The sequence below is a fragment of the Petromyzon marinus genome, unplaced genomic scaffold, assembly GCF_048934315.1.
Source record: "Petromyzon marinus isolate PM22_M1 ecotype Great Lakes invasive population unplaced genomic scaffold, UKy_Petmar_22M1.pri1.0 PM_G_Scaffold_162, whole genome shotgun sequence".
In the NCBI taxonomy this organism is placed as follows: Eukaryota; Metazoa; Chordata; class Hyperoartia; order Petromyzontiformes; family Petromyzontidae; genus Petromyzon; species Petromyzon marinus.
Genome location: NW_027422720.1, coordinates 2,236 through 74,324, shown reverse-complemented (window position 1 = coordinate 74,324; position 72,089 = coordinate 2,236). Strand labels below are relative to the sequence as shown.

At 49.8% G+C, this 72,089-nt stretch overlaps 1 protein-coding gene across 1 annotated transcript; it reads right to left on the bottom strand.

Moving 5' to 3' along the window:
* Positions 1-40,931: 40,931 nt before the first annotated feature.
* LOC142910917 (uncharacterized) lies at positions 40,932-61,430 on the bottom strand. The gene is made up of 4 exons (XM_076060170.1): positions 60,943-61,430; positions 50,867-50,930; positions 47,898-48,231; positions 40,932-41,020 (listed from the first exon to the last, which is right to left on the bottom strand). Exons 1-4 carry the CDS (start codon positions 61,428-61,430, stop codon positions 40,932-40,934), a joined length of 975 nt encoding a protein of 324 aa, XP_075916285.1.
* Between the last annotated feature and the right edge of the window lie 10,659 nt (positions 61,431-72,089).

Here is a 72,089-nt window from a genome sequence, read left to right as displayed (position 1 = left end):
CGTGTACCGTTCCGGCCTTCATAGGTGCTCGCTAACAGCACTTGCCCCTACAGTCTGTTAAGGCTATATGGGGGATGTTTGTTTGTTTGTTTTGTGTGTGACTGAGTGACTGTGTGTGTGTGACTGTGTGTGTGTGTGTGACTGTGTGTGACTGTGTGTGTGACTGTGTGTTTGTGAGAGACTGTGTGTGTGTGACTGTGTGTGTGTGACTGTGTGTGTGTGTGACTGTGTGTGTGTGTGTGAAAGTGATTGACTGTGTGTGTGTGTGTGACTGTGTGTGTGTGAAAGTGACTGACTGTGTGTGTGTGTGACTGTGTTTGTGACTGTGTGTGTGTGACTCTGTGTGTGACTGTGACTGTGTGTGTGACTGTGTGTGTGACTGTGTGTGTGTGACTGTGTGTGTGACTGTGTGTGTGTGACTGTGTGTGTGACTGTGTGTGTGTGACTGTGTGTGTGACTGTGTGTGTATGTGACTGTGTGTGACTGTGTGTGTGACTGTGTGTGTGTGTGACTGTGTGTGTGACTGTGTGTGTGTGTGTGAAAGTGACTGACTGTGTGTGTGTGACTGTGTGTGTGTGTGACTGTGTGTGACTGTGTGTGTGACTGTGTGTGTGTGTGTGACTGTGTGTGTGTGACTGTGTGTGTGTGTGACTGTATGTGTGTGACTGTGTGTGTGTGACTGTGTGTGTGACTGTGTGTGTGACTGTGTGTGTGTGACTGTGTGTGTGTGACTGTGTGTGTGACTGTGTGTGTGACTGTGTGTGTGTGACTGTGTGTGTGACTGTGTGTGTGTGACTGTGTGTGTGACTGTGTGTGTGACTGTGTGTGTGTGACTGTGTGTGTGACTGTGTGTGTGTGACTGTGTGTGTGACTGTGTGTGTGTGACGGTAATAGCTGCTCAGTCAGAGGAGGAGTTGGAGACGCTGCTGCTGAGACTGGAGCGTGCCACTAAGAGGTGGGGCCTTACCATCAGCCCCACCAAAACTAAGCACCTGCCTGGGTATTTTGTACCATCGGACACTCCACCCCCACAACTCCCAATCGGTGATGGGGCAGTTGTGGAGAGAGTGGAGAGTTTCCCATACCTGGGCAGTGTGCTTATGACTGGCTCCAATTTAACAGCAGAGGTCTCACTCCGAATCAGTCGAGCGGCAATATCTTTTCATCGGTTGCGTAACGCTGTGTGGAAGCTACCTGGTCTGTCGCTCCGCACTAAGCTTCAGGTCTTCTCGGCCACGGTCATTCCCTCCCTTCTCTACGCTTGCGAAACGTGGACCCCCCTAATGGAACATCTTCGCCGGTTAGAAACATTTAGGCTGGCCTGCCTACGATCCATCCTGGGTTTAACCAGACTGGATTGTGTGAGGAGCTCACAAATCCTTGAAAGATCTGGGCAGGGTCCCATCGGTGAGCTCCTCCGGCAGGCAAGGCTGCGATGGCTGGGTCATGTAGCCCGCATGCCCAGCCACCGCATGCCGAAACAGCTTTTGTTTGGCCGGATTGAGGGGGCTAAGCGGGCGCGGCACGGGCTAGAGAAGAGATGGAGTGATGTGGTACAGGAGGACGTGGAGCTGAGTGGACTTGCCGATGACTGGTACCAGCGGTGTCAAGATCGGCCTCTGTGGAGGAGGCTCGTGAAGGATGCTACTGGGCAGTTGGAGGCAGTCGCCCTCCAACAACAACGGAGGGCGGAGGAGCGACGCTCACAACAGCGAACGGAGCGCCGGGTGGCTAAAGCACAGCAGGTTGGCACAGTAGGGGGCACAGGTGGTGCATCAGCCAGTCATCTCAGTCAGTCGACCCGTGGCACCTGGGTCTGCCCCGTGACCTCCTGCCAGCGGGCGTTCGACACTTCACGTGGCCTCAGGGTGCACATAGCCTGGCACAAGCGTCGTGGTGACGTCACCGCCACTTAGTGGCGAATGGCGGTTGTTGTTGTTGACTGTGTGTGTGTGACTGTGTGTGTGTGTGGCAAAACAACCCCCTACCTCCTCGTGGTGCCGGACGGGCAACTCTGTCGTGGACAGCGCTGTGGGGGGAGATCCAATTTTGATTGGCTCCTCCCCTCATGGCATATGTGTCCACCACAGGGGCTAAACGGGGGCTCTGGACGGGTGCGAGGGGCTGGTAACCCCTCCACCTTCAATTAATTACCACGAAACTACGAATTAAACTGAAATATGTAACAACTAAGCTTGTGCCGGAGGCCCCGGGGGGCCAGGCGTCTATGACGTCTCCTGGCCAAACCCCAATTGGCGGAGCCAGGAGATTGAATACCTACCCTCGGGGCTACTCCAGAAACAACGAAGAGCCACTGCGGTTGGCCACGTGGGGTGTTCGGGCGCTCGCTGCAGAGGAGGGGCTGCCGCTCCTCTGTCGGGAGCTGGACCGGTGCCGCCTGGATCTATGCGGCATTCGGGAGGTCCGGTGGGCCGGCTCTGGCTCCTGCCGCCATGAGGGGTGGACAGTCCTCTGCTCGGGGCAGCAGACTGCCGGGCGGCGGGGTGTGGGTCTTCTTTTGGGCAGGGGGGTGGGGGGGGCGTGGGAGCGTGGCGGTGGGGTGTGGGAGGCTGTGGGCCCCGGGCTGCTTTGGGCTCGCCTTCCCATCGGCCGGAGGCGAGGAGTGGTGGTCGTGGTTGCTTGTGCCCCCACCGAAGATGAACATCCGTGGAGGGATGCAGGCAAAGCCGATGAGTCAGATGCCTTCTATGACCTCCTGTCACAGGTGCTGGCTAAAGTGGCCCCTCGGGATAGAGTCATCATGTTGGGTGACTTCAATGCCCGAGTTGGTCATGATACTGGCACCTGGTCTGGAGTGATTGGAGGGCATGGGCCAGATCAGCTCAATAACAACGGTAGGAGGCTGCTAGATTTTTGTGCAGCCCATGGGCTTGTAATTACCAACACGCTGTTCCGGCATCGGCGCATCCACACAACATCATGGATGCATGCCGGGTCCAAGCAAGAACATCTGCTGGACTACATAGTGACGGACCAGCGAATGCGAGCCCATGTCCTTGACACCAGGACCTACCGTGGAGCTGATCTGCCCTCTGACCATCGACTGGTCATCTGTGAGATGCGCCTGCCATTCTTCCACTCCGGTGGTGGGTGTACACCCAGGACCCCATTCCAACCTGGAGTGGCCTGGTCTCAGTTGTCTGATGGGGGTTGCGGGCGAGAATTTCGTCATCGCTTGCGGCTGGGATTGGCATCGTCCCCGACTCCTCCTGATGTCGAGGGTAGATGGGCGAGGTTTAGGACTGTGACTCATGCAGCTGCAATGGCTGCTTTGGGTGCGCGGTCCAGACCTCCCCAGACACCCTGGATGACAGAGGAGTTGTTCGCGATGGTTGAGAAGGGGCGGCGGGCCCACTGTCATCGGCTGCAGAGTCCCACGTCGGAGAGTGAGGAGGCTTGCCGCAGCCTTCGCTCGGAGGTTCGGAGAGCCGTGAGGCGCTGCAAGGATGGGTGGTGGTCGCGGGTTGCTGAGGAGATGGAGTCTGCCTCAGTGGCCCGTGATCACAAATCTCTATTTAACTCCATCAAAAAAGTAACCTGCAGCGCCACACCTATTACCATCATTGGGGGAAGGGACGGTGGTCCAATTTCCGACCCCCAGGAACGGGTTCGCAGATTTGCTGAGCGTTTCTGTGAGGTCCTGGGGGAGGGAGGGTCCCTCAGCCAGGAAAGCATCGTGGCACAGGGTGAGGATGGCCCTGCTGAGGCTGCGGTGCCTCAGGTGTTGGATGGAGTCGCCCCCTGTGAGTGGCTGGCTGAGGTGCCATCTGCTGAGGAGGTATTGAGGGCGATCCGGAGTCTGGGACCAGGAGGGGCAGCGGGCGGAGATGATCTCCCAGGCGAGATGCTGAGGGAGGGTGGCGTTTGTGCACAGACTGCCCTGTATGACATCATGACAACGGTCTGGACCACTGGACGGGTTCCGCGGGATTGGAGGGATGCCCTGGTGGTCCCCCTTTTTGGGAAGGGGGACCGCACGGACTGTAACAACTACAGGGGCATCTCACTCCTCAGTGTGCCGGGAAAGGTCCTGGCAAGGATTATTCAGCATCGCCTTGCCAGGCACGCTGAGGAGAGGCTTGCGGAGCCCCAATGCGGTTTCAGGAAAGGGCGGTCCTGCACAGATGCCATATTTTCTGTCCGTCTGCTACAGCAGAGGTGTAGGGAATTCCAACAAGACCTACATCTCTGCTTTATTGACCTGGTCAAGGCCTATGATACCATCAGTAGGCCTGGGCTCTGGGTCGTTCTTCGTGCTTTTGGAGTACTTGACCCTCTGCTCACGATCATTAAGGACCTTCATGATGGTGAGCGGGCCCGGGTAAAACTACGTGGCCGGGAGTCAGAGCCATTCCCTGTACACCTTGGGGTGCGACAGGGATGTCCTCTGGCTCCCACATTATTTAACATCTATTTTGACCACGTAGTTCGTGAAGCCTTCAATAGCTGTACCGGGGGAATCTCCATATGGTACAGATATAATGGGAGGCTAATCGATGCCCGGGTGCGGTCAAGGGATGGCTCCCTAATGCTCAACCACGTTATGTATGCTGATGACTTGGTAATAGCTGCTCAGTCAGAGGAGGAGTTGGAGACGCTGCTGCTGAGACTGGAGCGTGCCACTAAGAGGTGGGGCCTTACCATCAGCCCCACCAAAACTAAGCACCTGCCTGGGTATTTTGTACCATCGGACACTCCACCCCCACAACTCCCAATCGGTGATGGGGCAGTTGTGGAGAGAGTGGAGAGTTTCCCATACCTGGGCAGTGTGCTTATGACTGGCTCCAGTTTAACAGCAGAGGTCTCACTCCGAATCAGTCGAGCGGCAATATCTTTTCATCGGTTGCGTAACGCTGTGTGGAAGCTACCTGGTCTGTCGCTCCGCACTAAGCTTCAGGTCTTCTCGGCCACGGTCATTCCCTCCCTTCTCTACGCTTGCGAAACGTGGACCCCCCTAATGGAACATCTTCGCCGGTTAGAAACATTTAGGCTGGCCTGCCTACGATCCATCCTGGGTTTAACCAGACTGGATTGTGTGAGGAGCTCACAAATCCTTGAAAGATCTGGGCAGGGTCCCATCGGTGAGCTCCTCCGGCAGGCAAGGCTGCGATGGCTGGGTCATGTAGCCCGCATGCCCAGCCACCGCATGCCGAAACAGCTTTTGTTTGGCCGGATTGAGGGGGCTAAGCGGGCGCGGCACGGGCTAGAGAAGAGATGGAGTGATGTGGTACAGGAGGACGTGGAGCTGAGTGGACTTGCCGATGACTGGTACCAGCGGTGTCAAGATCGGCCTCTGTGGAGGAGGCTCGTGAAGGATGCTACTGGGCAGTTGGAGGCAGTCGCCCTCCAACAACAACGGAGGGCGGAGGAGCGACGCTCACAACAGCGAGCGGAGCGCCGGGTGGCTAAAGCACAGCAGGTTGGCACAGTAGGGGGCACAGGTGGTGCATCAGCCAGTCATCTCAGTCAGTCGACCCGTGGCACCTGGGTCTGCCCCGTGACCTCCTGCCAGCGGGCGTTCGACACTTCACGTGGCCTCAGGGTGCACATAGCCTGGCACAAGCGTCGTGGTGACGTCACCGCCACTTAGTGGCGAATGGCGGTTGTTGTTGTTGTTGTGTGTGTGAAAGTGACTGACTGTGTGTGTGTGTGACTGTGTGTGTGACTGTGTGTGTGACTGTGTGTGTGTGACTGTGTGACTGTGTGTGTGACTGTGTGACTGTGTGTGTGTGTGCGTGTGAAAGTGACTGCCTGTGTGTGTGACTGTGTGTGTGTGACTGTGTGTGTGTGACTGTGTGTGTGTGACTGTGTGTGTGACTGTTTATGTGTGTGTGACTGTGTGTGTGTGTGACTGTGTGTGTGACTGTGTGTGTGTGTGACTGTGTGTGTGAAAGTGACTGGCTGTGTGTGTGACTGTGTGTGAGTGTGACTGTGTGTGTGACTGTGTGTGTGACTGTGTGTGTGTGACTGTGTGTGTGTGACTGTGTGTGTGTGAAAGTGACTGACTGTGTGTGTGTGACTGTGTGTGTGACTGTGTGTGTGACTGTGTGTGTGTGACTGTGTGTGTGACTGTGCGTGTGTGACTGTGTGTGTTTGTGACTGTGTGTGTGACTGTGTGTGTGTGTGATAGTGACTGTGTGTGTGACTGTGTGTGTGACTGTGTGTGTGACTGTGTGACTGTGTGTGTGTGTGACTGTGTGTGTGTGACTGTGTGTGTTTGTGAAAGTGACTGTGTGGCTGGCTCACCACCCACTCACCACCCACTCACTCACTCACCACCCACTCACCAATCACTCACTCGCCACTCACCACCCACTCACTCACTCACCACCCACTCACCACTCACTCACCACCCACTCACCACTCACTCACCACCAACTCACTCACTCACCACTCACCACCCACTCACCACCCACTCACCCACTCACCACCCACTCACTCACTCACCACCCACTCACCACCCACTGACCACTCCCTCGCCACTCACCACCCACTCACTCACCACCCACTCACCACCCACTCACCACTCACTCACCATCCACTCACCCACTCACCACCCACTCACCACCCACTCACTCACCACCCACTCACCACCCACTCACTCACTCACCACCCACTTACCACTCACTCACTAACCACTCACCACCCACTCACCACCCACTCACTCATTCACCACCCACTCACCACTCACTCACCACCCACTCACCACTCACTCACCACCCACTCACTCACTCACCACTCACTCACCACTCACTCACTCGCCACCCACTCACTCACCACTCACTCACCACCCACTCACCACTCACTCACCACCCACTCACCACTCACTCACCACCCACTCACCACCCACTCACTCACCACCCACTCACCACTCACTCACCACCCACTCACCCACTCACCACCCACTCACCACCCACTCACCACTCACCCCCCACTCACCACTCACTCACCACCCACTCACCACGCACGCACTCACTCACCACCCACTCACCACTCACTCACCACCCACTCACCACGCACTCACTCACCACCCACTCACCACTCACTCACTCACCACCCACTCACCACCCACTCACTCACCACCCACTCACCACTCACTCACTCACGCACCACTCACTCACCACTCACTCACTCACTCACCACCCACTCACTCACCACCCACTCACCACTCACTCGCCACTCACCACGCACTCTCCCACTCACCACCCACTCACCACTCGCTCACCACCTACTCACCACTCACTCACCACCCACTCACCACCCACTCACTCACTCACCACCCACTCACCACTCACTCATTCACCACCCACTCACCCACTCACCACCCACTCACCACGCACTCACTCACGCACCACTCACTCACTCACCACTCACTCACTCACTCACCACCCACTCACCACTCACCCACTCACCCACTCACCCACTCACCACCCACTCACTGTGTGTGTGTGTGACTGTGTGTGTGTGTGATAGTGACTGTGTGTGTGACTGTGTGTGTGACTGTGTGTGTGACTGTGTGACTGTGTGTGTGTGACTGTGTGTGTGTGTGACTGTGTGTGTGTGTGACTGTGTGTGTTTGTGAAAGTGACTGTGTGGCTGGCTCACCACCCACTCACCACCCACTCACTCACTCACCACCCACTCACCAATCACTCACTCGCCACTCACCACCCACTCACTCACTCACCACCCACTCATCACTCACTCACCACCCACTCACCACCCACTCACCACTCACTCACCATCCATTCACCCACTCACCACCCACTCACCACCCACTCACTCACCACCCACTCACCACCCACTCACTCACTCACCACTCACTTACCACTCACTCACTCACCACTCACCACCCACTCACCACCCACTCACTCACTCACCACCCACTCACCACTCACTCACCACCCACTCACCACTCACTCACCACTCACTCACTCACCACTCACTCACCACCCACTCACTCACCACCCACTCACCACTCACTCACTCACGCACCACTCACTCACCACTCACCACTCACTCACCACCTACTCACCACTCACTCACCACCCACTCACCACCCACTCACTCACTCACCACCCACTCACCACTCACTCATTCACCACCCACTCACCCACTCACCACCCACTCACCACGCACTCACTCACGCACCACTCACTCACTCACTCACCACTCACTCACTCACCACCCACTCACCACTCACCCACTCACCCACTCACTCACCCACTCACCCACTCACCACCCACTCACTCACCACCCACTCACTCACCACCCACTCACCACTCACTCGCCACTCACCACCCACTCACCCACTCACCACCCACTCACCACTCCCTCACCACCTACTCACCACTCACTCACCACCCACTCACTCACCACCCACTCACCACCCACTCACTCAACACCCACTCACTCAACACCCACTCACTCACCACCCACTCACCACTCACTCGCCACTCACCACCCACTCACCCACTCACCACCCACTCACCACTCACTCACCACCTACTCATCACTCACTACGCACCCACTCACCACCCACTCACTCACTCACCACCCACTCACCACTCACTCATTCACCACCCACTCACCCACTCACCACCCACTCACCACGCACTCACTCACGCACCACTCACTCACTCACTCACCACTCACTCACTCACTCACCACCCGCTCACCACTCACCCACTCACCCACTCACCCACTCACCTACTCACCACCCACTCACTCACCACCCACTCACTCACCACCCACTCACCACTCACTCGCCACTCACCACCCACTCACCCACTCACCACCCACTCACCACTCCCTCACCACCTACTCACCACTCACTCACCACCCACTCACCACCCACTCACTCACTCACCACCCACTCACCACTCACTCATTCACCACCCACTCACCACCCACTCACCACCCACTCACTCACCACCCACTCACCACTCACTCACTCACCACCCACTCGCCACTCACCACCTACTCACCCACTCACCACCCACTCACCACCCACTCACTCACTCACCACCCACTCACCACTCACTCATTCACCACCCACTCACTCACTCACCACCCACTCACTCACTCACCACCTACTCACCACTCACTCACCACCCACTCACCACCCACTCACGCACTCACCACCCACTCACCACTCACTCATTCACTACCCACTCACCCACTCACCACCCACTCACCACCCACTCACTCACTCACCACCCACTCACCACTCACTCACCACTCACTCACCACCCACTCACCACTCACCACCCACTCACCACTCACTCGCCACCTACTCACCACTCACTCACCACCCACTCACCACCCACTCACCCACTCACCACACACTCACCACCCACTCACTCACTCACCACCCACTCACCACTCACCCACTCACCCACTCACTCACCCACTCACCCACTCACCACCCACTCACTCACCACCCACTCACCACTCACTCGCCACTCACCACCCACTCACCCACTCACCACCCACTCACCACTCCCTCACCACCTACTCACCACTCACTCACCACCCACTCACCACCCACTCACTCACCACCCACTCACCACCCACTCACTCAACACCCACTCACTCAACACCCACTCACTCACCACCCACTCACCACTCACTCGCCACTCACCACCCACTCACCACTCACTCACCACCTACTCACCACTCAGTCACCACCCACTCACCACCCACTCACTCACTCACCACCCACTCACCACTCACTCATTCACCACCCACTCACCCACTCACCACCCACTCACCACGCACTCACTCACGCACCACTCACTCACTCACCACTCACTCACTCACTCACCACCCGCTCACCACTCACCCACTCACCCACTCACTCACCCACTCACCTACTCACCACCCACTCACTCACCACCCACTCACTCACCACCCACTCACCACTCACTCGCCACTCACCACCCACTCACCCACTCACCACCCACTCACCACTCCCTCACCACCTACTCACCACTCACTCACCACCCACTCACCACCCACTCACTCACTCACCACCCACTCACCACTCACTCATTCACCACCCACTCACCACCCACTCACCACCCACTCACTCACCACCCACTCACCACTCACTCACTCACCACCCACTCACCACTCACCACCTACTCACCCACTCACCACCCACTCACCACCCACTCACTCACTCACCACCCACTCACCACTCACTCATTCACCACCCACTCACTCACTCACCACCCACTCACTCACTCACCACCTACTCACCACTCACTCACCACCCACTCACCACCCACTCACGCACTCACCACCCACTCACCACTCACTCATTCACTACCCACTCACCCACTCACCAACCACTCACCACCCACTCACTCACTCACCACCCACTCACCACTCACTCACCACTCACTCACCACCCACTCACCACTCACCACCCACTCACCACTCACTCACCACCTACTCACCACTCACTCACCACCCACTCACCACCCACTCACCCACTCACCACACACTCACCACTCACTCACTCACCACCCACTCACCACCCACTCACTCACCCACTCACCACCCACTCACCACTCACTCAACGTGACTTTTACCGAAAGAGCTAAGAATAAGATGGTTGATGGTCTTCTTTGGTTCTTTCGGTAAAGTCACGTAGAATGAGAATAAAATAATAAATTGATAAAATAAAATAACACAATAATATTCTCACGACGTTTCGGCCACAACACAAGCGGCCTTCATCAGGTGAAGGGAGCGAGACTGTCTGGTAGGACAGCGCTGGAGTGAGAGAGCCACGTTCAGATCACGGCTTTTAAGCTGTGTGAGAGGAACAAAGAGCCTTGACGAAGGAATTAGCATAAAATTTAGCATTGAAAAGGCTGAATGATTAGCTTGTGACTGGTCACAGAAATAGCTATGTTAAAAGTTAAAGCATACACATCCGCAGAGGCACCCATTGTTAAAAGGAATTAGCATAGAATTTAGCATTGAAATAGCTAAATTAAGGCATTCGCTTGTAACTGCTACAGAAATAGTTACGTTGAAGTCAGAGCATACACATTCACCGAGGCACTTAGTACAAATCAAAACAGGAGAATTTAGCATTGAAATAACTAGGCGAATTTAGCATTGAAATAACTGGGTGATTTGCTAGTGACTGGTCACAGAAATGACTACACATCTGAGGTATTCACAGTACTATATAGTGAACCAATAAAAACTAAAATATAAATTACCTTCATGTTATCAATAAACTCTATATTCTCCAATCAGCTAAGCTACCAACCATAAGTCGTTATATATCACAATGCTATATGGCGAAAAAATGGGTGGATTCTTACCCTCAAATTTCCGTACCACGGATAGCTACTGGCCCCGTTCAGACGGACGAGTTCGTCCATGGTCGGAACAGAGGAGGGGGAGAGAGACAGCTGCGAAGCCCTAGTATACTCCATGTTGTAAACCATACCCTTAACCGTGGTGTGAGAGGTATTAAGAGGCAATGCTGGCGAAAGAGCTGCGGTCTGAAGGTCATCGTAAAATTACAATTAATTAAGAACAGAAATGATTTAACACATCTTTCCAGTGGTTACTAAGCCTGAATCCATCTTCTCGGTTGAAATTGTCTCTGTGCTTGTATATGTGAATGGCCTCATGAACGAATCTCTCATGGTAGCCAGTTGGTTTGCAAAGAACCTCTGTCTTGGAGAAGTCAATGTCATGTGAGCCCACTGAATTGTAACAGTGATCTGCTATGGCAGAGGAGTTCGTCTCACCGTGTTTCAAGTCTGCTTTATGTTCGCGGATGCGGTCCGAGATATGTCTTTTGGTTTCTCCAATGTAGCTACTACCACAGAGGCACTTTAGTTTGTAAACGCCCGGGTACTGTATGTCTGGAAGAGCATCTTTTACAGATGGAACTAAATCACGGATTTTGTGTACTGTGTTGAATCGGACCTGGATCTTGTGTTTATTCAGGATTTTGGAGATCTTTTTAGTGACCCCTGCAATGTAGGGTAAGGTGATGGTTTTGAGTGGCTCCACAAGAGGATCCTTCTTCATGACTGGAGTGATGGCTTTGCGGATTGTGTAGTCATGAAGAAGGATCCTCTTGTGGAGCCACTCAAAACCATCACCTTACCCTACATTGCAGGGGTCACTAAAAAGATCTCCAAAATCCTGAATAAACACAAGATCCAGGTCCGATTCAACACAGTACACAAAATCCGTGATTTACTTCCATCTGTAAAAGATGCTCCTCCAGACATACAGTACCCGGGCGTTTACAAACTAAAGTGCCTCTGTGGTAGTAGCTACATTGGAGAAACCAAAAGACATATCTCGGATCGCATCCGCGAACATAAAGCAGACTTGAAACACGGTAAGACGAACTCCTCTGCCGTGGCAGATCACTGTTACAATTCAGTGGGCTCACATGACATTGACTTCTCCAAGACGGAGGTTCTTTGCAAACCAACTGGCTACCATGAGAGATTCGTTCATGAGGCCATTCACATATACAAGCACAGAGACAATTTCAACCGAGAAGATGGATTCAGGCTCAGTAACCACTGGAAAGATGTGTTAAATCATTTCTGTTCTTAATTAATTGTAATTTTACGATGACCTTCAGACCGCAGCTCTTTCGCCAGCATTGCCTCTTAATACCTCTCACACCACGGTTAATGGTATGGTTTACAACATGGAGTATACTAGGGCTTCGCAGCTGTCTCTCTCCCCCTCCTCTGTTCCGACCATGGACGAACTCGTCCGTCTGAACGGGGCCCGTAGCTATCCGTGGTACGGAAATTTGAGGGTAAGAATCCACCCATTTTTTCGCCATATAGCATTGTGATATATAACGACTCATGGTTGGTAGCTTAGCTGATTGGAGAATATAGAGTTTATTGATAACATGAAGGTAATTTATATTTTAGTTTTTATTGGTTCACTATATAGTACTGTGAATAGCTCAGATTTGTAGTCATTTCTGTGACCAGTCACTAGCAAATCACCCAGTTATTTCAATGCTAAATTCGCCTAGTTATTTCAATGCTAAATTCTCCTGTTTTGATTTGTACTAAGTGCCTCGGTGAATGTGTATGCTCTGACTTCAACGTAACTATTTCTGTAGCAGTTACAAGCGAATGCCTTAATTTAGCTATTTCAATGCTAAATTCTATGCTAATTCCTTTTAACAATGGGTGCCTCTGCGGATGTGTATGCCTTGACTTTTAACATAGCTATTTCTGTGACCAGTCACAAGCTAATCATTCAGCCTTTTCAATGCTAAATTTTATGCTAATTCCTTCGTCAAGGCTCTTTGTTCCTCTCACACAGCTTAAAAGCCGTGATCTGAACGTGGCTCTCTCACTCCAGCGCTGTCCTACCAGACAGTCTCGCTCCCTTCACCTGATGAAGGCCGCTTGTGTTGTGGCCGAAACGTCGTGAGAATATTATTGTGTTATTTTATTTTATCAATTTATTATTTTATTCTCATTCTACGTGACTTTACCGAAAGAACCAAAGAAGATAATTCACTCCTATTGTGCTGTATTGTCTCTATTAATAATAATTTGCTAGCTTTGTGTAGTATTTGGTTAGCTTTAGAAGACTTTATGTGATGTGTTATTTTAACTGCGTTTGGTATTACCTTTGAATCTCTGCACCTTTTGAGGAACGCCAGTGAAGATATCAATTTCATCCGCTTAATGCGAAGCTTCTCCAATTTTCTGGTTTTAAGAAAAGTATCCTCCCCATAGAGGTTAGTCAGTTTAACAGTATCATCAATGAGACAGTATCATCAATGACTGTACGATTTCACTTTGATAACACATGGACCCCGCATGAAGCGATGGTTATTAGTGAAAGAGAGAGTTATTAGAACATGGAAATGCTATACTAAACAAAAAACGTAACTTATAATGAATGATTATACTTGAATTATTCCCGCAGTATCGCAATCGTTATTGATCATAGATCATATGCAACCCTTATCACGTTGTTAGCACACTGGGTCACAGAACAGGTGATTATTCTGTAGAGTACGTGAGAACGTGCAGCGATTACGAACGAAAGGTACTTTAAAGATTATACGACGATAAGAAAAACAATTAAAACAGTTATTATTCTCAAAGGCACAAATCTCAACAGATACATCGGCAGATTATCTGACTACATAATGGCTTGGAGTAAGGGCATGCGATGGGGTGCTCCTTTCTCCTGAAGACCTCACCTGATACCAAGTTTTAATTAATTGTGGACCAGATCGCCTGATGAGGATCTGGTGGGACACACCCTTCCCCACAAGAGCGTCGCTCTACGGGAGAAGGTGTCAAAAGTAAATTCGTATTGATGGATCTGTTGAATATTTATGCGATTAAGAGTACAGCCCACTAAATAGTAAAGAGGACAACTATGGATATGCTTATAACGACACATGTATGAACACTCGGTCTCGTCGTGATGCCTTCACAGCCACTGATGCCCGATAGACTTGAGTGTTGGCTTCTGGTTTAAGGACCCGTGTATGTTTGAGTGACATGAATTGTTTTGAATAGTCAGTGTTCGGAGTCGAACTTCGTGTCAAACAGACGCCTGCTTGTCGTGTGGTGAGGGGGCGGTGCGCGTCATACGTATCAGTCGATTCGGCGGTCACCGTGTTGAACGGATTCGGATGTCGTCGATACGCTGCTGCAGGTCAGGATACGGTCGGTAGATGGCGCCACAGCTCGCTCGCAGCGTGCACGGTGGTTGAGTGTTGACCCGGGTGCGCACTCGGCTGGCGATGCACGGTGTGCACGCAGCCTTGTCGCCAAACAGCGACCCTCACCACCCCGGCGGCAGCAGAGACCTCCGTGTCGGCAGAGGCTGACCCACGCAGGGGCGAGTTGAGCTGTCAAGCGGGTCTTGCCCGCCTGCAGATGAGATGGGGAGCTGCTCCAATGAGTCGAGCCCCCGATGGCCGGCTCCGGTGAGCCGATCGAACTCAGCTGAGTTTCCGATGAACTGCGGACGAGTCGAGCCGACCCGTTGGCCGCAGCTCGCTCCTGAGTCGACCCCCCCAGTCGAACTGAGGTTTCAATGTTCAGGATCCTCTTTTTATGCCCAAAAATCCCTTCACTCGGACCCTGCCCACAAGGCGGGGTTTCTTCCGATTTTTGCTGTGTCAGGGTTTGTCCGTATGTATCTGCGTCCGTGTGTGTGTCAGTGTGTGTCAGTGTGTGTTCTTGTGTGCATATTCCGTTGTCACCCTCCTTCCATAAAACCCACAAGTAAAACAATCAAATGTTATAAATTGTCTCGAAGGCGCCTCTCTGTCTGGGTACACAACCTGGAGGGAGGGGCGATATTCCCTCCGACTTTCACCGACGCACCAAGAAACGGTTAAGGTTTTTAAAGTTAACATTTATCCCTCACAGTTTCACAGTTATGCTCTGTATGTAACCCAAGGTCTGGGTTAGCTTCCGTTGTGGTATTGTACTTAATGTCAAGGGAAGGTTTTCCCCCCGAGCGTATACACACTCCTACCCCGCGCTGCGGGGATACAAAGATGGCCGGAATCTCCCTTTCTTTCCAACCTTGGGTTTAACACCGCCCAAGTCATTATGCAGTTTATGTTTTGTGTAAGCCTCGGTGAATGGTGCCAACACGAATGTTAAGTAGGAAATAATGCACTGTGATTTTTATTAGCCTGGTATTTTCGCTGAAATGCGTTGACACTCTAAGGTCCCGCCCTTATTCTCTTTTCAGTCTCTCTACACTCTTTGGCCCTCACTCTCTCTAGCGCGTGGTGACCGCTGTTTTCGCTGACGCCGCCAATTCAAGGCCTCATTAATTTCCGTCACTCCGTGTAGGTGAGGGCGGGTTAGCCCTGGAGTCAGTTCTGGTTTTCGTCTGCCTCTCAGCACTTGGTCTGTGACCTCTGACCCCGGGATTTATCTAATTTGATGGCCTGTCTAGCCCCGGCTTGCTGTTGTTAGGTTGGTTGGTTGTTCCTGGCTTTTTGCCTACGTTTGCAGTTTGCTGCGCTTATTTTCCTTTCTTCTCCAACCTTATATCCACTCTGCTCATTATTCGCTCATGTCTGGGTTAGAACATTCATGTTGACTTCGGAAAACCTGATTGTTATAGGCTTTGGGTCCAGTCGTATAAAAATTATTAAAATATGAAAATAGATTTAATGTTAAACCAATAGACGGTTGATGGTTACATTGATGTAGCTATTGGCAGGGTTCAATTGAAGTTGGTGTGAAGATCAATAACTTTAGCCTACCCTGTCATTGAATTCCGATGTTAAGTTACTTTAATAGTAATGTAGAACCAATCAGCTTTTTGACTGAACTATATCTAGGCTAACGCAAACTCCCAGTGACCCTGGCTTGGTGTGTTTACGTCAGCCCCTTGCAATCCGCTGTGCTCTGCTCTCTATCTGCTCCCTCTGACCCTGGGAGGGCTCTTAATGTCAAAATCGTATTAGTGGGTCATGGTAAAGAGAACCTCCACATGCCATGCGGAGGCCTGGTTTGGTGTTTTTATTCATTATTATATAAAAAAAACAATAGAAACATGTATCTATATGTATCGGAAAATTACCTGTTAACATTAAGATGGAAAAGGGGCCTATATACAACAGTGTCAGGTGGTGTGTGTCAGGTGGTGTGTGTGAGGTGGTGTGTGTGAGGTGGTGTGTCACGTGGTGTGTCAGGTGGTGTGTGTGAGGTGGTGTGTCACGTGGTGTGTGTGGTGGTGTGTGTGAGGTGGTGTGTGAGGTGGTGCGTGTGAGGTGGTGAGTGTGAGGTGGTGTGTGTGAGGTGGTGTGTCAGGTGGTGTGTGTCACGTGGTGTGTGTCAGGTGGTGGTGACCCGGGGTTCGATTCCCGCTCACGGCCGACGCCGCCGGCGACGATCATCTGAACCGGTCCCGGGCCTCCCCTAGGTCGACTCGGCATTAAATGAGTACCCTGGTGCGTTGTGTAAACATCGCCACTGGGGAGACAAAGGCGGCCAGGGGTGGTGCCGGCCACCCGCCCCCTCGTGTACCGTTCTGGCCTTCATAGGTGCTCGCTAACAGCACTTGCCCCTACAGTCTGTTAAGGCTACACGGGGGATCTTTGTCTCTGCGTGCGCGTGCCAAATTGGTAAGAGTTTGCCGATAAGTTTAGAGCTCTGCTCATCGTCGTCGTCATTATAAAATCCTGGAGGAACTTTCCGCCCGGTTTCCTGCTCGCTGTACGAGTTGACGTTGGTCGCGACAGCCAACGGGGACGTGTCAAACTAACACCGACAAGACCTGGGGATTCCTTCGCCGGTCGCTTTTATTGTACCACATCTGCCCCTGGCGCCAAGGGAAGCGTCTCATCGGTCGGTGTCCAGGGTGAGAATCCGTCAGAATGTACGCGGGGCAGTCGTGGTGTAGTGGTGGTGGTGGTACAAAGTGTTACAGTCGTGGTGTGGTGTAGTGTGGTGTAGTAGTAGTGTAGTAGTGGTGGTACAACGTGTTACAGTTGTGGTGTGGTGTAGTGTGGTATAGTAGTGGTGTAGTGTGGTGTGGTGTAGTGTGGTGGTGTGGTGTAGTGTGGTGTAGTGGTGTTGTGGTGTTGTGTGGTGTGGTGGTGTTGTGTGGTGTAGTGTGTAGTGTGGTGTAGTAGTGGTGTGTAATGGTGTGGTGTAGTAGTGGTACAACGTGTTACAGTCGTGGTGTGGTGTTGTGGTGTAGTGGTGGTGTGTAATGTACTGCAGTGGTGAAGTGGTGTGGTATTGTGGTGTAGTGTAGTGTGTAGTGTACTGTAGTGGTGTGGTATTGTGGTGTAGTGTAGTGTGTAGTGTACTGCAGTGGTGTAGTGGTGTGGTATTGTGGTGTAGTGTGGTGTGTAGTGTACTGCAGTGGTGGAGTGGTGTGGTAGTGTGGTGTAGTGTAGTGTGTAGTGTACTTTAGTGATGTGTGGCTGGGCGCAGTTTGGTGATGTAGTTGTAACTGAGGGTGTCGTTTCAAACGAGACGTACAACTTAAGAGAGAGAGAGACAGAGAGACAAACTCCCTTTACTGCCGAAACACGCATGAACACTCGTAAATGTGCACAGTCACCAGTGACACACGTGTTATAACCAACTCACTCACCAACTCACTCACCAACTCCCTCACCAATCACTCACCAGTGACACACGTGTTATAACCATCTCACTCACCAACTCACTCACCAATCACTCCCTCACCAACTCACTCACCAACTCCCTCACCAATCACTCACCAGTGACACACGTGTTATAACCATCTCAGGCATGCCACGTACGGTGCAGCCCCTATCTACAATGTCACCAAGCTTTTCAGTTCCAATCAACAAAGCTGAATGGGTGGGTGGGTGGATCAATGGGTGGGTGGGTGAGTGGGTGGGTGAGTGGGTGGGTATGTGGGTGAGTGAGTGAGTGGATGAATGGGTGGGTGAGTGGGTGAGTGGGTGAGTTGGTGAGTGGATGAATGGGTGGGTGGGTGGGTGAGTGGGTGGGTGAGTGGGTGGGTATGTGGGTGGGTGAGTGGGTGTGTGGGTGAGTGAGTGGATGAATGGGTGGGTGGGTGAGTGGGTGGGTGAGTGGGTGGGTGAGTGGGTGTGTGGGTGAGTGAGTGGATGAATGGGTGGGTGGGTGAGTGGGTGGGTATGTGGGTGGGTGAGTGGGTGTGTGGGTGAGTTTAGGCCTGGGCTCTGGGTCGTTCTTCGTGCTTTTGGAGTACCTGACCCTCTGCTCATGATCATTAAGGACCTTCATGATGGTGAGCGGGCCCGGGTAAAACTACGTGGCCGGGAGTCAGAGCCATTCCCTGTACACCTTGGGGTGCGACAGGGATGTCCTCTGGCTCCCACATTATTTAACATCTATTTTGACCACGTAGTTCGTGAAGCCTTCAATAGCTGTACCGGGGGAATCTCCATATGGTACAGATATAATGGGAGGCTAATCGATGCCCGGGTGCGGTCAAGGGATGGCTCCCTATTGCTCAACCACGTTATGTATGCTGATGACTTGGTAATAGCTGCTCAGTCAGAGGAGGAGTTGGAGACGCTGCTGCTGAGACTGGAGCGTGCCACTAAGAGGTGGGGCCTTACCATCAGCCCCACCAAAACTAAGCACCTGCCTGGGTATTTTGTACCATCGGACACTCCACCCCCACAACTCCCAATCGGTGATGGGGCAGTTGTGGAGAGAGTGGAGAGTTTCCCATACCTGGGCAGTGTGCTTATGACTGGCTCCAGTTTAACAGCAGAGGTCTCACTCCGAATCAGTCGAGCGGCAATATCTTTTCATCGGTTGCGTAACGCTGTGTGGAAGCTACCTGGTCTGTCGCTCCGCACTAAGCTTCAGGTCTTCTCGGCCACGATCATTCCCTCCCTTCTCTACGCTTGCGAAACGTGGACCCCCCTAATGGAACATCTTCGCCGGTTAGAAACATTTAGGCTGACCTGCCTACGATCCATCCTGGGTTTAACCAGACTGGATTGTGTGAGGAGCTCACAAATCCTTGAAAGATCTGGGCAGGGTCCCATCGGTGAGCTCCTCCGGCAGGCAAGGCTGCGATGGCTGGGTCATGTAGCCCGCATGCCCAGCCACCGCATGCCGAAACAGCTTTTGTTTGGCCGGATTGAGGGGGCTAAGCGGGCGCGGCACGGGCTAGAGAAGAGATGGAGTGATGTGGTACAGGAGGACGTGGAGCTGAGTGGACTTGCCGATGACTGGTACCAGCGGTGTCAAGATCGGCCTCTGTGGAGGAGGCTCGTGAAGGATGCTACTGGGCAGTTGGAGGCAGTCGCCCTCCAACAACAACGGAGGGCGGAGGAGCGACGCTCACAACAGCGAGCGGAGCGCCGGGTGGCTAAAGCACAGCAGGTTGGCACAGTAGGGGGCACAGGTGGTGCATCAGCCAGTCATCTCAGTCAGTCGACCCGTGGCACCTGGGTCTGCCCCGTGACCTCCTGCCAGCGGGCGTTCGACACTTCACGTGGCCTCAGGGTGCACATAGCCTGGCACAAGCGTCGTGGTGACGTCACCGCCACTTAGTGGCGAATGGCGGTTGTTGTTGTGTGGGTGAGTGAGTGAGTGGATGAATGGGTGGGTGGGTGAGTGAGTTGGTGAGTGAGTGAGTGGATGAATGGGTGGGTGGGTGAGTGGGTGAGTTGGTGAGTGAGATTCTAGTTATTTACCACAAGACGGCAGCATTGAGTTGCGAAATAATTTGTGTGGGGGGAGTGGTGGTGCAGTGGATAGTGCACGTTGTGTGTGTGTGAGTGGGGAGTGGTGGTGCAGTGGTTAGCTCACTCACTGACCAACTCACTCATCAACTCACCAACTCACTCACCAATCACTCCCTCACCAACTCACTCACCAACTCCCTCACCAATCACTCACCAGTGACACACGTGTTATAACCAACTCACTCACCAACTCACCAACTCACCAACTCACTCACCATTCACTCCCTCACCAATCACTCACCAACTCCCTCACCAATCACTCACCAGTGACACACGTGTTATAACCATCTCACTCACCAACTCACCAACTCCCTCACCAATCACTCACCAGTGACACACGTGTTATAACCATCTCACTCACCAACTCCCTCACCAATCACTCACCAGTGACACACGTGTTATAACCAACTCACTCACCAACTCCCTCACCAATCACTCACCAGTGACACACGTGTTATAACCATCTCACTCACCAACTCCCTCACCAATCACTCACCAGTGACACACGTGTTATAACCAACTCACTCACCAACTCCCTCACCAATCACTCACCAGTGACACACGTGTTATAATCAACTCACTCACCAACTCCCTCACCAATCACTCACCAGTGACACACGTGTTATAACCATCTCAGGCACGCCACGCACGGTGCAGCCCCTATCTAAAATGTCACCAAGCTTTTCAGTTCCAATCAACAAAGCTGTCAAAGAGCAAAAAATACCGAAATCAAAACCAAAAAATAGGGCATGCTAAAAACCCGTACGTTGCACACAAAATGCACACGTTTTATTTTAAAACGGCTATGTGTGGATAAGCAGCATTTCCTAAATAGCTGCATTGTGGTCCTCTTGCTTGAGGTCATTATCAACCCCACGTGGAGTAAATGTCACTGACAGCAGCAGCAGCAGTGATACACTGCAGTGATACACTGCTGCTGCTGCTGTTCTAATGCTGTTCTAATTTACACTATACACTACAATATACACTACTATACACTACACTATACACTACTATACATTACACTATACACTACACTATAAACTACACTATACATTACACTATACACTACACTATACACTACTATACATTACACTATACACTACACACTATACACTCCTATACATTACACTATAAACTACACACTATACACTACACTATACACTACACACTGTACACTATACACTACTATACATTACACTATACACTACATTGTACACTACACACAATACACTGCACTATACACTACACTACAACACTACTATGCACTACACTATATACTACACTAAACACTACACTATACACTACACTATACATTACAGTAAACACTACACTACACACTACACTATACACTACACTACTATACACTACACTATACACTACACTATACACTACTATACACTACACTATACACTACTATACACTACACTACTATACATTACACTATACACTAAACACTGCACTATAGACTACACTATACACTACACTACTATACACTACACTATACACTACACTACACAGTACACTATACACTACACTAAACACTACTATACACTACACTATACACTACACTATACACTACACTACTATGCACTACATTATACACTACACTACTATACACTACACTACTATACACTACACTCCTATACACTACACTACTATACACTACACTACTATACACTACACTACTATACACTACACTATACACTACACTACTATACACTATACATTACTACACTATACACTACTCTATAAACTACACTACTATACACTACACTATACACTACACTACTATACACTACACATTACACTACACTACTATACACTACACTATACACTACTATACACTACACTATACACTACACAATACACTACTATACACTACACACTAAACTACTATACACTACACTATACACTACACTATACACTACTATGAACTACACTATACACTACTATACACTACACTATAAACTACACTATACACTACACTATACACTACACTACTATACGCTACACTATACACTACTGTACACTACACTATACACTACCCTATACACTACTATACACTACACTACTATACACTACACTACTATACACTACACTATACACTACTATACACTACACTATACACTACACTACTATACAATACACTATACACTACTATACACTACACTACACACTACACTACTATACACGAAACTACTATACACTACTATACACTACACTATACAATACTATACACTACTATACACTACACTATACACTACACTATACACTACTATACACTACTACACACTACACTATACACTACTATACACTACACTATACACTACTACACACTACACTATATACTACACTATACACTACACTATACACTACACTAAACACTACACTATAGATTACACTATACACTACACTATACACTACACTATACATTACACTATACACTACACTATACACTACAGACTACACACTACTATACATTACACTATACACTACACTATACACTACACTATACACTACACTATACACTACACTACTATGCACTACACTACACACTACACTACTATACACTACACTATACACTACTATACACTACACTACTATACACTACACTATACACTACTATACACTACACTATACACTACTATACACTACACTATACACTACTATACACTACACTATACACTACACGATACATTACACTATACACTACTATACACTACACTATACACTACTACACTATACACAACACTACTATACACTACACTTTACACTACTATACACTACACTATACTACTACACTGTACACTACACTATACACTACTATACACTACACTATACGATACATTACACTATACACTACCCTATACACTACTATACACTACACTAGACACTACACTACTATACATGACACTACACTACTATACACTACACTATACACTACTATACACTACACTATACACTACTATACACTACACTATACACTACTATAAACTACACTATACACTACACTATACACTACACTACACACTACTATACAATACACTATACACTACACTATACTATACACTACACTATACACTACACTACTATACACACCACTACTATACACTACACTATACACTACTATACACTACACTATACACCACACTATACACTATACACTACTATACACTACACTATACACTACTATACTCTACACTATAAACTACACTATACACTACCATATACACTACACTATACTATACACTACTATAAACTACACTATACACTACACTATACACTACAGTATACTATACACTGTACACTACTATACACTACACTGTACACTACTATACACTTAACTATACACTACACTATACACAACACTATTATACACTACACTACTATACATCACACTATACACTACTATACACTACACTATACACTACACTATACACTACACACCACACTATACTACTATACACTACACTATACACTACTATACACTACACTATACACTACACTACACACTACTATACACTACACTACACTATAAACTACACACTACACTATACACTAAAGACTACACTATACACTACACTATACACTACAGACTACACTACACTATACACTACTATATACTACACTATACACTACACTAAACACTACACTATACACTACACACTACACTACTATACACTACACTATACACTACTATACACTACTCTATACACTACTATACACTACACTATACACCACTATAAACTACACCATACACTACACTATACACTACTATAGACTACACTATACACTACTATACACTACACTATACACAACACTACACTACTATACACTACACATACACTACTATACACTACACGATACATTACACTATACACTACTATACACTACACTATACACTACTACACACTACACTATAAACTACTATACACTACACTATACACTACTATACACTACACTATACACTACTATACACTATACTATATATTACACTATACACTACATTATACACTACTATACACTACACTATACACTACTATACACTACACTATACACTACTACACACTACACTACTATACACTACACTATACACTACACTATACACCACACTATACACTACAATATACACTACACTATACACTACTATACACTACACTATACACTACACTATACACTACACTAAACACTACACTATACAATACATTACACTATACACTACTATACACTACACTATACACTATACACTACACTATACTACTATACACTACACTATACACTACTATACACTACACTATACACTACACTATACACTACTATACACTACACTATACACTACACTACTATACACTACACATTACACTACACTACTATACACTACACTATACACTACTATACACTACACAATACACTACTATACACTACACACTAAACTACTATACACTACTATACACTACACTATACACTACTATGAACTACACTATACACTACACTATACACTACTATACACTACACTATAAACTACACTATACACTACACTATACACTACTATACGCTACACTATACACTACTGTACACTACACTATACACTACCCTATACACTACTATACACTACACTACTATACACTACACTATACTACACTATACACTACTATACACTACACTATACACTACACTACTATACAATACACTATACACTACACTATACACTACTATACACTACACTACACACTACACTACTATACACGAAACTACTATACACTACACTATACACTACTATACACTACACTATACAATACTATACACTACTATACACTACTACACTATACACTACTATACACTACACTATACACTACTACACACTACACTATACACTACACTATACACTACACTATACACTACACTATACATTACACTATACACTACACTATACACTACAGACTACACTACACTACTATACATTACACTATACACTACACTATACACTACACTATACACTACACTATACAGTACACTACTATGCACTACACTACACACTACACTACTATACACTACACTATACACTACTATACACTACACTACTATACACTACACTATACACTACTATACACTACACTATACACTACACTATACACTACTATACAATACACTATACACTACTATACACTACACGATACATTACACTATACACTGCTATACACTACACTATACACTACTACACTATACACAACACTACTATACACTACACTTTACACTACTATACACTACACTATACTACTACACTATACACTACACTATACACTACTATACACTACACTATACACTACTATACACTACACTATACACTACTATAAATTACACTATACACTACACTATACACTACACTACACACTACTATACAATACACTATACACTACACTATACACTACACTATACACTACACTACTATACACACCACTACTATACACTACACTATACACTACTATACACCACACTATACACTACACTATACACTACTATACACTACACTATACACTACTATACTCTACACTATAAACTACACTATACACTACCATATACACTACACTATACTATACACTACTATAAACTACACTATACACTACACTATACACTACAGTATACTATACACTGTACACTACTATACACTACACTGTACACTACTATACACTTAACTATACACTACACTATACACAACACTATTATACACTACACTACTATACATCACACTATACACTACTATACACTACACACCACACTATACTACTATACACTACACTATACACTACTATACACTACACTATACACTACACTACACACTACTATACACTACACTATAAACTACACACTACACTATACACTAAAGACTACACTATACACTACACTATACACTACAGACTACACTACACTATACACTACTATATACTACACTATACACTACACTAAACACTACACTATACACTACACTACTATACACTACACTATACACTACCTTACACTACTCTATACACTACTATACACTACACTATACACCACTATAAACTACACCATACACTACACTATACACTACTATAGACTACACTATACACTACTATACACTACACTATACACAACACTACACTACTATACACTACACATACACTACTATACACTACACGATACATTACACCAGGGGTCGGGAACCTATGGCTCGCGAGCCAGATGTGGCTCTTTTAATGATTGCATATGGCTCGCAGATAAAACAAAATATTCTCACTTGTTTTAATCCATCCATCGATTTTTCACTGCGCATGTCCTGTTCAGGGCTGCAGGAGCAATTGTCCATTATTTTAATTGGATGATACTGGCCTACGTTTGCCGTTGCTGGGTAAAACAGGTAAACGCCCCCTTTTGAATCAGTCTGAGACTGCGTCTGCTCGGTCATTAGCTCAAAGCTAACCCTTCGACGAAGAAGATGGCGAAAAGAAAAAAAGACGACGAGTATCGTACATTTCAGGACGAATGGACCGAAGAATTCGCCTTTGTGGAGAGAGCGGGTTCTGCGGTGTGTCTAATTTGCAATGACAAAATTACATCGTTGAAACGGTCGAATGTAAAGCGGCACTTCGACACGCGCCACGCTACCTTTTCATCAAAATACCCTGCGGGAGACAGCAGAAAGAAAGCGTGCCAAGAGCTTCTGAGCAGGGTGCAAGCTAGCCAGCAGCAACTCCGCGTATGGACCCGGCAAGGTGACTATAATTCGGCTAGCTTTGCTGGTTCTTTAGCAATAGTGAGGAACGGAAAACCATTCACAGATGGCGAGTATGCTAAAACGTTCATGCTGGATGTAGCCAATGAACTTTTTGATGATCTTCCGAACAAAGACAAGATAATCAAACGGATACAAGACATGCCTCTGTCGGCAAGAACTGTTCATGATCGTACCATCGTGATGGCAAACAAAGTGGAGGAAACGCAAGTGAAGGACATAAATGCAGCGCCGTTCTTTTCTCTGGCTTTGGATGAGTCAACAGACGTGAGCCATTTGTCGCAGTTCAGCGTGATTGCAAGATATGCTGTTGGTGACACACTGCGCGAAGAAAGTCTTGCTGTTCTGCCATTAAAAGGGTCCACAAGAGGTGAGGATGTATTCAAGTCTTTCATGGAGTTTGCTCAAGAAAAAAGTCTACCTATGGATAAACTTCTCTCAGTGTGTACTGATGGTGCTCCGTGTATGGTGGGGAAAAACAAAGCATTTGTGGCGCTTCTCCGTGAACATGAAAATAGACCCATCCTAAGTTTCCATTGCATTATACACCAGGAGGCACTTTGTGCTCAGATGTGTGACAGGCAGTTTGGCGAAGTGATGTCGCTGGTCATTCGTGTGATCAACTTTATTGTTGCCCGAGCCTTAAATGATCGCCAGTTTAAAACACTGCTGGATGAAGTTGTAAATAACTATCCTGGTCTGCTTTTGCACAGCAATGTGCGTTGGTTGTCAAGAGGGAAGGTGCTTAGCCGTTTTGCGGCTTGCCTGAACGAAATCCGGACTTTCCTTGAAATGAAAGGCGTCGGGCATCCTGAGCTAGCCGACACCGAGTGGCTCCTCAAGTTTTACTATCTCGTAGATCTGACTGAACATCTGAACCAGCTCAACGTGAAAATGCAAGGCATTGGAAATACAGTGTTATCCCTTCAACAAGCTGTATTTGCTTTTGAAAACAAGCTGGAGCTTTTCATCACGGATCTTGAAACAGGTCGTTTACTACATTTTGAAAAACTGAGCCAATTTAAAGATGCATGCACAGCAAGTGAGCCCATTCAAAACCTTGATCTCCACCAGCTAGCTGGCTGCACATCCAGTCTCCTACAGTCCTTCAAAGCACGCTTTGGAGAATTTCGTGAGCACACTCGTCTTTTTAAGTTCATCACCCATCCAAACGAGTGTTCACTGAACACAGCCGACCTGAATTACATCCCTGGTGTCTCCGTCAGAGATTTTGAAGCAGAAGTGGCTGACCTGAAGGCCTCAGACATGTGGGTGAATAAGTTCAAGTCACTGAATGAAGATTTGGAAAGAATCACACGACAGAAAGCGGAGTTGGCGAGCAAGCACATGTGGACAGAAATGAAAAAACTCCAACCCGAAGACCAGCTGATTCTCAAAACTTGGAACGCGCTTCCTGTCACATACCACACACTGCAGCGTGTGAGTATTGCTGTATTGACCATGTTTGGATCTACGTATGCATGTGAGCAGTCATTCTCACATCTTAAAAACATCAAGTCCAACCTACGATCACGTTTAACGGATGAAAGCCACAACGCTTGCATGAAGCTTAACCTCACCAAGTACCAACCCGACTACAAAGACATCAGCAAATCCATGCAGCACCAGAAGTCGCATTAATGGTGAGTGTTATAACAACATTATTTAAAAGAATAAATTCAGAGGCTTATTATACTGACATTTAGTTGAATTCACTTTTAAAATATATTATATGGCTCTCACTGAAATAAATTTCCAAATTTTTTGCTTTCATGGCTCTCTTAGTCAAAAAGGTTCCCGACCCCTGCATTACACTATACACTACTATACACTACACTATACACTACTACACACTACACTATAAACTACTATACACTACACTATACACTACTATACACTACACTATACACTACTATACACTATACTATATATTACACTATACACTACATTATACACTACTATACACTACACTATACACTACACTATACACTACTATACACTACACTATACACTACTACACACTACACTACTATACACTACACTATACACTACTACACTATACACTACACTATACACCACACTATACACTACAATATACACTACACTATACACTACTATACACTACACTATACACTACACTATACTAAACACTACACTATACAATACATTACACTATACACTACTATACACTACACTATACACTACACTATACACTACACTACTATACACTACACTATACACTACTACTATACACTACACTATACACTATTATACACTACACTATAAACTACACTATACACTACACTACTATACACTACACAATACACTATACTATACACTACTATACACTACACTATACACTACTATACACTACGCGATACATTACACTATACACTACTATACACTACACTATACACTACTATACACTATACTACTACACTACACTATTATACACTACACTACACACTACTGTACACTAGACTATACACTACTATACACTACTACCACCACTACCACCACAACTGCCACAACTACTACCACCACTACAACTAATACCACAACTACTACTACCACAACTACTACTACTAACACTACAACTACTACTACCACAACTACTACTACCACAACTACTACCACCACTACCACCACAACTGCCACAACTACTACAACTACTACCACCACTACCACAACTACTACCACAACTACTACTACTACCACAACTACCACCACTACAACTACCACAACTACCATAACTACCACCACAACAATTACCACAACTACTACTACCACTACTACCACTACCACAACTACCACCACTGCTACCACAACAACTACCACCACTACCACAACTACCACCACTACTACCACCACTACTACCACTACCACCACCACTACCACAACTACTACCACTACCACAACTACTACAACAACTACCACAACTACCACCACTACTACTACTACCACAACTACCACAACTACTACCACCACAACTACCACCACTACCACAACTACCACAACAACTACCACCACTACTACCACTACCACCACAACTACCACCACTACTACTACTACTACCACAACTACTACCACCACCACTACCACCACCACCACTACCAACACTACCACCACTACCACTACTACCACCACTACCACAACTACCACAACTACCACCACTACTACCACCACTACTAACACTACTACCACCACTACCACTACCACCACAACTACCACCACTACCACCACTACCACCACAACTACCACCACTACCACCACTACTACCACAACTACCACCACTACCACTACTACCACCACCACCACTACCACAACTACCACAACTACTACCACTACCACAACTACCACAACTACCACCACTACTACCACTACCACCACAACTACCACCACTACCACTACTACCACTACTACCACCACTACTACCACTACCACTACCACAACTACCACAACTACTACCACAACTACCACCACTACTATCACAACTACCACAACTACCACCACTACTACCACCACAACTACCACCACTACCACATCTACCACAACAACTACCACCACTACTACCACCACTACTACCACCACCACTACCACCACAACTACCACCACTACTACTACTACCACAACTACTACCACTACCACAACTACCACAACTACCACCACTACTACCACTACCACCACAACTACCACCACTACCACTACTACCACTACTACCACCACTACTACCACTACCACTACCACAACTACCACAACTACTACCACAACTACCACCACTACTATCACAACTACCACAACTACCACCACTACTACCACCACAACTACCACCACTACCACATCTACCACAACAACTACCACCACTACTACCACCACTACTACCACCACCACTACCACCACAACTACCACCACTACTACTACTACCACAACTACTACCACTACCACCACTACCACCACCACCACTACCACCACTACCACCACTACCACTACTACCACCACTACCACAACTACCACAACTACCACCACTACGACTACCACTACTACCACCGCTACCACCACAACTACCACCACTACCACCACTACCACTACCACCACAACTACCACCACTACCACTACTACCACAACTACCACCACTACCACTACTACCACAACTACCACAACTACTACCACAACTACCACCACTACTACCACTACTACTACCACTACCACCACAACTACCACCACTACCACCACTACCATTACTACCACAACTACCACCACTACCACTACTACCACCACCACCACTACCACAACTACCACAACTATCAAAACTACCACCACTACTACTACTTTCTTTTTTGTGTTTGAAGCAGCCTGTATCACCAGAGGCAGGGGCTAACAAACCATCATCACCATCATCACCATCATCATCATTGTCATCATCATCATCACCATCATCATCATCACCATCGTCACCACCATCACCATCATCACCATCGTCACCACCATCGTCATCATCGTCACCATCACCACCACCATCATCGTCACCACAACTACCATCACACTGGGCAGTGAGACACTGGTGGTGAGGGAGACTTTGAGGGTTTGTTGGAGCTGCAGCTTCCTCCTCAGTGTACGATGACGATGTCACGGCACACCGGACACACGCCACTCTCCTAAGACACACACACACACAGACACACACACAGTGACACACACACACACACAGACACAGTCACACACACACACAGACACACACACACACTGACACAGTCACACACACAGACACACACAGACACACACACACAGACACACACAGACAATCACACAGACACAGTCACACACATAGACACACACACACAGACACACACACACAGATACACACACACACAGACACACACACACAGATACACACACACACACAGACACACACACACAGACACGTACACACACACACGTACACACACACACAAAGATCCCCCATATAGCCTTAACAGACTGTAGGGGCAAGTGCTGTTAGCGAGCACCTATGAAGGCCGGAACGGTACACGAGGGGGTGGGTGCCCAGCACCACGCCCGACCGCCTTTGTCTCCCTAGTGGCAATGTTTACACACCGCACCAGGTACTCATTTGAGGCTGAGCCGACCTAGGAGAGGCCCGGGACCGGTTCAGATAATCGTCACTGGTGTTGGCCGTGAGCGGGAATCGAACCCTGGTCGCCAGGTTCATAGCGCAGCGTAGCGCTAACCGCTACACAACCGCTCCCCATACACACAGACACACACACACAGACACACACACAGACACACACAGAAACACACAGACACACACACAGACACACACACACACAGACACACATACACAGACACACAGACACACACAGACACACACAGAAACACACAGACAGACACACAGAGAGACACACAGAGATAGAGAGGCAGACACAGAGACAGAGAGACGGACAGAGAGAGAGACACACAGAGAGAAAGAGAGAGACACAGAGAGACACAGAGAGACAGAGAGAGAGACAGAGACACAGATAGAGACACAGACAGAGAGAGACAGAGAGAGACACAGAGAGAGACACAGAGAAACAGAGCGAGACAGAGAAAGACACACAGAGACACACAGAGACAGAGAGAGACACAGAGCCAGAGAGAGAGACACAGAGAGAGAGACACACACAGACCGAGTGAGAGAGACAAACACAGAGACAGAGAGAGAGACACAGAGAGAGAGAGACAGAAAGACACACAGAGACAGAGAGAGAAACAGAGAGAGACAGAGAAACAGACAGACAGACAGAGAGAAAGACAGAGAGACAGAGAGAGACACACAGAGACACACAGAGACAGAGAGATACACACAGAGACAGAGAGAGAGACAGAGAGAGAGTAGGAGAGAGACAGATACACACAGAGACAGATACACACAGAGAGACACAGACACACAGACCGAGTGAGAGAGACAAACACAGAGACACAGACAGAGAGAGACAGAGAGACACACATCATCATCACCAGCATCACCAACAACAACAACATCATCACCAGCATCATCAACAACAACATCATCATCACCAGCATCACCAACAACAACATCATCATCACCAGCATCATCAACATCATCATCACCAGCATCATCAACAACAACAACATCATCATCATCACCAACATCACCAACAACAACAACATCATCACCAGAATCAACAACAACAACATCATCACCAGCATCACCAACAACAACATCATCACCAGCATCATCAACATCATCATCACCAGCATCATCAACAACAACATCATCATCACCAACATCACCAACAACAACAACATCATCACCAGCATCAACAACAACAACATCATCAGCATCACCAACAACAACAACATCATCATCACCAGCATCATCAACATCATCATCACCAGCATCATCAACAACAACATCATCATCACCAGCATCACCAACAACAACATCATCATCACCAGCATCACCAGCATCATCAACAACAACATCATCAACAACAACATCATCACCAGCATCATCAACAACAACATCATCATCACCAGCATCATCAACAACATCATCACCAGCATCATCAACAACATCATCATCACCAGCATCATCAACAACAACATCATCATTACCAGCATCATCAACAACATCATCATCACCAGCATCATCAACAACAACATCATCATCACCAGCATCACCAGCATCAACAACAACAACATCATCATCACCAGCATCATCAACAACAACATCATCATCACCAGCATCACCAAAAACAACATCAACATCACCAGCATCATCATCATCACCAGCATCATCAACAACATCATCACCAGCATCATCAACAACATCATCATCACTAGCATCATCAACAACAACATCATCATTACCAGCATCATCAACAACATCATCATCACCAGCATCATCAACAACAACATCATCATCACCAGCATCACCAGCATCAACAACAACAACATCATCATCACCAGCATCATCAACAACAACATCATCATCACCAGCATCACCAAAAACAACATCATCATCACCAGCATCATCAACATCACCAACAACAACAACATCATCATCACCAGCATCATCAACAACAACATCATCATCACCAGCATCAACAACAACATCATCATCACCAGCATCACCAGCATCAACAACAACAACATCATCATCACCAGCATCATCAACAACAACATCATCATCCCCAGCATCACCAACAACAACATCATCATCACCAGCATCATCAACAACAACATCATCATCACCAGCATCACCAGCATCAACAACATCATCATCACCAGCATCATCAACAACAACATCATCATCACCAGCATCACCAGCATCAACAACAACAACATCATCATCACCAGCATCATCAACAACAACATCACCATCACCAGCATCATCAACAACAACATCATCATCATCAGCATCATCAACAACAACAACATCATCACCAGCATCATCAACAACAACATCATCATCACCAGCATCAACAACATCATCATCACCAGCATCACCAGCATCATCAACAACAACATCATCACCAACATCAACATCATCATCACCAGCATCATCAACAACAACATCATCATCACCAGTATCACCAACAACAACATCATCACCAGCATCACCAACAACAACATCATCATCACCAGCATCACCAACAACAACATCATCATCACCAGCATCACCAACAACAACATCATCATCATCACCAGCATCATCAACAACATCATCATCACCAGCATTATCAACAACAACATCATCACCAGCATCACCAACAACAACAACATCATCATCACCAGCATCATCAACATCATCATCACCAGCATCATCAACAACAACATCATCATCACCAGCATCACCAACAACAACATCATCATCACCAGCATCATCAGCATCATCAACAACATCATCAACAACAACATCATCACCAGCATCATCAACAACAACATCATCATCACCAGCATCATCAACAACATCATCACCAGCATCATCAACAACAACATCATCATCACCAGCATCATCAACAACAACATCATCATCACCAGCATCACCAGCATCATCAACAACATCATCATCACCAGCATCATCAACAACAACATCATCATCACCAGCATCACCAGCATCAACAACAACAACATCATCATCACCAGCATCATCAACAACAACATCATCATCACCAGCATCACCAACAACAACATCATCATCACCAGCATCATCAACATCACCAACAACAACAACATCACCAGCATCATCAACAACAACATCATCATCACCAGCATCATCAACAACAACATCATCATCACCAGCATCAACAACAACAACATCATCATCACCAGCATCATCAACAACAACATCATCATCACCAGCATCACCAGCATCAACAACAACAACATCATCATCACCAGCATCATCAACAACATCATCATCACCAGCATCATCAACAACAACATCATCATCACCAGCATCATCAACAACAACATCATCATCACCAGCATCATCAACAACAACAACATCATCATCACCAGCATCATCATCAACAACATCATCATCACCAGCATCACCAACATCAACATCATCATCACCAGCATCATCAACAACAACATCATCATCACCAGTATCACCAACAACAACATCATCACCAGCATCACCAACAACAACATCATCATCACCAGCATCACCAACAACAACATCATCATCACCAGCATCACCAACAACAACATCATCATCATCACCAGCATCATCAACAACATCATCATCACCAGCATTATCAACAACAACATCATCACCAGCATCACCAACAACAACAACATCATCATCACCAGCATCATCAACATCATCATCACCAGCATCATCAACAACAACATCATCATCACCAGCATCACCAACAACAACATCATCATCACCAGCATCATCAGCATCATCAACAACATCATCAACAACAACATCATCACCAGCATCATCAACAACAACATCATCATCACCAGCATCATCAACAACATCATCACCAGCATCATCAACAACAACATCATCATCACCAGCATCATCAACAACAACATCATCATCACCAGCATCACCAGCATCATCAACAACATCATCATCACCAGCATCATCAACAACAACATCATCATCACCAGCATCACCAGCATCAACAACAACAACATCATCATCACCAGCATCATCAACAACAACATCATCATCACCAGCATCACCAACAACAACATCATCATCACCAGCATCATCAACATCACCAACAACAACAACATCACCAGCATCATCAACAACAACATCATCATCACCAGCATCATCAACAACAACATCATCATCACCAGCATCAACAACAACAACATCATCATCACCAGCATCATCAACAACAACATCATCATCACCAGCATCACCAGCATCAACAACAACAACATCATCATCACCAGCATCATCAACAACATCATCATCACCAGCATCATCAACAACAACATCATCATCACCAGCATCATCAACAACAACATCATCATCACCAGCATCATCAACAACAACAACATCATCATCACCAGCATCATCAACAACAACATCATCATCACCAGCATCAACAACAACAAACATCATCATCACCAGCATCACCAGCATCATCAACAACAACATCATCACCAGCATCACCAACATCAACATCATCATCACCAGCATCATCAACAACAACATCATCATCACCAGTATCACCAACAACAACATCATCACCAGCATCACCAACAACAACATCATCATCACCAGCATCACCAACAACAACATCATCATCACCAGCATCACCAACAACAACATCATCATCACCAGCATCATCAACAACATCATCATCATCATCACCAGCATCATCAACAACAACATCATCACCAGCATCACCAACAACAACAACATCATCATCACCAGCATCACCAACAACAACATCATCATCACCAGCATCATCAACAACAACATCATCATCACCAGCATCACCAACAACAACATCATCATCACCAGCATCACCAACAACAACATCATCATCACCAGCATCATCAACAACATCATCATCATCACCAGCATCAACAACAACATCATCATCACCAGCATCATCAACAACAACATCATCATCACCAGCATCACCAGCATCATCAACAACATCATCACCAGCATCACCAGCATCATAATCAACAACAACATCATCATCACCAGCATCATCATCATCATCACCAGCATCATCAACATCACCATCACCAGCATCAACAACAACATCATAATCATCACCAGCATCACCAGCATCATCAACAACATCATCATCATCATCATCACCAGCATCATCAACAACAACATCATCATCACCAGCATCATCAACAACAACATCATCATCACCAACAACAACATCATCATCACCAGCATCACCAGCATCATCAACAACAACATCATCAACAACAACATCATCACCAGCATCATCAACAACAACATCATCATCACCAGCATCATCAACAACATCATCACCAGCATCATCAATAACAACATCATCATCACCAGCATCATCAACAACAACATCATCATCACCAGCATCACCAGCATCATCAACAACATCATCATCACCAGCATCATCAACAACAACATCATCACCAGCATCAACAACAACATCATCATCACCAGCATCATCAACAACAACATCATCATCATCACCAGCATCACCAACAACATCACCATCACCAGCATCACCAGCATCACCAACAACAACAACATCATCATCACCAGCATCACCAACAACAACAACATCATCATCACCAGCATCATCAACAACAACATCATCATCACCAGCATCACCAGCATCACCAACAACAACATCATCATCACCAGCATCATCATCATCACCAGCATCATCATCATCACCAGCATCACCAGCATCACCAACAACAACAACATCATCATCACCAGCATCATCAACATCATCAACATCGTCACCACCACCACGAGCTGGTGGGCATCACCTGCAGCCAGGTGTGGATGCAGGCTGCGTGGAAGTGTGCATGCTGGCAGGGCAGCCTGCACATCACGGCTCCATCCACAAGCACCTCCAGGCAAATGATGCAGCTGGGGGGCGAGAGGGGGGGGGAAATGAATGTGTGAGTGTGTGTATGTGTGTATGTGTGTGTGTTTGTGTGTATGTGTGTGTATGTGTGTATGTGTGTGAGTGTGTGTGTATGTGTGTGTGAGTGTATGTGTGTGTGTATGTGTGTGTGTATGTGTGTAGTGTGTGTGTATGTGAGTGTGAGTGTGTATGTGTGTGTGTATGTGTGTGTGAGTGTATGTGTGTGTATGTGAGTGTATGTGTGTATGTGTGTGTATGTGTGTGTGTGTATGTGTGTGTATGTGTGTGCATGTGTGAGTGTGTATGTATGTGTGTGTGTGAGTGTGTGGGTGTGTGTGAGTGTGTGAGTATGTGAGTGTGTGTGAGTGTGTGTGAGTGTGTATGAGTGTGTGTATGTGAGTGTGTGAGTATGAGTGTGTGAGTGTGTGAGTATGTAAGTGTGAGTATATGAGTGTGTGAGTATGTGAGTGACTGTGTGAGTATGAGAGTGTGTGTGTGAGTGTGTGTTTAATTGTGTGAGTATGTGAGTATGAGTGAGTGAGTGTGTTTAATTGAGTGTGTATGTGAGTGACTGTGTGAGTATGAGAGTGAGTGCGTGAGTATGTGAGTATGTGTGTGTGTGTGAGTTTGAGTGTGTGAGTATGAGAGTGTGTGTGTGAGTGTGTGACGATGATGATCATGATGATCATGATGGACATGATGATGGTGATGATAACGACGATGATGTTGATTGTGATGATGATGAGAGTAATGAGTACTGTGTTGACGTCTGGTCGAGGCTGGCTGAGTATCTGTGTGTGGCGAGTCTTCTTGTTTCCTCAACACTGAGCTGGTACACAGGATCGTCACGCAGATAATCCTAAAGAAACATCAAAACCATCACCAGCATCACCATCGTCATCATCATCATCGTCATTATCATCACCATTATCATCATCATCTTCGTCATCATCATCACTGCCATTATCATCGTCATCATCACCACCTTTATCAACATCATCATCACCACCATTATCATCGTCATCATTATCATCATCGTCATCATCTTCGTCATCATCATCACCACCACCATTATCATCATCATCATTATCATCGTCATTATCGTCATCATCATCACCACCACCATCATCGTCATCATCACCACCATTATCACCATCATCATCACCACCATTATCATCGTCATCATTATCATCATCGTCATCATCTTCATCATCATCATCACCACCATCATCATCATCGTCATCATCACCATTATCGTCATCATCATCACCACCATTATCATCGGCATCATCACCACCATTATCACCATCATCACCACCATTATCATCGTCATCATTATCATCTTCGTCATCATCATCACCACCATTATCATCGTCATCATTATCATCATCGTCATCATCTTCGTCATCATCATCACCACCATTATCATCGTCATCATTATCATCGTCATTATCGTCATCATCATCACCACCATCATCATCATCGTCATCATCACCACCATTATCACCATCATCATCACCACCATTATCGTCATCATTATCATCATCGTCATCATCTTCGTCATCATCATCACCACCATCATCATCACCATTATCGTCATCATCATCACCACCATCATCATCATCGTCATCATCACCACCATTATCACCATCATCATCACCACCATTATCATCGTCATCATTATCATCATCGTCATCATCGTCGTCATCATCATCACCACCACCATCATCATCATCGTCATCATCACCATTATCGTCATCATCATCACCACCATTATCATCGGCATCATCACCACCATTATCACCATCATCATCACCACCATTATCATCGTCATCATTATCATCATCGTCATCATCTTCGTCATCATCATCATCACCACCATTATCGTCATCATTATCATCATCGTCATTATCGTCATCATCATCACCACCATCATCATCATCATCACCACCACTATCACCATCATCATCGTCATCATCATCACCATCGTGATCACCACCGTGACCATCGTCACCAGCGGTACGTATGTACGTACATATAAAGACACAGATCCCCCGTGTAGCCTGGAACAGGCTGTAGGGGCAAGTGCTGTTAGCGAGCAGCACCTATGAAGGCCGGAATGGCACACGAGGGGGTGGGTGGCCAGCACCACGCCCGGCCGCCTTTGTCTCCCCAGTGCTAGCGATGTTGACTACACATCGCACCAGGTACTCATTTGAGGCTGAGTCGACCTAGGGGAGGCCCAGGACCGATTCTAAAAATGGCTGTCACTGATGGTGTTGATGGCTGTGAGCGAGCGGGAATCGAACTTGGGATCACACACACAGACACACACAGACACACACACAGACACACAGACACACACACACACACAGACACACACACAGACACACAGACACACACACACAGACACACATACACAGACACACACAGACACAGACAGACACACACACAGACACACACACACACACAGACACACACACACAGACACACACACACAGACACACACACAGACACACACACAGACACACACACACAGACACACACACAGACACACACACACATAGACACACACACATAGACACACACACAGACACACACACACAGACACACACACACAGACACACACAGACACACACACAGACATACACAGACACACACAGACACACACACACACACAGACACACACACACAGACACACACACACAGATACACAGACACACAGACAGACACACACACAGACACACAGACAGACACACACACAGACACACACACACACAGACACACAGACACAGGGCTAGGCCGTCTTCACCTCGTTGCCGCTGTGGTTACCACCGCTGGTACTTGGCTGTGGCAAAGACAGCATCAGACGCAGCCTCTGGGTGTCTTCAGTTAGACACGGGGGGTGGGAGTCAGACACAACACCTCCAGTTAGACACGGGGGGGTCAGACACAACACCTCCAGTTAGACACGAGGGGGTCAGACACAACACCTCCAGTTAGACACGGGGGTTGGTGGTCAGACACAACACCTCCAGTTAGACACGGGGGGTGGGTCAGACGCAACACCTCCAGTTAGACATGGGGGGTGGGGGTCAGACACAACACCACCAGTTAGACACGGGGGGTCAGACACAACACCTCCAGTTAGACACGGGGGGTGGGTTCAGACACAACACCACCAGTTAGACACGGGGGGTGGGGGCAGACACAACACCTCCAGTTAGACACAGGGGGTGGGAGTCAGACACAACACCTCCAGTTAGACACGGAGGGTGGGAGTCAGACACAATACCTCCAGTTAGACACGGGGGGTGGGAGTCAGACACAACACCTCCAGTTAGACAGGGGGGGGTGGGGGTCAGACACAACACCTCCAGTTAGACACGGGGGTTGGTGGTCAGACACAACACCTTCAGTTAGACACGGGGGTAGGGTCAGACACAACACCTCCAGTTAGACACGGGGGGGGTCAAACACAACACCACCAGTTAGACACGGGGTCAGACACAACACCTCCAGTTAGACACGGGGGGTGGGGTCAGACACAACACCTCCAGTTAGACACGGGGGGTGGGAGTCAGACACAACACCTCCAGTTAGACACAGGGGGGTCAGACACAACACCACCAGTTAGACACGGGGGGTGGGAGTCAGACACAACACCTCCAGTTAGACACAGGGGGGTCAGACACAACACCTCCAGTTAGACACGGGGGTTGGTGGGCAGACACAACACCTCCAGTTAGACACGGGTGGGGGTCAGACACAACACCTCCAGTTAGACAGTGTAGTGTAGTAGTGTATAGTGTAGTGTATAGTGTAGTGTATAGTGTAGTGTATAGTGTAGTAGTGTATAGTGTAGTGTATAGTGTAGTGTAATGTATAGCGTAGTGTAGAGTGTAGTGTATAGTGTAGTGTATAGTGTAGTATATAGTAGTGTATAGTGTAGTGTATAGTGTAGTGTAGTAGTGTATAGTGTAGTGTATAGTGTAGTGTATAGTGTAGTGTAATGTATAGTGTAATGTATAGTGTAGTGTATAGTGTAGTAGTGTATAGTGTAGTGTATAGTGTAGTGTATATGTAGTGTAGTAGTGTATAGTGTAGTGTATAGTGTAGTAGTGTATAGCGTAGTGTATAGTGTAGTATATAGTAGTGTAGAGTGTAGTGTATAGTGTAGTGTAGTAGTGTATAGTGTAGTGTATAGTGTAGTGTATAGTGTAGTGTAATGTATAGTGTAGTGTAGAGTGTAGTGTATAATGTAGTAGTGTATAGTGTAGTGTATAGTGTAGTGTATAGTGTAGTGTAGTAGTGTATAGTGTAGTGTATAGTGTATTGTAGTAGTGTATAGTGTAGTGTATAGTGTAATGTAGTGTATAGTGTAGTGTATAGTGTAGTGTATAGTGTATAGTGTAGTAGTGTATAGTGTAGTGTATAGTAGTGTATAGTGTAGTGTATAGTAGTGTATAGTGTAGTGTATAGTGTAGTGTATAGTGTAGTGTATAGTGTATAGTAGTGTATAGTGTAGTGTATAGTGTAGTGTGTAGTGTAGTATATAGTGTAGTGTATAGTGTAGTGTGTAGTGTAGTATATAGTGTATAGTGTAGTGTATAGTGTAGTGTATAGTGTCGTGTATAGTGTAGTGTATAGTAGTGTAGTGTATAGTGTAGTGTATAGTGTAGTGTATAGTGTAGTGTATAGTGTAGTGTATAGTTACGGTGCTACTCACCAAGGCTGTGGTTGCCACGCAGCACCTGGGAAGGGGGGCGGAGGAGAGGTGACAATGAGACAGTGGCTAGAATATGTTGTCTACCTCACCTGCTACGGAGGCCCATCGACTCACCCAGAGACTCACACAGAGACTCACACAGAGACTCACACAGACACCCATAGACTCACACAAACACCCATAGACACACAAACACTCATAGACTCACACAGAGACTTACACAAACACCCATAGACTCACACAAACACCCATAGACTCACACAGAGACTCACACAAACACCCATAGACTCACACAAACACCCATAGACTCACACAGAGACTCACACAGACACCCATAGACTCACACAAACACCTATAGACTCACACAGAGACCCACAGACTCACACAGAGACTCACACAAACACCCATAGACTCACACAAACACCCATAGACTCACACAGAGACCCACAGACTCACACAGAGACTCACACAAACACCCATAGACTCACATAAACACCCATAGACTGACACAGAGACTCACACAAACACCCATAGACAAACAAACACCCATAGACTCACACATAGACTGACACAAACACCCATAGACTTACACAAACACCCATAGACTGACATAGAGACTCAAATAGACACCCATATACTCACACAAACCCCCATAGACTGACATAGAGACTCACACAGACACCCATAGACTTACACAGAGACTCACACAGACACCCATAGACTCACACAAACACCCATAGACTGACATACTCACACAGACACCTATAGACTCACACAGACACCCATAGACTGCCACAGAGACTCATGCAGACACCCATAGACTGACACAGAGACTCACACAGACACCCAGAGACTCACACAAAAAGCTCACCGAGATCCACACTCACACAGAGACCCAGAGACTCCGAGACCCATACACACTCACACACAAACACCTATACACTCACACACACATAGACACAAACATCTGCACACCTACAACTCAACAACAACATTAAGTGGCGGTGACGTCACCACGACGCTTGTGCCAGGCTATGTGCACGTTGAAGCCACGTGAAGTGTCGAACGCCCGCTGACAGGAAGTCACAGGGCAGACCCAGGTGCCACGGGTCGACTGACTGAGATGACTGGCTGATGCACCACCTGTGCCCCCTACTGTGCCAACTTGCTGTGCTTTAGCCAACCCAGCGCTCCGCTTTGTTGTGAGCGTTGTTGTTGGAGCTCATCATCCTCCTGTACCACATCAATCAATCTCTTCTCTAGCCCGTGCATCGCCCGGTTAGCCCCCTCGAACCGGACAAACAAAAGCTGTTTGGGCATGCGGTGGCTGTGCATGCAGGCTACATGACCCAGCCAACGCAGCCTTGCCTACCGGAGGAGCTCACCGATGGGGCTTTGTCCAGAAATTTCAAGGATAAGTGAGCTCCTCACACAACCCAGCCTAGTTAAACCCAGGATGGATCATAGGCAGGCCAGTCTAAATGTTTCTAACTGGCAAAGATGTTCCATTAGGGGGGACCACGTTTCGCAAGCATAGAGAAGGGAGAGAATGACCGTGGCTGAGAAGACCCGAAGCTTCGTGCGGAGCGACAGACCAGGTAGCTTCCACACAGCGTTACGCAACCTATTAAAAGATAATGCCGCTCAACTGATTTGGAGACCGCTGCTGTTTAACCGGAGCCGGTCATGAGCACACTTGTCGGGTATGGGAAACTCTCCACTCTCTCCACAACTGCCCTATCACCAATTGGGTTGTGGGGGTTGAGTGCCCGATGGTACAAAATACCCTGGCAGGTGCATAGTTTTAGTGGGGCTGATGGTAAGTCCTCACCTCTTAGTGGCAAGCTCCAGTTTCAGCAGCAGCGCCTCCAACTCCTCCGCTGAGTAAGCAGCAATTACCAGATCATCGGCATACATAACATGGTTGAGCAATAGGGAGCCACCCGGGCATCGATCAGCCTCCCATTGTATCTGTACCAGATGAAAATTCCTCCGGTATAGCTATTGAAGGGTTCGCGAATTATGTGGTCGAAATAGATGTTAAATAATGTCGAAGCCAAATGACATCCCTCTCGCACCCCAAAGTGAGCAGGGAATGGATCCGACTCCCGGCCATGTAAATTTACCCAGGCCCGCTCACTATCTTGAAGGTCCTTAATGATCGTGAGCAGCGGGTCAGGGAATCCAAAAGCACGAAGACCAACCCAGAGCCAGGCCTACTGATGGTATCATAGGCCTTGACCAGGTCAATAAAGCAGAGATGTAGGTCTTGCTGGAATTCCCTACACCTCTGCTTTAGCAGACGGAAAGAAAATGGCATCTGTGCAGCAACGCCCTTTCCTAAAACCACATTGGAGCTCCGCAAGCCTCTCCTCAGCGTGCCTGGCAAAGCGATGTTAAATAATTCTTGTCAGGACCTTTCCAGGCACACTGAGGAGTGATATGCCCCTGTCATTGTTACAGTCTGTGCGGTCCCCTTACTACAAAGTGGGGGACCACCAGGGCATCCTTCAAATCCTGCAGAACCCATCCAGTGGTCCAGACTGTTGTTATGATGTCATGTAGGGCAGTCTATGCACAAATGCCACCATCCCTCAGCATTTTGCTTGGGAGATCATCTCTGCCCGGTGCCTTTCCTGGTCTCAGGCTCTGGATCGCCTTCAGTACTTCCTCAACAGATGGCACCTCAGCCAGCCACTCACAGGGGGTGACTTCTGCTTCCAATATTTGCGGCACCTCAGCCTCAGCAGGGTCATCCCCACTTTGTCCCATGATGTTTTCCAGGCCGAGGGATTTCACCTTCCCCAGGACCTCACAGAAATGCTCAGCAAATCTGAAAACCTGTTCCTGGGGGTTGGAGATTGGATCACCGTTTTTTTCCCCTAATGATGGTAATAGGTGTGCCGCTGCAGGTTACTTTTTGATGGAATTAAAGAGCGATTTGTGATCACGGGCCATTGAGGCAGATTCCATCTCCTCAAAAACCCACGAGCACCACCCATCCTTGCAGCGCCTCACAGTTCTCCGAACCTCCGAGAGAAGGCTGCGGCCAGCCTCCTCATTCTCTGACGTGGAATGCTGTAGACAATGAGAGTGGGCCTGTCGCTTTTTCTCAGCCAGCCTGAACTTGTCCTCTGTCAGCCAGGGTCTCTGAGGAGGTGTGGACCGCGTACCCAAAGCAGCCATTGCAGCTGCATGAGTCACAGTCCTAAACCTCGCCCATTTACCCTCGACATCTGGAGGAGTGAGGGACGATGCCAACCCCAGCCGCAAGCGATGATGAAATTCTCGCTTGCAACTTTCATCAACTAGTTGAGACCAGGCCGCCTTAGGTTGAAATGGGGTCCTGGGTGTACACCCACCACCGGAGTGGAAGAATGGCAGGCGCATCTTACAGATGACAAGTCGATGGTCAGTCGGCAGATCAGCTCCACGGTAGGTCCTGGTATGAAGGACATCGGCCCGCATCCGCTGTTCTGTCACTATGTAGTCCAGCAGATGTTCTTGCTTGGACCCGGCATGCATCCATGATGTTGTGTGGATGCGCCGATGCCGGAACAGCGTGTTGGTAATTACAAGCCCATGGGCTCCACAAAAATAGCAGCCTCCTACCGTTGTTATTGAGCTGATCTGGCCCATGCCTTCCAATCACCCCAGACCAGTTGCCAGCATCATGACCAACTCGGGCATTGAAGTCACCAAACAAGACGACTCTATCCCGAGGGGCCACTTTAGCCAGCACCTGTTACAGGAGGTCATAGAAGGCATCTGACTCATCGACCTTGCCTGCATCCTCCCAAAAGATGTCCGTCTTCGGTGGGGGCTTAAGTAACCACGACCACCACTCCTCGCCTCTGGTTGATGGGAAGGCGAGCCCAAAGTAGCCTGGGGCTTACAGCTTCCCACACCACACAACAACAACCGCCATTCGCCACTAAGTGGTGGTGACATGACCACGACGCTTGTGCCAAGCTATGTGCACCCTGAGGCCACGTGAATTGGCGAATGCCCACTGGCAGGAGGTCACGGGGCAGACCCAGGTGCCACAGGTCAACTGACTGAGATGACTGGCTGATGCACCACCTGTGCCCCCTACTGTGCCAACCTGCTGTGCTTTAGCCACCCGGCGCTCCGCTCGTTGTTGTGAGCGTCGCTCCTCCGCCCTCCGTTGTTGTTGGAGGGCGACTACCTCCAACTGCCCAGTAGCATCCTTCACGAGCCTCCTCCACAGAGGCCGATCTTGACACCGCTGGTACCAGTCATCGGCAAGTCCACTCAGCTCCACGTCCTCCTGTACTACATCACTCCATCTCTTCTCTAGCCCGAGCCGCGCCCGCTTAGCCCCCTCAATCCAGCCGAACAAAAGCTGTTTCGGCATGCGTTGGCTGGGCATGCGGGCTTACATGACCCAGCAATCGCAGCCTTGCCCGCCGGAGGAGCTCACCGATGGGACTTTGTCCAGATCTTTCAAGGATTTGTGAGCTCCTCACACAATCCAGTCTGGTTAAACCCAGGATGGATCGTAGGCAGGCCAGCCTAAATGTTTCTAACCGGCGAAGATGTTCCATTAGGGGGGTCCACGAAACCACGAGTTAAACCACACCACACACACACACATACACACAAACACCTACACACCACACACACACAAACACCTACACACTCACACACCTACACACAAACACCTACACACACACACACCTACACACTCACACACCTACACACTCACACACCTACACACACACACGTGGGTGAGTGTGTGCGTCCTGACCCTCACCTCTTCCTCCTCACCCTCCTCCTCCTCTTCCTCCTCCTCCTCCTCCTCCTCCTCCTCCATTTTCTCACCAGCAACACCATCACTACCACCATCACCACCATCACCCCCACCATCATCACCACCACCACCACCATCACCACCAGCACCACCACCAGCACCACCACCATCACCACCATCACCCCCACCATCACCACCAGCACCACCACCAGCACCACCACTACCACCACCACCAACACCACCATCACCACCACCACTACCACCATCACCACCACTACCACCACTTCCACCACCACCACCATCACCACCACCACCACCATCACCACCACCATCACCACCAGCACCACCACCAGCACCACCATCACCACCAGCACCACAACTACCACCAGCACCACCACTACTACCATCACCACCACCAACACCACCATCACCACCACCACTACCACCATCACCACCACTACCACCACTTCCACCACCACCACCACCATCACCACCACCACCACCACCACTTCCACCATCACCACCATCACCGGCGCCAGCTCCTCTTCCACGTGCAGGCGTCTCGGCCTCCCCCGTACAGTGGCGGCAGTGGACCTGTGGGAGGCAGAGAGACGAGGGCTGGTGCCCAGCGCTCCTCAGTGTGACCACTACTGCCATCGCCACCACCATCGCCACCACCGTCACCACCATCGGCATCGCCACCACCGATATCATCACCACCATCGCCACTATCGTCACCATCACCACCACCACCACCCCGACCACCACCACCACCGTGGTGGGTCACACACACCCCCACACAGACACAGACACACACACAGGGTCACACACACAGGCACCAACCCACACACACCCACACACACACAGGGTCACACACACAGGCACCAACCCACACACACACACAGGGTCACACACACAGGCACCAACCCACACACACACAGGGTCACACACACAGGCACCAACCCACACACCCCCACACACACACAGTCACATACACCCACAGGGTCACAACAACCGCCATTCGCCACTAAGTGGCGGCGACGTAACTTCGTGGCTACGTGACGTCACCACGACGCTTGTGCCAGGCTATGTGCACCTTGAGGCCACGTGAAGTGTCCAACGCCCGCTGGCAGGAGGTGCCGAGCCCGTTTAGCCCCCTCGATCCGGCCGAACAAAAGCTGTTTGGGCATGCGGTGGCTGGGCATGCGGCTACATGACCCAGCCAACGCAGCCTTGCCTGCCGGTGAAGCTCACAGATGGGACCTTGCCCAGATCTTTTAAAGGATTTGTGAGCTCCTAACACAATCCAGCCAGGTTAAACCCAGGATGGATCGTAGGCAGGCCAGCCTAAGTGTTTATAACCGGCGAAGATGTTCCGTTAGGGGGGTCCACGTTTCGCAAGCGTAGAGAAGGGAGGGAAAGACCGTGGCCGAGGAGACAACCCCCTACATCCTCGTAGTGCCGGACGGGCAATGCTGTCGTGGACAGTGCTGTGGGGGGAGGGCCAATTCCGATTGGCTTTTCCCCTCAAGGCGTTTGTAGCTACCACAGCGGCTAAATGGGGGCTCTGGATGGGTGCGAGGGGCTGGTAACCCCTCCACCTTCAATAAATTACCACAAAATCACGTGACAAAATATATCTAACAGACACACACACACAGGGTCAACAACAACAACAACCGCCATTCGCCACTAAGTGGCGGTGATGTCACCACGACGCTTGTGCCAGGCAGGGTCACACACACACACACACACCCCCACACACACACAGGGTCACACACACACAGGGTCACACACACAGGGTCACACACACAGTCACACACACCCACGCAGGGTCACAAACACACACACAGGGTCACACACACACAGACAACCACCCACACACACACACAGGGTCACACACACGTAGTGTCACACACACCCGCACACACCCCCACACACACCCAGGGTCACAAACACACCCCCACATACACACAGGGTCACACACACGCACACACCCCCACACACACGTAGTGTCACACACACACAGGGTCACACACACACAGGGTCACACACACACAGGGTCACACACACACACACACAGGGTCACAAACACACCCCCACATACACACAGGGTCACACACACGCACACACCCCCACACACACGTAGTGTCACACACACACAGGGTCACACACACACAGGGTCACACACACACACACAGGGTCACACACACACAGGGTCACACACACACACACACACAGGGTCACACACACACACACAGGGTCACACACACACAGGGTCACACACACACACACAGGGTCACAAACACACCCCCACATACACACAGGGTCACACACACGCACACACCCCCACACACACGTAGTGTCACACACACACAGGGTCACACACACACAGGGTCACACACACACACACAGGGTCACACACACACAGGGTCACACACACACACACACAGGGTCACACACACACACACAGGGTCACACACACACAGGGTCACACACACACACAGGGTCACAAACACACCCCCACATACACACAGGGTCACACACACGCACACACCCCCACACACACGTAGTGTCACACACACACAGGGTCACACACACACAGGGTCACACACACACACACACAGGGTCACACACACACAGGGTCACACACACACACACAGTCACACACACACAGGGTCACACACACACAGGGTCACACACACACACAGGGTCACACACACACACACAGGGTCACACACACACAGGGTCACACACACACACAGGGTCACACACACACAGGGTCACACACACACAGGGTCACACACACACACACACAGGGTCACACACACACACACAGGGTCACACACACACAGGGTCACACACACACACAGGGTCACAAACACACCCCCACATACACACAGGGTCACACACACGCACACACCCCCACACACACGTAGTGTCACACACACACAGGGTCACACACACACAGGGTCACACACACACACACACAGGGTCACACACACACAGGGTCACACACACACACACACAGGGTCACACACACACACACAGTCACACACACACAGGGTCACACACACACAGGGTCACACACACACACAGGGTCACACACACACACACAGGGTCACACACACACAGGGTCACACACACACACAGGGTCACACACACACAGGGTCACACACACACACAGGGTCACACACACACACAGGGTCACACACACACACCCCCACACCTGTGGGCACGCTGCAGACGGCGTGATCTGAGTCATCGTTCTCTTCCTCCTGCCGGAGACGGAGCTGTGGACAACCAGGGTGACAGTGAGACTCAGCCACAGTGACACTCACAGTGACACTCACAGTGACACTCACAGTGACACTCACAGTGACACTCACAGTGACACTCAGCCACAGTGACACTCACAGTGACACTCACAGTGACACTCACAGTGACACTCAGCCACAGTGACACTCAGCCACAGTGACACTCACAGTGACACTCACAGTGACACTCACAGTGACACTCACAGTGACACTCAGCCACAGTGACACTCAGCCACAGTGACACTCACAGTGACACAGCCACAGTGACACTCAGTGACACTCACAGTGACACTCAGCCACAGTGACACTCACAGTGACACTCACAGTGACACTCACAGTAACACTCACAGTGACACTCAAAGTGACACTCACAGTGACACTCACAGTGACACTCACCCACAGTGACACTCACAGTGACACTCAGCCACAGTGACACTCACAGTGACACTCACAGTGACACTCAGCCACAGTGACACTCACAGTGACACTCACAGTGACACTCAGCCACAGTGACACTCACAGTGACACTCACAGTGACATTCAGCCACAGTGACACTCACAGTGACACTCACAGTGACACAGCCACAGTGACACTCAGTGACACTCACAGGGACACTCAGCCACAGTGACACTCACAGTGACACTCACAGTGACACTCACAGTGACACTCAAAGTGACACTCACAGTGACACTCACAGTGACACTCAGCCACAGTGACACTCACAGTGACACTCACAGTGACACTCAGCCACAGTGACACTCACAGTGACACTCACAGTGACACTCAGCCACAGTGACACTCAGTGACACTCAGTCACAGTGACACTCACAGTGACACTCACAGTGACACTCACCCACAGTGACACTCACAGTAACACTCACAGTGACACTCACAGTGACACTCACAGTGACACTCAGCCACAGTGACACTCACAGTGACACTCACAGTGACACTCAGCCACAATGACACTCAGCCACAGTGACACTCACAGTGACACTCACAGTGACACTCACAGTGACACTCAGCCACAGTGACACTCACAGTGACACAGTGACACTCACAGTGACACTCAGTGACACCCACAATGACACTCACAGTGACACTCAGCCACAGTGACACTCACAGTGACACTCACAGTGACACCCACAGTGACACTCACCCACAGTAACACTCACAGTGACACTCACAGTGACACTCAGCCACAATGACACTCACAGTGACACTCACAGTGACACTCACCCACAGTAACACTCACAGTGACACTCACAGTGAAACCCACAGTGACACTCACAGTGACACTCAGTGACACTCAGCCACAGTGACACTCACAGTGACACTCACCCACAGTGACACTCAGTGACACTCATCCACAGTGACACTCAGTGACACTCACCCACAGTGACACTCACAGTGACACTCACCCACAATGACACTCACAGTGACACTCACCCACAGTGACACTCACAGTGACATTCACCCACAATGACACTCACAGTGACACTCATCCACAGTGACACTCACAGTGACACTCACAGTGACACTCAGTGACACTCATACACAGTGACACTCACCCACAGTGACACTCACCCACAGTGACACTCACAGTGACACTCACAGTGACACTCACCCACAGTGACATTCACAGTGACACTCACCCACAGTGACACTCAGTGACACTCACCCAAAGTGACACTCACAGTGACACTCACCCACAGTGACACTCACAGTGACACTCACCCACAGTTACACTCACAGTGACACTCACAGTGACACTCACAGTGACACTCACCCACAGTGACACTCACAGTGACACTCACAGTGACACTCACACACAGTGACACTCACCCACAGTGACACTCACCCACAGTGACACTCAGTGACACTCACCCACAGTGACACTCACAGTGACACTCAGTCACAGTGACACTCACAGTGACACTCACAGTGACACTCACCCACAGTGACACTCACAGTAACACTCACAGTGACACTCACAGTGACACTCACAGTGACACTCAGCCACAGTGACACTCACAGTGACACTCACAGTGACACTCAGCCACAATGACACTCAGCCACAGTGACACTCACAGTGACACTCACAGTGACACTCACAGTGACACTCAGCCACAGTGACACTCACAGTGACACAGTGACACTCACAGTGACACTCAGTGACACCCACAATGACACTCACAGTGACACTCAGCCACAGTGACACTCACAGTGACACTCACAGTGACACCCACAGTGACACTCACCCACAGTAACACTCACAGTGACACTCACAGTGACACTCAGCCACAATGACACTCACAGTGACACTCACAGTGACACTCACCCACAGTAACACTCACAGTGACACTCACAGTGAAACCCACAGTGACACTCACAGTGACACTCACAGTGACACTCAGCCACAATGACACTCAGCCACAGTGACACTCACAGTGACACTCACAGTGACACTCACAGTGACACTCAGCCACAGTGACACTCACAGTGACACAGTGACACTCACAGTGACACTCAGTGACACCCACAATGACACTCACAGTGACACTCAGCCACAGTGACACTCACAGTGACACTCACAGTGACACCCACAGTGACACTCACCCACAGTAACACTCACAGTGACACTCACAGTGACACTCAGCCACAATGACACTCACAGTGACACTCACAGTGACACTCACCCACAGTAACACTCACAGTGACACTCACAGTGAAACCCACAGTGACACTCACAGTGACACTCAGTGACACTCAGCCACAGTGACACTCACAGTGACACTCACCCACAGTGACACTCAGTGACACTCATCCACAGTGACACTCAGTGACACTCACCCACAGTGACACTCACAGTGACACTCACCCACAATGACACTCACAGTGACACTCACCCACAGTGACACTCACAGTGACATTCACCCACAATGACACTCACAGTGACACTCATCCACAGTGACACTCACAGTGACACTCACAGTGACACTCAGTGACACTCATACACAGTGACACTCACCCACAGTGACACTCACCCACAGTGACACTCACAGTGACACTCACAGTGACACTCACCCACAGTGACATTCACAGTGACACTCACCCACAGTGACACTCAGTGACACTCACCCAAAGTGACACTCACAGTGACACTCACCCACAGTGACACTCACAGTGACACTCACCCACAGTTACACTCACAGTGACACTCACAGTGACACTCACAGTGACACTCACCCACAGTGACACTCACAGTGACACTCACAGTGACACTCACACACAGTGACACTCACCCACAGTGACACTCACCCACAGTGACACTCAGTGACACTCACCCACAGTGACACTCACAGTGACACTCAGTCACAGTGACACTCACAGTGACACTCACAGTGACACTCACCCACAGTGACACTCACAGTAACACTCACAGTGACACTCACAGTGACACTCACAGTGACACTCAGCCACAGTGACACTCACAGTGACACTCACAGTGACACTCAGCCACAATGACACTCAGCCACAGTGACACTCACAGTGACACTCACAGTGACACTCACAGTGACACTCAGCCACAGTGACACTCACAGTGACACAGTGACACTCACAGTGACACTCAGTGACACCCACAATGACACTCACAGTGACACTCAGCCACAGTGACACTCACAGTGACACTCACAGTGACACCCACAGTGACACTCACCCACAGTAACACTCACAGTGACACTCACAGTGACACTCAGCCACAATGACACTCACAGTGACACTCACAGTGACACTCACCCACAGTAACACTCACAGTGACACTCACAGTGAAACCCACAGTGACACTCACAGTGACACTCAGTGACACTCAGCCACAGTGACACTCACAGTGACACTCACCCACAGTGACACTCAGTGACACTCATCCACAGTGACACTCAGTGACACTCACCCACAGTGACACTCACAGTGACACTCACCCACAATGACACTCACAGTGACACTCACCCACAGTGACACTCACAGTGACATTCACCCACAATGACACTCACAGTGACACTCATCCACAGTGACACTCACAGTGACACTCACAGTGACACTCAGTGACACTCATACACAGTGACACTCACCCACAGTGACACTCACCCACAGTGACACTCACAGTGACACTCACAGTGACACTCACCCACAGTGACACTCACAGTGACACTCACCCACAGTGACACTCAGTGACACTCACCCAAAGTGACACTCACAGTGACACTCACCCACAGTGACACTCACAGTGACACTCACCCACAGTTACACTCACAGTGACACTCACAGTGACACTCACAGTGACACTCACCCACAGTGACACTCACAGTGACACTCACAGTGACACTCACACACAGTGACACTCACCCACAGTGACACTCACCCACAGTGACACTCAGTGACACTCACCCACAGTGACACTCACAGTGACACTCACCCACAGTGACACTCACCCACAGTGACACTCACAGTGACACTCACAGTGACACTCACCCACAGTGACACTCACAGTGACACTCACAGTGACACTCAGTGACACTCATACACAGTGACACTCACCCACAGTGACACTCACTCACAGTGACACTCACAGTGACACTCACAGTGCCACTCACAGTGACACTCACCCACAGTGACACTCACAGTGACACTCACCCACAGTGACACTCACCCACAGTGACACTCACAGTGACACCCACAGTGACACCCACAGTAACACCCACAGTGACACTCAGTGACACCCACAGTGACACTCACAGTGACACTCACCCACAGTGACACTCAGTGACACCCACAGTGACACTCACAGTGACACTCATCCACAGTGACACTCACAGTGACACTCACCCACAGTGACACTCACAGTGACACTCACAGTGACACCCACAGTGACACCCACAGTAACACCCACAGTGACACTCAGTGACACCCACAGTGACACTCACCCACAAAGACACCCAAAGTGTCATGCTGCTGACAGTTGGGCTACATTAACATAAGCTGCCCCGCTTATCCTGCTGACACCTGGGCTACATTAACATAAGCTGCCCCGCCCATGCTGCTGACACCTGGGCAACATTAACATAAGCTGCCCCGCCCATGCTGCTGACGACACTTGGGCCACGCCCATTTTCAACCTTTATAAACAGTTTGCCTTTAGAGGCTGACCCCCTTTGCCTGATGTGTGTACACACACATTCTCTGGAAAGAACCAGAGAATGTGTGTGTAAGTGTGTGTGTGTAAGTGTGTGTGTGTAAGTGTGTGTGTGTAAGTGTGTGTAAGTGTGCGTAAGTGTGTGTAAGTGTGTGTGTAAGTGTGTGTAAGTGTGTGTAAGTGTATGTGTGTGTGTGTTGGTGTGTGTGTGTAAGTGTGTGTAAGTGTGTGTGTGTAAGTGTGTGTTGGTGTGTGTACGTAAGTGTGTGTGTAAGTGTGTGTAAGTGTGCGTAAGTGTATGTAAGTGTGTGTGTAAGTGTGTGTAAGTGTGTGTGTAAGTGTGTGTAAGTGTGTGTGTGTGTAAGTGTGTGCCGGACGGGCAACTCTGTCGTGGACAGCGCTGTGGGGGGAGATCCAATTTTGATTGGCTCCTCCCCTCATGGCATATGTGTCCACCACAGGGGCTAAACGGGGGCTCTGGACGGGTGCGAGGGGCTGGTAACCCCTCCACCTTCAATTAATTACCACGAAACCACGAATTAAACTGAAATATGTAACAACTAAGCTTGTGCCGGAGGCCCCGGGGGGCCAGGCGTCTATGACGTCTCCTGGCCAAACCCCAATTGGCGGAGCCAGGAGATTGAATACCTACCCTCGGGGCTACTCCAGAAACAACGAAAAGCCACTACGGGTGGCCACGTGGAATGTTCGAACGCTCACTGCAGAGGAGAGGCTGCCACTCCTCTGTCAGGAGCTGGACCGGTACCGCCTGGATCTATGCGGCATTCAGGAGGTCCGGTGGACCGGCTCTGGCTCCTGCCACCATGAGGGGTGGACAGTCCTTTACTCGGGGCAGCAGACTGCCAAACAACAGGGTGTGGGTCTTCTTTTGAACAAAAGAATGAAGGGGGCGTGGGAGCGTGGCGGTGAGGTGTGGGAAGCTGTAAGCCCCAGGCTACTTTGGGCTCGCCTTCCCATCAACCGGAGGCGAGGAATGGTGGTCGTGGTTACTTATGCCCCCACCGAAGATGAACATCCGTGGAGGGATGCAGGCAAAGCCGATGAGTCAGATGCCTTCTATGACCTCCTGTCACAGGTGCTGGCTAAAGTGGCCCCTCGGGATAGAGTCATCATGTTGGGTGACTTCAATGCCCGAGTTGGTCATGATACTGGCACCTGGTCTGGAGTGATTGGAGGGCATGGGCCAGATCAGCTCAATAACAACGGTAGGAGGCTGCTAGATTGTTGTGCAGCCCATGGGCTTGTAATTACCAACACGCTGTTCCGGCATCGGCGCATCCACACAACATCATGGATGCATGCCGGGTCCAAGCAAGAACATCTGCTGGACTACATAGTGACGGACCAGCGAATGCGAGCCCATGTCCTTGACACCAGGACCTACCGTGGAGCTGATCTGCCCTCTGACCATCGACTAGTCATCTGTAAGATGCGCCTGCCATTCTTCCACTCCGGTGGTGGGTGTACACCCAGGACCCCATTCCAACCTAAAGTGGCCTGGTCTCAGTTATCTGATGAAAGTTGCAAGCGAGAATTTCATCATCGCTTGCGGCTGGGATTGGCATCGTCCCCGACTCCTCCGGATGTCGAGGGTAAATGGGCGAGGTTTAGGACTGTGACTCATGCAGCTGCAATGGCTGCTTTGGGTACGTGGTCCAGACCTCCCCAGACACCCTGGATGACAGAGGAGTTGTTCAGGATGGTTGAGAAAAAGCGACAGGCCCACTGTCATCGGCTACAGAATCCCACGTCAGAGAATGAGGAGGCTTACCGCAGCCTTCGCTCGGAGGTTCGGAGAGCCGTGAGGCGCTGCAAGGATGGGTGGTGGTCGCGGGTTGCTGAGGAGATGGAGTCTGCCTCAGTGGCCCGTGATCACAAATCTCTATTTAACTCCATCAAAAAAGTAACCTGCAGCGCCACACCTATTACCATCATTAGGGGAAAAAACGGTGATCCAATTTCCGACCCCCAGGAACAGGTTCGCAGATTTGCTGAGCATTTCTGTGAGGTCCTGGGGGAGGGAAAATCCCTCAGCCAGGAAAACACCGTGGCACAAAGTGAGGATGACCCTGCTGAGGCTGCGGTGCCTCAAATATTGGATGAAGTCACCCCCTGTGAGTGGCTGGCTGAGGTGCCATCTGCTGAGGAAGTATTGAAGGCGATCCGGAGTCTGAGACCAGGAAAGGCAGCGGGCAGAGATGATCTCCCAAGCAAAATGCTGAGGGAGGGTGGCGTTTGTGCACAGACTGCCCTATATGACATCATAACAACAGTCTGGACCACTGGACGGGTTCCGCAGGATTGGAAGGATGCCCTGGTGGTCCCCCTTTTTAAGAAGGGGGACCGCACAGACTGTAACAACTACAGGGGCATCTCACTCCTCAGTGTGCCGGGAAAGGTCCTGGCAAGGATTATTCAGCATCGCCTTGCCAGGCACGCTGAGGAGAGGCTTGCGGAGCCCCAATGCGGTTTCAGGAAAGGGCGGTCCTGCACAGATGCCATATTTTCTGTCCGTCTGCTACAGCAGAGGTGTAGGGAATTCCAACAAGACCTACATCTCTGCTTTATTGACCTGGTCAAGGCCTATGATACCATCAGTAGGCCTGGGCTCTGGGTCGTTCTTCGTGCTTTTGGAGTACCTGACCCTCTGCTCACGATCATTAAGGACCTTCATGATGGTGAGCGGGCCCGGGTAAAACTACGTGGCCGGGAGTCAGAGCCATTCCCTGTACACCTTGGGGTGCGACAGGGATGTCCTCTGGCTCCCACATTATTTAACATCTATTTTGACCACGTAGTTCGTGAAGCCTTCAATAGCTGTACCGGGGGAATCTCCATATGGTACAGATATAATGGGAGGCTAATCGATGCCCGGGTGCGGTCAAGGGATGGCTCCCTATTGCTCAACCACGTTATGTATGCTGATGACTTGGTAATAGCTGCTCAGTCAGAGGAGGAGTTGGAGACGCTGCTGCTGAGACTGGAGCGTGCCACTAAGAGGTGGGGCCTTACCATCAGCCCCACCAAAACTAAGCACCTGCCTGGGTATTTTGTACCATCGGACACTCCACCCCCACAACTCCCAATCGGTGATGGGGCAGTTGTGGAGAGAGTGGAGAGTTTCCCATACCTGGGCAGTGTGCTTATGACTGGCTCCAGTTTAACAGCAGAGGTCTCACTCCGAATCAGTCGAGCGGCAATATCTTTTCATCGGTTGCGTAACGCTGTGTGGAAGCTACCTGGTCTGTCGCTCCGCACTAAGCTTCAGGTCTTCTCGGCCACGGTCATTCCCTCCCTTCTCTACGCTTGCGAAACGTGGACCCCCCTAATGGAACATCTTCGCCGGTTAGAAACATTTAGGCTGGCCTGCCTACGATCCATCCTGGGTTTAACCAGACTGGATTGTGTGAGGAGCTCACAAATCCTTGAAAGATCTGGGCAGGGTCCCATCGGTGAGCTCCTCCGGGAGGCAAGGCTGCGATGGCTGGGTCATGTAGCCCGCATGCCCAGCCACCGCATGCCGAAACAGCTTTTGTTTGGCCGGATTGAGGGGGCTAAGCGGGCGCGGCACGGGCTAGAGAAGAGATGGAGTGATGTGGTACAGGAGGACGTGGAGCTGAGTGGACTTACCGATGACTGGTACCAGCGGTGTCAAGATCGGCCTCTGTGGAGGAGGCTCGTGAAGGATGCTACTGGGCAGTTGGAGGCAGTCGCCCTCCAACAACAACGGAGGGCGGAGGAGCGACGCTCACAACAGCGAGCGGAGCGCCGGGTGGCTAAAGCACAGCAGGTTGGCACAGTAGGGGGCACAGGTGGTGCATCAGCCAGTCATCTCAGTCAGTCGACCCGTGGCACCTGGGTCTGCCCCGTGACCACCTGCCAGCGGGCGTTCGACACTTCACGTGGCCTCAGGGTGCACATAGCCTGGCACAAGCGTCGTGGTGACGTCACCGCCACTTAGTGGCGAATGGCGGTTGTTGTTGTTGTTGTGTGTAAGTGTGTGTAAGTTTGTGTGTGTAAGTGTGTGTTGGTGTGTGTACGTAAGTGTGTGTGTGTAAGTGTGTGTAAGTGTGCGTTAGTGTATGTAAGTGTGTGTGTAAGTGTGTGTAAGTGTGTGTGTAAGTGTGTGTAAGTGTGTGTGTAAGTGTGTGTGTGTAAGTGTGTGTGTGTAAGTGTGTGTAAGTTTGTGTGTGTAAGTGTGTGTTGGTGTGTGTACGTAAGTGTGTGTGTGTAAGTGTGTGTAAGTGTGCGTAAGTGTATGTAAGTGTGTGTGTAAGTGTGTGTAAGTGTAAGTGTGTGTAAGTGTGTGTGTTGGTGTGTGTGTGTAAGTGTGTGTAAGTGTGTGTGTGTAAGTGTGTGTAAGTGTGTGTACGTAAGTGTGTGTGTGTAAGTGTGCGTAAGTGTATGTAAGTGTGTGTAAGTGTGTGTAAGTGTGTGTAAGTGTGTGGAAATGTGTGTAAGTGTAAGTGTGTGTAAGTGTATGTGTGTAAGTGTGTGTGTTGGTGTGTGTGTGTAAGTGTGTGTAAGTGTGTGTGTGTAAGTGTGTGTGTGTAAGTGTGTGTGTGTAAGTGTATGTAAGTGTGTCTGTAAGTGTGTGTGTAAGTGTGTGTAAGTGTGTGTAAGTGTGCGTGTGTAAGTGTGTGTGTGTTGGTGTGTGTGTGTAAGTGTGTGTAAGTGTGTGTGTGTAAGTGTGTGTTGGTGTGTGTACGTAAGTGTGTGTGTGTAAGTGTGTGTGTGTGTAAGTGTGTAAGTGTATGTGTGTGTAAGTGTACCTCTGGTGTTGCCGTTTGCGCGTCTTCTCCGGCACTGTGGGGACGGAGCTGTCAGAGTCCTCGTTCAATCCGGCACCACCACGGCCACCGTCACCGCGCTCACCACCGCCGTGACCGCCACGGCACTCAACACCACCACCACCACCACCATCGTCGTCATCGTCGTCGCCAATCCTGTCCATGTCGCCGGCGCTGTTGACGTCGCCGAAGCCAAAGCCATCAACGTCGCCGATGATGTCGCCGTAGGGGACGCCGACACCGTCGCAGTCGGCGCTCCTGTCGCTGAAGGCGACGCCACCGGAGTCGCTGCAGTCGGCGCCGTCGGAATCGCCGAAGCCGTCGACGTCGCCAAACCTCACGCGGACGAAGTCGCTGAAGGCGGCGGCGACGGCCGCGGCCGCGTCGTTCGTGGCGGCGGCTCTGACGCCGCCGCCGGACGCAGAGCGGCGGCAGGGGCACGGTCCGACGCTGCCCTCGCTCGAGGCCATCCTGCAACCTGCACACACTGCGACCACCGCCGCCGTCACCACCACCACCACCACACGCACCACCGTCACCACCACCATAGACTCAACACTGTACCATAGACTCAACACTACACCATAGACTCAACACTGCACCATAGACTCAACACTGCACCATAGACTCAACACTGCACCATAGACAAACACTACACCATAGACTCAACACTACCCATAGACTCAACACTACCCATAGACTCAACACTGCACCATAGACTCAACACTGCACCATAGACTCAACACTGCACCATAGACTCACACTACACCATAGACTCAACATTGAACCATAGACTCAACACTGCACCATAGACAAACACTACACCATAGACTCAACACTACCCATAGACTCAACACTACCCATAGACTCAACACTGCACCATAGACTCAACACTGCACCATAGACTCAACACTGCACCATAGACTCACACTACACCATAGACTCAACACTGAACCATAGACTCAACACTGCACCATAGACAAACACTACACCATAGACTCAACACTACCCATAGACTCAACACTACCCATAGACTCAACACTGCACCATAGACTCAACACTGCACCATAGACTCAACACTGCACCATAGACTCACACTACACCATAGACTCAACACTGAACCATAGACTCAACACTGCACCATAGACAAACACTACACCATAGACTCAACACTACCCATAGACTCAACACTACCCATAGACTCAACACTGCACCATAGACTCAACACTCCACCATAGACTCAACACTGCACCATAGACTCACACTACACCATAGACTCAACACTGAACCATAGACTCAACACTGCACCATAGACAAACACTGCACCATAGACTCAACACTGCACCATAGACTAACACTACACCATAGACTCAAGACTGTACCATAGACTCAACACTGCACCATAGACTCAACACTAAACCATAGACTCAACACTGCACCATAGACAAACACTACACCATAGACTCACACTACACTATAGACTCAATACTGCACCATAGACTCAACACTGCACCATAGACTCAACACTGCACCATAAACTCAACACTGCACCATAGACTCAACACTACCCATAGACTCAACACTACCCATAGACTCAACACTACACCATAGACTCAACACTACACCATAGATTCAACACTGCACCATACACAATACTGTACCATAGACTCAACACTGCACTATAGACTCAACACTGCACCATAGACTCAACACTGCACCATAGACTCAACACTGCACCATAGACTCAACACTGTACCATAGACTCAACACTGCACCATAGACTCAACACTACCCATAGACTCAACACTACACCATAGACTCAACACTGCACCATAGACTCAACACTGCACCATAGACTCAACACTGCCCATAGACTCAACACTGCACCATAGACTAACACTGCACCATAGACTCATCACTGAACCATAGACTCAACACTGCACCATAGACTCAACACTACACCACAGACTCAACACTGCACCATAGACTCAACACTGCACCATAGACTCAACACTGCACCATAGACCGCCCTAACAGCAGCTGTGTTTGCCATGTGGGCTCTGGGCGTGCGGGCTACACACACACAGCCACACGGCCACCACTGTGTCTACACAAAGCGTGGTGACTCTACCACACAGAGGCCTGGCGGTGTTGCTGAATGGCGGTGAGTAATGTCTACCGCTTACAACAACAACTACCACACCAGTTGTTGTTGTTGTGATACTCACAGGGTAGCAGTAGTGATAATAACAGTAGTAATACTCACAAGGTAGCAGCAGTAGATATATATATAAGTAGTTGTTGTTGTGATACTCACAAGGTAGCAGTAGTGATAATAACAGTAATACTCACAAGGTAGCAGCAGTAGATATATAAGTAGTTGTTGTTGTGATACTCACAGGGTAGCAGCAGTGATAATACGAGTAGTAATACTCACAAGGTAGCAGCAGTAGATATATAAGTTGCTGTTGTTGTGATACTCACAGGGTAGCAGTAGTGATAATAACAGTAGTAATACTCACAAGGTAGCAGCAGCAGATATATAAGTAGTTGTTGTGATACTCACAAGGTAGCAGCAGTGATAATAACAGTAGTAATACAAGGTAGCAGCAGTAGATATATAAGTAGTTGCGGTTGTTGTGATACTCACAGGGTAGCAGTAGTGATAATAACAGTAGTAATACTCACAAGGTAGCAGCAATAGATATATAAGTAGTATTAGTTGTGATTGTGATACTCACAGGGTAGCAGTAGTGATAATAACAGTAGTAATACTCACAAGGTAGCAGCAGTAGATATATAAGTAGTATTAGTTGTGATTGTGATACTCACAGGGTAGCAGTAGTGATAATAACAGTAGTAATACTCACAAGGTAGCAGCAGTAGATATGTAAGTAGTATTAGTTGTGATTGTGATACTCACAGGGTAGCAGTAGTGATAATAACAGTAGTAATACTCACAAGGTAGCAGCAGTAGATATATAAGTAGTAGTTGTTGTTGTTGTGGTGATACTCACAGGGTAGCAGTAGTGATAACAGTAGTAATACTCACAAGGTAGCAACAGTAGATATATTAGTATTAGTTGTGATTGTGATACTCACAGGGTAGCAGTAGTGATAATAACAGTAGTAATACTCACAAGGTAGCAGCAGTAGATATAAAAGTAGTAGTTGTTGTTGTTGCTTGGCGATGTCCGAGCGTCTCTCAACACCACGGCGACCTCAGACGCCCCCTGCTGTCGCGAGGCGCTCCACCGATTGGCTGCCGGCGTTGCCGCGTCACCCCCCCCCAACCCCTCTTTTGATTGGTGGAATGAAAACCCATCACGGAAGATGGCTTCCCGTTACAGAAGGTGACTGCCCCGTGCCAGGCTAGGTGCACGAGGAGGTCACGTGGGCAGACCCAGTTGTCACGTGTTGACCTCCCTGTGCCAAGCTAGGTGCACGGGGGCTGACCTCCCCCTCCCCACTGTGTGTGTGACTGTGTGTGTGACTGTGTGTGTGAGACTGTGTGTGTGTGACTGTGTGTGTGTGACTGCGTGTGTGTGACTGTGTGTGTGTGTGACTGTGTGTGTGAGACTGTGTGTGTGACTGTGTGTGTGACTGTGTGTGTGTGACTGTGTGTGTGACTGTGTGTGTGTCTGTGTGTGTGTGACTGTGTGTGTGACTGTGTGTGTGTGACTGTGTGTGACTGTGTGTGTGTGACTGTGTGTGTGTGACTGTGTGTGACTGTGTGTGTGTGTGGCTGTGTGTGACTGTGTGTGACTGTGCGTGTGACTGTGTGTGTGACTGTGTGTGTGTGACTGTGTGTGTGACTGTGTGTGTGACTGTCTGTGTGTGACTGTGTGTGTGTGTGACTGTGTGTGTGTGTGAAAGTGACTGACTGCGTGTGTGTGACTGTGTGTGTGACTGTGTGTGTGTGTGACTGTGTGTATGACTGTGTGTGTGTGACTGTGTGTGACTGTGTATGTGACTGTGTGTGTGTGACTGTGTGTGTACTGTGTGTGGGGAGCGATAGTGTAGCGGTTAGCGCGCTGCGCTATGAACCTGGCGACCCGGGATCGATTCCCGCTCACAGCCAACACCAGTGACGATTATCTGAACCGGTCCCGGGCCTCCCCTAGGTCGACTCAGCCTCAAATGAGTACCTGGAGCGGTGTGTAAACATTGCCACTAAGGAGACAAAGGCGGTCGGGCGTGGTGCTGTCCACCCACCCCCTCGTGTACCGTTCCGGCCTTCATAGGTGCTGCTCGCTAACAGCACTTGCCCCTACAGTCTGTTAAGGCTATATGGGGGATCTTTGTCTTTATCTTTGTGTGTGATAGTGACTGTGTGTGTGACTGTGTGTGTGTGTGACTGTGTGTGTGTGAAAGTGACTGTGTGGCTGGCTCACCACCCACTCACCACCCACTCACCCACTCACCACCCACTCACCACCCACTCACTCACTCACCACCCACTCACTCACCACCCACTCACCACTCACTCACCACCCACTCACTCACCACTCACTCACCACCCACTCACCACCAACTCACCCTTCCACCACCCACTCACCACCCACTCACCACTCACTCGCCACTCACCACCCACTCACCCACTCACCACCCACTCACCACTCACTCACCACCCACTCACCCACTCACCACCCACTCACCACTCACCACCCACTCACTCACTCACCACCCAGTCACCACTCACTCACCACCCACTCACCACTCACTCACTCACCACCCACTCACTCACCACTCACTCACTCGCCACCCACTCACTCACCACTCACTCACCACCCACTCACCACTCACCACCCACTCACCACTCACTCACCACTCACCACCCACTCACTCACTCACCACCCACTCACCACTCACTCACCACCCACTCACCCACTCACCACCCACTCACCACCCACTCACCACTCACTCACCACCCACTCACCACTCACTCACCACCCACTCACCACCCACTCACTCACTCACCACCCACTCACCACTCACTCACCACCCACTCACCACTCACTCACCACCCACTCACTCACCACTCACTCACCACCCACTCACCACCAACTCACCCTTCCACCACCCACTCACCACCCACTCACCACTCACTCGCCACTCACCACCCACTCACCCACTCACCACCCACTCACCCACTCACCACCCACTCACCACCCACTCACTCACTCACCACCCACTCACCACCCACTCACTCACCACTCACCACCCACTCACCACCCACTCACTCACCACCCACTCACCACTCACTCACCACCCACTCACCACTCACTCACTCACCACCCACTCACTCACCACTCACTCACTCACCACCCACTCACCACTCACTCACCACCCACTCACCACTCACTCACCACCCACTCACCACCCACTCACTCACTCACCACCCACTCACCACTCACTCACCACCCACTCACCCACTCACCACCCACTCACCACCCACTCACCACTCACTCACCACCCACTCACCACTCACCACCCACTCACCACGCACTCACTCACCACCCACTCACCACTCACTCACTCACCACCCACTCACCACCCACTCACTCACTCACCACCCACTCACCACTCACTCACTCACGCACCACTCACTCACTCACCACCCACTCACCACCCACTCACTCACCACTCACTCACCCACTCACCACCCACTCACTCACCACCCACTCACTCACCACCCACTCACCACTCACTCGCCACTCACCACCCACTCACCACTCACTCACCCACTCACCCACTCACTCACTCACCCACTCACCCACTCACCACCCACTCACTCACCACCCACTCACTCACCACCCACTCACCACTCACTCGCCACTCACCACCCACTCACCACCCACTCACCACTCACCACCCACTCACCACTCACTCATTCACCACCTACTCACCACTCACTCACCACCTACTCACCACTCACTCACCACCCACTCACCACCCACTCACTCACCACCCACTCACCACTCACTCATTCACCACCCACTCACCCACTCACCACCCACTCACCACCCACTCACTCACTCACCACCCACTCACCACTCACTCACCACCCACTCACCACTCACTCACCACCTACTCACCCACTCACCACTCACTCACTCACCACCCACTCACCACCCACTCACCCACTCACCACCCACTCACCACCCACTCACCACTCACTCGCCACTCACCACCCACTCACCCACTCACCACCCACTCACCACTCACTCACTCACTCACCACTCACTCACTCACCACCCACTCACCACTCACTCACCACCCACTCACCACTCACTCACCACGCACCACCCACTCACTCACTCACCACCCACTCACCACTCACACACCACCCACTCACCCACTCACCACCCACTCACCACTCAGTCACCACCCACTCACCACTCACTCGCCACTCACCACCCACTCACCACTCACTCACCCACTCACCCACTCACTCACCCACTCACCCACTCACCACCCACTCACTCACCACCCACTCACCCACCACCCACTCACCACTCACTCGCCACTCACCACCCACTCACCACCCACTCACCACTCACCACCCACTCACCACTCACTCATTCACCACCTACTCACCACTCACTCACCACCTACTCACCACTCACTCACCACCCACTCACCACCCACTCACTCACTCACCACCCACTCACCCACTCACCACCCACTCACCACCCACTCACTCACTCACCACCCACTCACCACTCACTCACCACCCACTCACCACTCACTCACCACCTACTCACCCACTCACCACCCACTCACTCACTCACCACCCACTCACCACCCACTCACCCACTCACCACCCACTCACCACCCACTCACCACTCCCTCGCCACTCACCACCCACTCACCACCCACTCACCACCCACTCACCACTCACTCGCCACTCACTCGCCACTCACCACCCACTCACCCACTCACCACCCACTCACCACTCACTCACCACCCACTCACCCACTCACCACCCACTCACCACCCACTCACCACCCACTCACTCACTCACCACCCACTCACCACCCACTCACTCACCACTCACCACCCACTCACCACCCACTCACTCACTCACCACCCACTCACCACTCACTCACCACCCACTCACCACTCACTCACTCACCACCCACTCACTCACCACTCACTCACTCGCCACCCACTCACTCACCACTCACTCACCACCCACTCACCACTCACTCACCACCCACTCACCCACTCACCACCCACTCACCACCCACTCACCACTCACTCACCACCCACTCACCACTCACCACCCACTCACCACGCACTCACTCACCACCCACTCACCACTCACTCACTCACCACCCACTCACCACCCACTCACTCACTCACCACCCACTCACCACTCACTCACTCACGCACCACTCACTCACTCACCACCCACTCACCACCCACTCACTCACCACTCACTCACCCACTCACCCACTCACCACCCACTCACCACCCACTCACTCACTCACCACCCACTCACCACTCACTCACCACCCACTCACCCACTCACCACCCACTCACCACCCACTCACCACTCACTCACCACCCACTCACCACTCACTCACCACCCACTCACCACGCACTCACTCACCACCCACTCACCACTCCCTCACTCACCACCCACTCACCACCCACTCACTCACCACTCACTCACCACTCACTCACCACCCACTCACCACCCACTCACTCACCACTCACTCACCCACTCACCCACTTACTCACTCACCCACTCACCACCCACTCACTCACCCACTCACTCACCACCCACTCACCCACTCACCCACTCACCACCCACTCACTCACCCACTCACTCACCACCCACTCACCACTCACTCGCCACTCACCACCCACTTACCACCCACTCACCACTCACTCACCACCTACTCACCACTCACTCACCACCCACTCACCACCCACTCACTCACTCACCACCCACTCACAACTCACTCACAGGGTAGCAGTAGTGATAATAACAGTAGTAATACTCACAAGGTAGCAGCAGTAGATATATAAGTAGTATTAGTTGTGATTGTGATACTCACAGGGTAGCAGTAGTGATAATAACAGTAGTAATACTCACAAGGTAGCAGCAGTAGATATATAAGTAGTAGTTGTTGTTGTTGTGGTGATACTCACAGGGTAGCAGTAGTGATAATAACAGTAGTAATACTCACAAGGTAGCAACAGTAGATATATAAGTAGTATTAGTTGTGATTGTGATACTCACAGGGTAGCAGTAGTGATAATAACAGTAGTAATACTCACAAGGTAGCAGCAGTAGATATAAAAGTAGTAGTTGTTGTTGTTGCTTGGCGATGTCCGAGCGTCTCTCAACACCACGGCGACATCAGACGCCCCCTGCTGTCGCGAGGCGCTCCACCGATTGGCTGCCGGCGTTGCCGCGTCACCCCCCCCAACCCCTCTTTTGATTGGTGGAATGAAAACCCATCACGGAAGATGGCTTCCCGTTACAGAAGGTGACTGCCCCGTGCCAGGCTAGGTGCACGAGGAGGTCACGTGGGCAGACCCAGTTGTCACGTGTTGACCTCCCTGTGCCAGGCTAGGTGCACGGGGGCTGACCTCCCCCTCCCCACCGTGTGTGTGACTGTGTGTGTGAGACTGTGTGTGTGTGACTGTGTGTGTGTGTGACTGCGTGTGTGTGACTGTGTGTGTGTGACTGTGTGACTGTGTTTGTGACTGTGTGTGTATGACTGTGTGTGTGAGACTGTGTGTGTGTGACTGTGTGTGTGTGACTGTGTGTGTGACTGTGTGTGTGTGTGACTGTGTGTGACTGTGTGTGTGTGTGACTGTGTGTGTGTGACTGTGTGTGACTGTGTGTGTGTGTGACTGTGTGTGACTGTGTGTGACTGTGCGTGTGACTGTGTGTGTGTGACTGTGTGTGTGACTGTGTGTGTGTGACTGTGTGTGTGACTGTGTGTGTGACTGTGTGTGTGTGTGTGACTGTGTGTGTGTGAAAGTGACTGACTGCGTGTGTGTGACTGTGTGTGTGACTGTGTGTGTGACTGTGTGTGTGTGACTGTGTATGTGACTGTGTGTGTGTGACTGTGTGTGTACTGTGTGTGGGGAGCGATAGTGTAGCGGTTAGCGCGCTGCGCTATGAACCTGGCGACCCGGGTTCGATTCCCGCTCACAGCCAACACCAGTGACGATTATCTGAACCGGTCCCGGGCCTCCCCTAGGTCGACTCAGCCTCAAATGAGTACCTGGTGCGGTGTGTAAACATTGCCACTAGGGAGACAAAGGCGGTCGGGCGTGGTGCTGTCCACCCACCCCCTCGTGTACCGTTCCGGCCTTCATAGGTGCTGCTCGCTAACAGCACTTGCCCCTACAGTCTGTTAAGGCTACACGGGGGATCTTTGTCTTTATCTTTGTGTGTGATAGTGACTCTGTGTGTGACTGTGTGCGTGACTGTGTGTGTGACTGTGTGTGTGTGTGACTGTGTGTGTGTGTGAAAGTGACTGTGTGGCTGGCTCACCACCCACTCACCACCCACTCACTCACTCACCACCCACTCACCACTCACTCACCACCCACTCACCACTCACTCACCACTCACTCACCACCCACTCACCACCAACTCACCCTTCCACCACTCACTCGCCACTCACCACCCACTCACCCACTCACCACCCACTCACCACTCACTCACCACCCACTCACCCACTCACCACCCACTCACCACCCACTCACTCACTCACCACCCACTCACCACCCACTCACTCACCACTCACCACCCACTCACCACCCACTCACTCACTCACCACCCAGTCACCACTCACTCACCACCCACTCACCACTCACTCACTCACCACCCACTCACTCACCACTCACTCACTCGCCACCCACTCACCACTCACTCACCACCCACTCACCACTCACTCACCACCCACTCACCACTCACTCACCACTCACCACCCACTCACTCACTCACCACCCACTCACCACTCACTCACCACCCACTCACCCACTCACCACCCACTCACCACTCACTCACCACCCACTCACCACTCACTCACCACCCACTCACCACCCACTCACTCACTCACCACCCACTCACCACTCACTCACCACCCACTCACCACTCACTCACCACCCACTCACTCACCACTCACTCACCACCCACTCACCACCAACTCACCCTTCCACCACCCACTCACCACTCACTCGCCACTCACCACCCACTCACCCACTCACCACCCACTCACCACTCACTCACCACCCACTCACCCACTCACCACCCACTCACCACCCACTCACCACCCACTCACTCACTCACCACCCACTCACCACCCACTCACTCACCACTCACCACCCACTCACCACCCACTCACTCACCACCCACTCACCACCCACTCACCACCCACTCACCACTCACTCACTCACCACCCACTCACTCACCACTCACTCCTCGCCACCCACTCACTCACCACTCACTCACCACCCACTCACCACTCACTCACCACCCACTCACCACTCACTCACCACCCACTCACCACCCACTCACTCACCACCCACTCACCACTCACTCACCACCCACTCACCCACTCACCACCCACTCACCACTCACTCACCACCCACTCACCCACTCACCACCCACTCACCACCCACTCACCACTCACTCACCACCCACTCACCACTCACCACCCACTCACCACGCACTCACTCACCACCCACTCACCACTCACTCACTCACCACCCACTCACCACCCACTCACTCACCCACCACCCACTCACCACTCACTCACTCACGCACCACTCACTCACTCACCACCCACTCACCACCCACTCACTCACCACTCACTCACCCACTCACCCACTCACCACCCACTCACTCACCACCCACTCACCACTCACTCGCCACTCACCACCCACTCACCACTCACTCACCCACTCACCCACTCACTCACCCACTCACCACCACCACCACCCCACTCACTCACCACCCACTCACTCACCACCCACTCACCACTCACTCGCCACTCACCACCCACTCACCACCCACTCACCACTCACCACCCACTCACCACTCACCTCATTCACCACCTACTCACCACTCACTCACCACCTACTCACCACTCACT

What these genes read in the sequence shown, in the direction of transcription:
- LOC142910917 (XM_076060170.1), bottom strand. Translation starts at nt 61,430, where the DNA reads ATGGCCTCGAGCGAGGGCAGCGTCGGACCGTGCCCCTGCCGCCGCTCT. An exon ending in CGCAAACGGCAACACCAGAG is followed by an intron (nt 50,931 to 60,942) that starts GTACACTTACAC and finishes GGTTGTCCACAG; the next exon opens with CTCCGTCTCCGGCAGGAGGA. An exon ending in CGTCTGCAGCGTGCCCACAG is followed by an intron (nt 48,232 to 50,866) that starts GTGTGGGGGTGT and finishes TGCCTCCCACAG; the next exon opens with GTCCACTGCCGCCACTGTAC.